Raw genomic sequence first — 72,089 nt, forward strand, 5'->3', positions numbered from 1 at the left:
TTGATATGATAATTGCTATCAAGAGAAGGTTTTGATAGTTTTTCTCAAAACCCCAATAATTTGAGTGCTAATTATATCCTATTTCAAAAGTTTTTCAAATTATAATAATTTCGAATTTTTCAGAATTTATGGATACATGGCCCCTTCTGCTGATACCTAGCAAACGATACATAAGCTACGTATAAGATATATAAGTTATGTATAATGTTTATAACTATAAACTAGATTTTTACTTTTATTGGCATTTTACTTATATTTATTTTTTCCATTACCTAACAATTTTAGTCTTTAAAAATTATTGAGATTTTTTTATCAATTATGCTAAGTGATACTATATTTACACTCATAAAAAAAATCAACAAAAATTATCTTAGAATGGGCATACATAACGAAATTTCTCTTTCTCCGTGACTAAGATAATGCTTTTATACAACATACATTCGGGGTAATTCACACATTAGTTCATATTAAAACAAATTCTTATATTAGGTAAGATAAACATTTAGACAAACAAGCAAGAATTTTGCAGAAAAAAATACATATCAAAAGAAAACTAAATAATTGTCAAAGTATAGTAAAACAAAATTATTGACATACATAATTAGAATTAAAAAATATTTTTGAGTCATTTCTAATATGTTAAGGGAATTTTTTTATCTAATAGGTAGAAGGAAGAGCAAATTTGAAAATTTTCTAATAGATTAAGGACATTTTTTATCCAATAGGGGAAAATAGAACATTTTGAAACGTTTCTAATATGTTAAAGCCATTTTTGACCCAACAGCTGGAACAAAAGACAAATTTGACCTGATATCGAAAGGAAGACTTTGTTGAATCATTTCTAAAACGTTAAGGACATTTTTAAACTTTTTCCGCTAAAACAAATATTTAGCGCATCCCAATTTGTTTTCTAGTGAAGTATTATTGACACCTACTTTTAAGCCTTTCATCCCATAAACAAAATTTCATGAGTAAAATAAAATATATAAACCCTCTATCTTGATAAATCATTTTAAATCTATAATATTTATAAAAATAAAAAAGATCTTGTATCTGACAACTGTGAAGTACAATATAATTGATTCTTTAAAAAAAATGCAGTAGGCTTCATCTGAAAGTTGGGCAAACTTTTAGGACTTATACCTAACTCTCATAGATATAACTTCAATAATCTTCTAAGCATTCATAGTCATTTTCAAACATTCAAAGCCACAACAGATTATGTTATAATGTACAATCTAACTTGTCATATATTTTTCCATAAATGCAAACAAATCATGCTTAACAGGTTTAGGTACAATTTTATCACTTGATTACTTTCCAATTTAGGATTTTTGCCATATTAAATTCAAGTATATCCTTTAAAGGTTAAATTTTATGCACAAGTACCAAGTTATTTGGGTTTAGAATTATAAATTCATATGTGAGAATATTAGCAGCTAATCAATATTTGAAGCAATCTCTCAAAAATACTGTGGATAGAAATTTAAAATATTACAATAAATAGTACTATATTTGTTGTAATCCAACCCGTACTATTTCGGGAGGCTAAAGTATATGCAGATTTTATTAATATCATGATAGATAGAGAGGTTGTTTCTAATAGACCTCTGACCCAAGTAAAAACATTTCAAAGCAATAGAATTGAAGAAGACACGCATAACAAAGCTTTGAATAATAGACGACGTCCCAAAATACTTGAAACCTTTTTGTTTTGAATAACCTAGGTATCGAACCTCACTTCCATGTCTTTTTCATACATGAATTGCATCATTGAACCTACACTCTAGATCTTATGTAATGGTATTGCTCAACCTGAACCCTTTAAACTTTATAATTTGTCTCCAAACCTCCAACTTTGTTAACTTCATCGCACATCTTATCAATTAGAAATATGCCATGATCGAAAAATAACATAAACCTTGCATAATACCTCGTGTTGGATTTGCCACGTCAAATATTTATCCATCAAAATATTACTCCCTCAATTTTTAGTTTGTTTGTCTTAACTCATAATTTTAGAAGGTATATTTTTTTTTAATATAGTGATTTTAAACTAAAAATATATTTAATGTATCAAATTATTTTTATATCTTTTGATTATAAAGATGTTTAATATAAAAAGTTACCAAATTTGATTTTTTTTAAAACAAAAAGGAAATGAGAGAAACCAATTAATAAAACACAAAATGACATTACATTTTGAGGTTATTTTCCCTCGAATAGAAATTCGTAGAAATATTTTAAAAATCGAAATCATTGGCGTTTATTCCTATCTTATTACTATAATTTTAGTTTGGAATAAAAATTGAAAATTCAATTGATGATGACCTTATAAATGAAGTTGTTGTAGTTTTAATTATGGAGTCAAATTGATTGTGGAACTCATTGGAGCGCCTCTGGTGAGCGGTCACTGCTTTTACACCCTCTCCTTTTTATTACTCCCTCTGTTTTTATCATTTAACTTTGAAATACTCACTCACTTTGTAACAATATTTATCAATTATTGATTTTACATATTTTTTTAAGAAATTATAAATAGAAAGATAATTTTATTATATCATTTTTTGAATATATTTCCTCTGTCCCTCAATACCTGTCTCTTTTGACAAATCAAGAAAGAACAATATTTTCTTTTACACATTATACCCTCAATTAATTAATTTTGAAAAGGTAACACTTATTGAAAAATCTTCAATTTTTACTTCATCTACTTCATAATTAAAAAGGATAAAATAATATACTCATTATGTCAATCATTGTTTTCTTAATAGGTGTACCGTTTCAAAAGTGAACAAGAAATTAGGAACAGAAGGAGTAATACATACAAAATTTCAAAAAATGTAATACATGAAATGATTATAATAATGATAAGGGTACGTTAGGAACTAAATGTATAATTATTCACTGATTTCATAAAGTGGACAAGTATTGTTGGACATCACAAAATAGTATGGTGGACAAGTAGTGTTGAACGGAGATAATATCTATCATTTATTTTAGACTATAAATTTTAAAAGTCTGTCTAAGTCAAACTAGCTCATATAAAATAAAATGGAGGGAATAATATTATATAATTATTACCCTATTATTATTAGTTGGTAAGTATATATATATATTTTCGAAAAAATATTAATTGTGGGGTGTGGAGTTGGGGTTGGTTATTCTACTGGTCCATCTTATTTTATGGGGGTGAGAGGTAGTGTTGTTTATTCTTCCTCTGGTCCGTTTATTTTCAATTCGAAGTCCATTTTTTCAATTTCATTTCTCTGTTAGGACATTAATCCATCCACTTTATTGTTTTTCCTACAAACTATTTCATCTTTTTTTAAAAAAACTCTCTCTCCTCTTTTTCTCTCTCCATTTCTCCAACAGAAACCGGCGTTGGGATCTCCGCCATCGCATGCCGGAAAACTTCACAATTTCCGATCGGGGATTATGAATGTTTAGCTGTGGATAAACGGAGAAAATATAAACAATTTAGCAAGAGGAGAGAGAGAAATTACAGGTGGTTTAACGTGCAATGTAGGAAAAACACATACACAACAGGAGAGAGAGAGAAACAGCGAGACAGATAGAGAGAGAAAGGCATCGAAGCTTTGGAGGTTTCTGCACGGCACGGATACCTAGATCTCTTCTTCAATTTCCCTTCCTTACCTTGCCTTGTGCCGTAATTTATTCCTAAACTATTTTTTCGTCTCTCTGTTCTCTCTTCCTAATCTTTATAGCTACCTCTCATACCTTCCAATTTTTCTATATATTCAAAAAATAATAATCTCTCTCATCATTCTCTTGTCTACAGGTGCGTGCTTTTTTGTTTTCCTTCTACTTTTAGCTCAATTATGGCATATCCTCTTTTGATCTACTCAAAATTGGCTTCGTTTAACTGTTCGATCGGCTTCAACTTTTCTCTTTGCTAAACACTAACTATCCTTCTTGATCTGCTTAGCTTGATTAATTCATTTCAAACCTATGAAATTCTAATTCTGTCTTGACTTGTTAAATGCATCTAGCTGAAAATTCATTTTAACATGTATGATATGATCCAACCTCTGAATTCGGCTGAACCTACTCCCCGTTCCATATATACGTTTCTTTTAACTGTTCAACTTGTATAACAACATAATTGAAGTATGTGTCTCAACTGTAACAAGTTGCTTACTTTGATGTTTCTATTTTGTGCCCAATCAGTATAAAAATTGGTTCTTAATGACTTCTCATTGCAGAAATACTTTGAAACAGGATCTTCTTCAAGCTTCATACAAGGTTGATGTATTTCGTGGTCTGATTGAAAGAAGGGATTCTTTCTTCGATTAGATAATTCCTTCTGTATCCAACTTGCATCACGCCATCTCAAATGAGGGAGCTACAGGGTTTATCGCCGTCATCTTACTTCTCCGAGGAATTATGTTTTCGTGATGAGGTATAAATTGTTCATACATTACTCTTTGTAATCTGTTAATATACTTGTAATGTTACAACGTCTTGAATAGGGCCTCAAATGGATAAAGTAGGGTGGGAATACTATTTTGCTTGTTTTTTTCCTCAGTGACTGATACCTTCCTCGTCTGAACTTGACAGAGGCAAGTTGGATTTTGGAAGGCAAATAGCCTGCAGAACTACCATGGTGAGTAGTAATTTAAATAAAATATTGTGTGTTCCTATTTATTTCAGGAGTTTGCTAGTGCTAGCCGTTGTTTCAAATATGCATCTGCCTGCCATATGCACAATGCGACTATCAGACTAGTTAAGTGCCGTGATTTGAAAGTGGTAGTGGATACTGATTGTTTCAGCTATTAGTTTAAGAATCTCCATTGTCCCTTCTTCTCCCCTACTCGAAATTCTTATTGTTACAGTGCTGTAAGCTATAAATTTAGAATATGTGATCTCATCCTGCAAAAACTTTTCTTTCTAAAACGATTGCAGAGAAGATAATTATGTTTAAATCATCTTCAAGTGACACAAGATTGGTATCTCTATTGATTTTTGGAAACTTATTCGGTTGAAAGGTGGTGACAGAAATGGTAATTAGACTGTATGAATCTTGCGCAATGGTTGTTTGAATCTTGTCTAAATTAATGTGCTTTAACTTTTCCGATATCCAAAATATGTGCACCCTTTCCAAATACAAACAAATGCATGACCCCCCCTCTCTAGTGATGATAAAAAAGAAAAGAAGAAAAAGAATGAAGGTCCTGCTAGCAAAACGTGCAATGACAAGCAAGTCCTGTTATTTCTGACATATTTTTTCATGGCTCCATCCATGTATATTCTTTATAAAAGATACCATAACAAGGGTGAGTGATATTCTTTTGATTTCCAAGTGAAAAGGGTTGTGATCCAGATGAAGGGTTTTGATAACCTCTCTTTCCACTTATCTGACGCCTTCTCATGCAGGTCTTAAAAGTGATGATGCTTTACAAAGAGCTGCTGTTCGTTCATCACCCTTTGAGAATCATATTTCGTTGGGCTCCCCGACGGCGAAGCATTTTGAACATCATGATTCTCATCTAAAACAAGACAAAAAAGTTAACAGTATCATAGAAAGACGAGCTGTTGGAATAGAAAGAGCATCCCACTCCTTACCTAGAGCTCTTGACTATAACGTGGGTGTAAGATCTATTGTCAGCACTGACTTGGCATCTTATCCAGCAGAAGACGACAAAATTAGCATATTGGGAGGTCAATATGAGAATGGTCTCTTCTCGAGCTCATTATCAGAGTTATTCAGTAGAAAATGTATGTCTTGCTTTCCTTCTGTTTATTAGTCCTTTGGCCTATTACTTTGTTTTCCCAGTGTTGTCGCTTTTTTGGCAAAAAATTTCCCCGTTGCGATTTCAGTGGCTGTCAAAAGTGGTACTTTCACTGCTTCTCTTGTGATTATGTTGTAGTTGGATAACTTATTAATTCAGTCCCTCTCTTATCAATTTTTTTCGTTTTATTTCTTCGGCTTTTCAGTCGGTGGAAGAGGAGTTGATGTTTGGATTTTGTATGCAGTGCGATTACCGACCAACTATTCACCACATGGTCATTCTGTTGGAGCAGCTGACTCACACTATGAAGAAGAACGTTTTGAGTCCCTTAAAGAACTTGAGGCCCATGCTATTGGAAATCTTCTCCCTGATGATGATGACTTGCTTGCTGGGGTAACTGATGGGCTAGACTATGTTGGCCAACCCTATGCTGGTGATGAAACTGAAGATCTTGATCTTTTCAGTAGTGTTGGAGGTATGGAGCTAGGAGAAGATGGTTCCTCTACAGGACAACAAAATTCTGAATATGCTGGGAATTATACTCTGTTGTTGGGCAACTCTAATGCTGCAATTGGTGGCCAGAAACCTTTCGAGGAAAATCCATCTAGAACACTCTTTGTAAGAAATATAAATAGCAGTGTTGAAGATTCTGAACTACAAACTCTTTTTGAGGTGAGAGCGGTCAATCAGTGGGTCTACATTTTCCAGAAACTTCTCTCTACACTCTTCATAGAGAATTAAAATGTAAACAGAAATTGTATGTTTTGATTGGTGATAATTGTTGTGTTTGATTCTTATGAACAGCAATATGGAGATATTCGCATGCTATATACAGCATGCAAGCATCGCGGTTTTGTTATGATATCTTATTATGATATTCGAGCATCACAGAATGCCATGAAAGCTCTTCAGAACAAACCACTGAGACGCAGGAAGCTAGACATACATTTCTCAATTCCCAAGGTATGTATGCTTCATCTTTCTTGGTCTTTCCTAGTGCCGGCAAAATGAGCCCATATTTTGGTAACCCGCCCATATTTTAATGGGTCGGGTTAGTGTCTTTTTACATGGGTAAAATATGGGTTGATGCCCATATTCAACCCATAAAAATATGGGTAAAATATGGATTAGCCAAATGGGTTAAGCTTCTAACTTTTATTCGCTCAAAATTCATGATATCACTAAAAATACGGTAACTTCTCTTCCTTTTTATGTTCTTCTATAGAACTAATTATTTTCTCTATAATTGAAAAGGTGAAGTCTTTGGCCCTCCAAAAATATATATTTTAAATGTACATTTCTTTTGTTAATTATAATTATATTTTTTTATTTGTTTAATTTTATATTGGATAATAAATAATAGTGTAAAATAAGCAAATCATGTATTAGTATTGACATTGCTTAAAGTGCATTAAGCATGTTTTAGTCCTAAAATGCAAATATTCATTTACTTTGAAATTAAAAATATTTTCCCCTTGTAATTACATAAATTTATTTTATATTGAAAAGTTATAGGATTTCATTTTGACTTTTCTGATACAATAAAACTAAATGAAGTATTTTCAACATTTTTCATTTAAAAAAGACTAAAATATTTTCTCCATGTTGAATTCTTAAGTAGAGTACTATTTACTCATGAAAATATGGGTAAACTAGTATTTTACCCAGTCCATTTTTACCCATATCAAATATGGGCGGGTTGAATTATTACCCATTTTATGTTGATCCATTTTCAATCCGCCCAAATTTGACCCAACCCGCCCATTTGCCACCACTAGTCTTTCCCATGCCTGTTTTTGGCATTACTGGCCCTACAATTGTTTTTGACATTTCTATATATCTCCCATATGCAAGCAGTATACCAAAAATATCATCCATTGGCGGTATTTTCTGAGCTAGAGTTGTTTTTGCATCGCATGTTTCTCAGTCAACAATTCTCAGCCCTACTTTTCTGATCATGTTTGATAGGACAATCCATCAGAAAAAGATGCCAACCAAGGGACTCTCCTGGTTTTCAACCTTGATTCCTCTGTTTCAAATGATGAACTTCGTCAAATATTTGGTGTATATGGCGAGATTAAGGAGGTCAGCTAGTCTACTAGCTTTTTGCATGCAGTTGTTTTGTAAGGGATATTACTGATTTTTTTTCTTCATTTTTGCCCCTTTCTTTTAAAAGATCCGCGAGACTCAGCATAGAAGCCATCACAAATTTATAGAGTTTTATGATATTAGAGCTGCAGAAGCTGCTCTTCGTGCTTTAAACAGGAGTGACGTTGCAGGGAAGCAGATAATGATTGAAGCAAGCCATCCTGGTGGTACTAGACGGTGCGAATTTTTAACATTTTGCTTTCCTTAGCTCTTCTTGGAGATACCCCTCCTTCCCACTTCTCAGAAAAAGGAGAGAGAGAGGGAGAGAAAGAGAGAGAGACATCAGGACAGTGCTGTTGTAGAAAGCTGTTAGCTATATTATGTTTTATAGCTGAGTATGCCAATTATTCATGTTCTATAGGCTTCACAAATTTGAACTCATTTTTAATCTGGGAAATTGTTATTTTCTTTTAACTGATTCACTCTGTATTTGAGCCTATGTTTGAATATAGCAGGCTGTCGCAGCAATTTCCTTCTGAGCTGGAGCAAGATGAACCTGGTCTTTATTTGCAGCAGAATAGTCCTAGCAGTTTAGCCACTGGATTTTCTGGTACTAGTACTCTTCATTCTTTGCATTATAATTCTTGCAGAAAAAGTATTCTCATTCACTTTACTTAAATCGTAAGTTCCAGGAGCACTTCCACATGGAGGACATGGTTCGAGTATGGAAAATGGTTCTTTTCTGGGCAGACAATCAGCCAGTGGTTCTGCCATTAATTCCTATTTGGATAATGCATTTGACTGTGGATTATCATTCAGTGTTCCTAACAGCTTATTGAGGTTGGAATCTAAGGGGAGTAACCAAGCCAATGTTGGTGAAACTGGCCACCTGCAGAGCCAAATCAATTTTGACTTTCGGGGCACATCAGGTCTCCATCCTCATTCTCTGCCAGAGTACCATGATGGTTTATCTAATGGAACTTCCTCCATTTCTCCGGGCGGCATTTCTGCAACTATGAATATCAGGCCACTAGAAGCAATAGAAAACCGAAAGTTCTCCAGAGTTGGCCCTAATGGGCAACCGGTGGAACTAAATGAAGGTAAGAAGTTCCATATCACCGGTCTTTGTTCTGTGCAAGGATAAATGTTATACTGACTGGAATAGTGGTTATAATCCTGAAAGAGAGGGAAGCGAGAAGAAGAATGAGACTGTTGAAATTTGCTTGTATCCTAGCCAATTCTCTGATATGTTTCTTTTTCATTTTAATGAGGGTCAGCAGTTTCTAACGGAGGTGAGAGTGCAATTGTACCTGTAAGGGTACAGGTACAGGGGCCATATAAATAAAAACAAGTGTGCCAAATTTGCTTATTTACTGATCTTCTATGTTTGCTATTTCTGTTCATTTCAGTTTTTACTCCAAATGGAAATGTGAATTGTCCTTCTCCTGGGCACCAGTACATGTGGAGTAATTCACATCAATCGCAGCCTCAAGGCATGATGTGGCCAAACTCACCAACATATGTAGGTGGGGTCTGTGCTTCTCGTCCTCAACAACTGCATTCAGTTCCAAGGGCTCCGTCTCACATGCTCAATGCACTTGTACCAATAAACAACCATCATGTGGGTTCAGCACCTTCTGTTAATCCATCCCTCTCTCTCTGGGATAGAAGACATGCCTATGCAGGAGAATCTCCAGATGCATCTGGTTTTCACCCAGGTTCTCTGGGCAGTATGAGGATGTCTGGAAATTCACCACATACTTTGGAGTTCATTCCTCATAACGTTTTCTCGCGCACTGGTGGCACTTGTATAGACTTGCCAATGTCTTCCAGTAATGTCGGATTGCATTCCCATCAGCAGAGAAGTTTAATGTTTCCTGGTAGAGGTCAAATAATTCCTATGATCAGTTCATTTGATTCTCCAAATGAAAGGATGCGGATCCGTAGAAATGAAGGCAATTCGAGTCAGACTGACAACAAGAAGCAGTTTGAACTGGATATTGAACGGATTGCACGAGGGGACGATAAAAGGACAACCCTAATGATAAAGAATATTCCTAACAAGTACGTCACTGTTTTATTATTAATTGATATGTTATTTTATACCTGAAACCCTTCTATTTACTGATGTGAAAACATTATGCTAAAGATGTTGATGTGGAGGGAATTTACTCCAAAAAAATGAAGAAGCTGTTTGTTGTTGAGAGATTACTAATCCATTAGTTTCTTTGTTATTTGAGATGATTTTTCTTGAGTTCTCTTGAAAACTACCCTGACTTGGTGGGTCATTTAGCATATGTGTAGATAAAATTACCATAAGTCTGTACAAGTAGAGAGTAACAACTGTCTACCACCTTGAACTGTTATCATGTAGTAGCATGGTGAGTGCTATTACATATCAGGCCTTCTCATGTTAAAGCTTTTCCTCTCCCCTTATCTTGCTGAATGACTTGAAATATTTCTGACATTTTCTCCAATGTGTCCCAGTTGTAACTTATTTAACAGATTTTCTAGTTACATTTTGTAGATCATTGATACCGACACCAATGCATCTAATGAACATACCGTATTTATATGTATTTTGGTTGCAAAATTTCAATGCTTGTATACCAGCATGGGATGAATAAAATAACATTAAGGCTTCATTTCAAGATCAGTTTTCATCTTTTGAGTATAAAGATCATTTATCTGTTGTCACAGCGACAAACTTGTTCAGCTATTGGATATATATTTTTTGCATTCTTTGTCTTCAAAATTTGCAATGGTGTGCCATGTTTTAACTTCTCCTGGGGATTTTTAGATATACTTCAAAAATGCTTTTGGCTGCAATAGATGAGCGTCACAGAGGAACATATGATTTCATCTATCTACCCATTGATTTCAAGGTTAGTGCTTTGTCCATGGTGAAAGCTTTCTTGTATTCTGGATCTTGTTTCTACTCTCTATATAACTTTGGTTTGTTTTGTTGCAGAACAAATGCAATGTAGGTTACGCATTTATCAACATGACTGAGCCTTCTCTTATTGTTCCATTTTATAATGTATGTGGCTCTGGCACCCTAAACAAAATTAGTTCTATTCAATTTGATGGTAACTTCCTATCATTAAAGGTGAGAAAATATTTGTCAGGCATTCAATGGAAAGAAATGGGAAAAATTCAATAGTGAGAAGGTGGCATCACTTGCATATGCTCGCATTCAGGGAAAATCTGCACTCATTGCTCACTTCCAGAATTCTAGCCTGATGAATGAAGATAAGCGATGCCGACCAATCCTCTTCCACACTGATGGCCCTAATGCTGGTGATCAGGTATGAACACAGCTCTATCAAATAGCTGTCTTTGCTTTTATAGTTTCATTTGTATCTGGGGGACTATCAGCTTGATATTTGGTCTCAATTTGGAAAAGTGTGATCTGTGTGGGAGGAAAATTAGTTCTCATTTTCGTGATTTTGCAGGTGCCGTTTCCCATGGGTGTAAACATGAGGCCAAGAAGCAGCAAAAATCGGGCTGGCACGAGTGAAGAAAGCTACCAAGAGAGCAAGGATTTCATAATTGAAGAGTCTGTGAATGAATCAAATTGAGGAAGCTGCGGCAATTTTGTTGGTACTAACCTACTAATAGGAGGATTTTGAGACTGGAAAGAAATATCCACCCAATTTTTATTAATGTACATTAGGGTGGTCACTGGAAAGGCAAGAAAAAAGATGAAAAGACTTGTATTTTTCTGAATTTTGGGACAGACTCCTGAAATAGTCATGAAAATTGAGGTATCTCAGTGGAGCTTCAAAATTTTGCAAGATTTGGGGGGCTACTAATTCAGATAATCACACATATGAGTTTACATGTATTCATAAAACATTTGCGGCACAATGGAGGGTTCTCTTCTATCTCTTTCTCTCTCCTGGCATTTTCCATATATTTTTTTTTGTCAACTGACAATATTATTAAGAATTTTTTTCTCATCTCTCCTCCCAATCCATTCCTTCCAAATTACATGAATTATAATTGATTGGCCACTTTCTTTCAAATATTTTAACGTTACTTTGGCGTTACTCTTCATTAGCTATTACAAATTCTTTATTATCATTGAATAGCGAGAAAATTTAAAACGACTATAATTTGGACATAATTAGAGATTTAAAGTTATAGTGTGAGTACTTGTGATTCATAGCAACAATTTTATAGAGGAGATAGGTGAACGAGATAAGAAGAGGGAGAGGGAAGATATTAGAGAGAGGATGAATATGTTGATACAAGTTATATTCGACGGAATACAACGAATGCAATTTGATAGAGAGAGAAGCGGGTGAGACTTGGGAGAGATAGAGAGAGGAGAGGAAAAATACAGGTTGTATCACACTCCGAGCCTACACCCTCAATGTGGCCGACACTCAAAACCATTGTTGGTTCCAAATGGATTCTTGGTCTGGTCTGTTACTAATTATATACTACAACACTATCCGAAAGTTTTTAAAAGATGAACATGCAACGACTTAAGAAAATGAACTCAATAATTTTATAGTTAAAAATTTAAATCGATATAATATGCATATGTTTATAAAGCAATGGCGAAAGTTATGAATCAACTAACTTGTCTATGAAGCCTCTTATGTATTGGAAATAGGTTATTGGGACAAGGCCCCAAGCTACCTTAATACTTTACTGACAACATATATTAACTACTAATTTGCTAGATAAATCGAAGCCTTCCAAAAGTAAGGAGATCTCATCAAAGCTGGATGAAAGTGAGATTCTAGTGATACGCCTATTGTCGATCCTGAATTCATAAATCTACATCATAGAATAATGCAATGTCGAGTGATGTCAATACATGAAATTTACTGTATGTAAAATAACTGAATGAAACTATTGGCTAAGGACTAAAGTAACAGAGCTAAAAGAGTAAATTTTAAGATATACTAAAATAAAGTCAAAGAAATTGTAAATCATGCATGCGTACTTAACAACAAACGTTTATAAATGAAAATATGCATCAATACAAATACTGAAAATAATATAATTTTAATTTTCTTGGAGAGATTCTCTAATCAATAACTATCACATGATCCTTAAAATGATACAACATTTTGCCCATGTTGCTAGAGTCATCTTATACCTTGAAAAAGTATAAGACAAACTTATTTTAACTTATGGATACAATCTCTGAGCCCTTGCTAGGGGCTTTTTGAGGAATCATCTGAATCAAGACACGTTCTTATCATATTCTGGTGACGCAGTTCTGGGGTTTGGATTATCTGAATCCTAACCCAAATAGGTTCTCAATACTACTCCCTAAACATGCACTTTTTCTCATAAACTTTAACACTTTAATAAAAAGTGTCATGCTTTAGGGAAAAAATTGAAAAATCTCTTTCTTTGAGTCCTTGCTCAAAATAATTCATTAGAACTGAACTAAATTTGCTTTAAAACTGACTATGTTTCCCTGGAAATCTGATTATGCTTTTTCAAAGCTGAAATATGTTTTCTTTCAAGCTGAACATGATTTCCTTAAAACATTGACTATGCTTTCTCTAAATTTGACCATGCTTTCTTTTAAAATTGACTATGCTTTCTTTAAGGCTGACTATGCTTTTCAAAAATATGAATTTTCTTTATTTCTTAAACAATGCACTTGAAGCTAAATATACTTTCTGGAACTCTTTTATGAAATAATGCACTTGAAGCTAAATATACTTTCATGAAATAATGCATTTGAAGCTAAATATAATGTAACACCTCGAAAGTAGAATAATTGATTTGGAGGGAAAAAATACAGAAAATTTGTTGGTGCAAGTTTGTACGAGGTCAAGTATGAGTTGTACTTAGTTCTACGGTCCATAGATGGCTTTCATGAATGATGTCCTGAAAGTTGAGAAGATGTCAAGTCTCAGATGAGTTTTTACGGACCAACAAGATAGGTCGTGAGAGTTTCTACGGGTCGTGCATGATGCTCGTTGACTTTGTGAGATTTTAGTACCTTAAATTTACAATCAGCTTGTACGGGTTGTAAAAGGAACTACGGCTCGTAGAAAGCGATATGTAATTGATCTTCAAAAACATGGACTCTTAGTCATTGAGTGTATGATTGCCCTTACGACCCATAAAAGGAACTATGAACCAAACATGGCCAGTCGTGGTCGATGGCCCGGACTTAAGAGGATTTCTAGGGTTGAGTTCTACGAGGAAGCTTTACGAGTCGTGTTATGGTTTATGGGTCGTGGTTGGTTGTTCGGGTTTGAGTTCAAAAGGTTGAGTTTCCAATAATTGATCTATGGATGACCAGTACGGTCTGTAGAAAGATATACAGACCATACATGGTGATGTAGAAGCCTTTTGGCATATATTTCTCAGGATTAACTGATTTTTCTCTTACTCTTTTTATATCTAAACTACATCGTTTCTAAACTATTCCTAAGTCCTATAACCATTTCTAAGATCAAAACCCTCACCATTCTCTCTCAAACTCCCAAAGCTCTCAAGTCTTCTTCTCCAAGGATTCTCTCAAGGTGATCTAGGGTCCCTCAAGCTTCAAGTCTCCTCTTCCAAATCCAACGCTAGGGTTCATCAAGGTATGTGAGAAATTCATCAATGGGTTCCTCTTCACCCATTGAGTGCCAAAGAAACCTCAATTTCTACTTAATGATTCTTACCTAAATTCTAGGATTTCATTATTACGTTGTGGGTTCAATTGATTTAAGACTTTTTTCATTATGATTGATCTTATTATGCATGATTTGAAAAACCATGCTATACAAGTGCTTTATGATTATGAACTGAGCTTGATATTCATGTATTATGAATTGAAGAATTTATGAATCAAGGATGCATTTAGATAAATTATCAATCATGATTTTATGTAATAAGTTGCTTCCGATTGAAGTATTGTCATTGTGAAAAGATGATCATGATTTAGATGCTTTAGATAAGGATCTAATGAATATGCTATGAAATCATAATTTTGAAAGGAGTTATTCTATTATATGGAAAAAAAGATCTATCATATGGAGTTTATGAATGATTTGGTATTACTAGATTCTTACTATTTCAAAGACTATGAATACGATAGAGAAAATACATCATTATCCCATTAAAGTAAACTAATTGTTGAAAAAGACACTTAAATTTTTATTTTTTTTGGGGGGGGGGGGGGNGGGTTCTATTACCCTTGAACAATTTTTTTAATTGGTGTTATAACATCCTTTTTGACAATCTGACATAGAGAGTGTATGCACTCTCTTAAAGAGCATGAAAAACTTAAAATAATGATTATAATATTAGTTTTACGAGTATTTTATTATGAAATGTATTTTCTTATTTTTTTGATAGTTTTAACCGTTTTGCTTTTTTTTTCTTTTTTTTCTTTCTTTATTTCTTTCTTTTTCAAAAATTAGTTGTCATCGACGGAACTCCACCACTTTCGGTGCCAACATTTTTGCCACAACTCTACCCACATTCTTTTATTACTATTACTTTAATTCTCAATTCTAAAATCTTATCTAAATATTTTTTTACATTTTGAATAATTTTATAAACCTATTAAATTTCAAGATGATTATGAGATATCATTTAGCTTTTTATCCAAATTTCAATCAATATTCTAACAATTTTAGAGAAATTCATCTAGTCTTTTCAAATTATCATTTCAAATTTTAAAGTTATACAAAAAGACGATAAATCAATTGATGATATTCTTAAAATTTTTAATTTGCTTAAAGAATAACTAACTTTTGTTATAAACAACCCAACAAAATCAAGAAAATAGTTTAATTTTTTTAATAAAATTCAGTAAGAAGAAGAAAAGTTAGCCATGAAAAAGAAGAAGAAGTAAGAGTAAAAAAAATGAAGGAAATGGTTTGCTGAACATAGAGGAGGTGGGGGTGGAGTGGTGTGGGGTGAAAGGGGGGGATTAATTTATTTGAAGTTAAAATTATAAAAAGGATAAAAAGAATTCAAAAAGTAAGAGAGAAAAAAGAAAAGGAAAAAACAGTATGAAATGAAAAAAAAAAAAGCTTGTAGAATGTAATTTAGAGAATGTAAAGTTGTTTTGTGGAGTAGCTGCTAAGAAATTTAGAGAATGTAAAGTTGTTTTTTTCTCACTTCCGAATTCTATTTATACTTTCGTTAATAAATTCACAAAAATGCCCTTCGAGACAATTTAGCAAACTCAACTAGACTTGTAGAATGATTCGGTTATACCCGACTTGTCAGTCCTTCTCGTCAAATCGTCTTGTGCAATTAATTAATTTCTTTAGGAGACTGTGAATTTTGGTGATACTCTAGACCTTTGCGGAGTCAATTCGGTGATACACCAAATATTCTTTTGTTTTACCACCTGAGGAAAGTTTAAGAAGTATGAGCTCTCATATTTAGCGAGTTGAGCGCCTATTAGCAATGCGTCAAATTGGATGGGCGATGCTCAATATAACTCGATACTTCTTTCTTATTTTAGATTTCTTCCTTTTTTTTAAACTCCAAGGTATTCTTAGCCTCCCTTAGCCAAAATACAATCACATTATAATAAAAAATATATAAATAGGCCTTGAGGATATTACTTTTGATGAGGAAAAAAATTGAAATGAGTCACAAATTTTCAATTCACCAACACCCTCAACTTAAACTTTTCTTGTCCTAAAGTAAAAAATTATCCCTATAAATTTACAAACATGCCTACAAAGAGTACTTCTTGAGAGTTGGCAGGCATATATTTTCGCTAAGACTTTGCCCACGTGATCTTGAAGACCATTGGATTAACTTTAATGCTTATACGCTCCAATTATGCATTATAAGCTTCAAACTTTGACTAATCATTGCAAATTAAATCAAGTGCTCACAATAGCTCACCAAAATGCAAAATTATGCTAGACAAATGTACTTTAGTGCCCTATCACAAAGAGTGATACCCTTCTCTCATAATTCATAAGAACTTTATCATCAAGGAATCACAAATTACACTCACACTTACACTCACAAGGAGAATAACAAGTATGCGCCAACACATAAGCTTGTCCTTATTTTTCAATTGATCAATGATCTGGCTAGCAAGGGATCACAATGATATTTTATCTACTTGTAATGTGGTCTTGGGCAAAGTAGAAAAAAATTGGATTAAAGTGACTCTACCATCTTGAAGTATTATATGAGCCCTTATTACTTCAATCCTTCTTTCCTCCTCTTACCCGAGTGCCCTATCACAAAGAATGATATCCTTCTCTCACAATCCATAAGAACTTTATCATAAAGGGATCACAAAAAACACTCATACTCACAAAGAGAATAATATGTATGCGACAACCCATAAGCTTGTCCAAATTTTTCAATTGATCAATGAATTAGCTAGTAAGGGATCACAAATGTATTTTATCGGCTTGTAATGAGGTCTAGGGCAAAGTAGGATAAAATTTGGATTAAAGTGACTCTACCATCTTGAAGCATTACATGAGTCCTTATTAATTCAATCCTTCTTTCCTCCTCTTAGGCATATATCAACATTCACACTCACTTCTTTGATTCTTCTCAACTTCAATGATGGGAACCCATTTTTTTGAAATAATAAATCAATCATTCTCTTTCTTTTCAAAAAAAAAATCTTGGATGATTGAGCTCCATCTTTTATAATACAACTACCTTGAAGAAACAACTTCAATCCATCACAAGTTTCATTCTTCATCAATCCTTACTACAACTCACCACACCCCCAACTTAGGCTTTTGACCTAAGTTATTTCTCAGCCTCACATGAATGCTTCAATATAATCTTGGTTTAAAATGCTGGTCCAATTCAAAAGTGATAAAGCTATCAATACAACTAATTAAAAACATAGAAATTTAGGCACAACTTGGGCAAAACTGGATCACACAAATAACATGGTAGACATAGAGATGGTTTAGATTAATGACTCACTCTCAATGACTACCTTTGATCCTTTCACATGTTCCCAAGTTCCAAATAACTAGACCAGCATGGCAAGTTCCATGTCTTCACGATGCATGAAATTCTGTCTAAACCTTACTGCACATGGCACTCAAGCACACTCATCAAAGCAACGATCATTATATTTCTAGCATGCATGCAACATTCATTGCACTATCACAAAAATTGATATTCAAATATTCAACACAAAATTCTCAAATTCATACAAAGAGTATGCAAACTTTTCACCTTAAAATTGAAAATTGGTCTTTAGTATGAAAAACTCAAATAATTTACCAACATGCATCTCAACAAGAGTACTTTCTGAGTCATTCAATATTCTAATGCTAGTACGCAAAATGGCACAAGCATGATATTCAATGAAGCATTTGTACAAAAAGTTATACTACAAAACCTAAAATGATTATACTATAAACCAAAACAAGAAGTTAAATAGCATCACTTCACCAAAATTAAACCAAAAGAAAGTACCAATATCAAATATTACAACCACCACCTAGAAAAAACTACTACCCCTCTCCGCACTATAAAAGAGACATTATCCTTAATGCCAAAAAAATAAGCATAGAGAGAGTAAGAGGGTCTGATGAGTTAGTTTTTTACCAATTCATTGGACTTAAATTCATGAATAATTGTTGTTTTAATGCTAATTGAGACGATTTTAGGCCCTAGTTCTCTTGTATGCAGCCATTTCTTAGAAAAGTCAAGTTTGATATATTTGGACCTTAAAACTAAAGCACACCAGTGAAGGAACGAGCATCCCACAAGAAACAATTGGCATCTTACCAGCCAAAGATCAGCTTGACTGAAGAAAAACTATCTAAGCACCAATGATTCGCTGCTCTGATACAATTTCTTATCAATATTTTGTCACGATCCAAAGTACACCCTAAATGTGACATGGCTTACAAGACCCCAAGAGGCCCTACACAAGCCACCAGACATACATATACACACGGTAATAGACAAAAACAAAGCATTTCATATCAATAAAAGAGTTTGTCATTTCAAAGGCGGAATTCTAACATAGTCTTGACACACCTTTCTACAATGTCAAAAGAAGTGGTCGGTACATAACCCGTACACCACTTACAACATCCGAAAGTAAAAACATAAGAAAGCAATAAAGGCGATATAGTATTTTGGGTATGAGGACTCACCAAGTCTTCAAACCTCTAGAGTGATCAACTAGCCACAAATTGAGGGAGATAAGTCATCAAGCTCTACATTAGTGAAACAATGTAGGCACAAGTATGTATTAGTACATGGAATGTATTAAGTATGAGAGACATGCAATAAAACATGAAATATGATCATTAGGGGACATAAGCGAAAAACATGATGTGCATGACCAAGCTAAACATAGTGAAAATCTTCAAAGAGGAATCATAATCATGAACATGTGGTCATTACATCTAAAAATCATGAGAAAAACTTCATAAAATGTTTGAAAGTAACTTAGCTCATTTTGTGGGGTATTTAGAATTATCAGACATAGACCACATGAGCTATAATGTGGAATTTGGTGTCTTACTCCCACATCAAAAAGAGATCTCCTTACTTGCCAAGGCAAGAACCTTAAACTTCTAGCTTAGGTGGATCCACTAGCTATGTCACTTAAGATAACCTACGGGGGCACGTAGTTAGGGACAATGAGATTTCTACTAGAGATCCAGCCTCTACTAATGGGAGAGCCTCCATCTCAATATCCTCTAGAGGCTAAGTAAAAATTCCAACGGAATAATCATAAACAAAAGCATATAATTATCCATGAAAAATAATAATTAAGTTACTAATCCAAACTAAAAATATCATAGAATAGCTCCTTAAAACTTGATTCATGCATGAGTGAGAAAACCTTTCACCAAATCATGACCCCTTAATGTGAGAAACCTTTTCACAATTTCATTGATACCAATCTTATAGAAACCTAGATCATAAAACCTTTCCTTTCATAAATCATGTATAAGTTCATGAAAACATCATTAATAGCTTCATAGCTTCTTCATAAGTTCATATAAATTAGGGTTCATAGTTAAAACTATGATCAATGCATGGGTTCACATGGAATTGATTGGAAAGCATGGAAAATTGAATTCATACATATAAAACCCATCAGGAATTGAATGAAAACCTAACAAATTTAGGGAAATTGAATTGGAGAATTGGAGAAAAACTTGGGACTCGATGGGTGAATGGAACCAATTGATTAACTCCCTACATACCTTAATCTCAAATCCCACAAGCAATTGATGAAGAAACCTTGAAGACTTGAAGAACCCTAGAAATTCCTTAAGAACCTTGGAGAGAAACTTTGGGGATTTTGGGGGAATGAAGGCCAGGTAGATTTTTTACTCAAATTAGTTATATCGGCTTATTTATAGGCAATACGACGTGATATAGGAATTAGGTGCATAGGAAAAGACTCAAATACCTTTTAAAAATAACTATCGACAGACTCTATAGTTGTGACCTACGGACTGTAGAAATTCCTATAGACCGTACTAGTCAACCATAGGTCAAGTGACTAGGGTCTGAAATCTTGACAAATCCTACGACTCATTTCTACATACCGTCAAACTTTTTACGATCCGTAGACCTCTAATTTCCATAGTCAATTCAAAGGATCAGCCTGGCCAATCGTAGAATGAGTTACTAGGCTTGATTTCCAAAATATTTTTTCCACTTCTTACAAGATTGGTCTATGACTCGTAGAACTTCCCACGAACCGTAGACTGACCTCGTGGACTTGAACCAATAGCCATCTTTTGGGCTTCTTTCCTTTTCCAAATTCTGAGGTGTTACAATATCTCTCCCTTGGGAACATTTGTCCTCGAAAAAGACTTAACCTAGCATGAATAGAGTAGAGAGAAACTAACAACCCAACATGAATGCAAATTTTATCAAAATGCACATAAACATGGAATTACTCCAACCTAAATCATAACATCGAAAATGAAGTTTCCATGAACATGCATGCATATGGAAACATGAGAATGACTAAAACGCATGAATCCAAAAGAATGAACCATGAGAAAACTAATACCTCAAGATAGAGTAGGAGCGGAGGGAAAGAGATGAGGATACCATGACATCATATCTATTTCGGCCTCCCAAGTAGCACCCTCAACTAATTGATTCCTCCAAAGAACCTTCATGGAAGCAACTCAGGCCCTATCAAAGTGACCTCACCAACTTCAAACCATCCTATAGGAGATTATACCTCCTACCATAAAGAGCCTCAAACAGTGTCATACCAATGCTAGAATGATAACTATTATTATAAGAAAACTCAATCAAAGGGAAATGATCATCCCAATTACCCTTGAAATCAATTACTCAAGCTCTTAGCATATCCTCCAAGGTTTGAATGTTACACTCTTCTTGTCCATCGCCATGAGGATGACAAGTCGTGCTAATTTTCACTTGGGTGCCAAAACCTTTCTGAAACGATTTCCAAAACTGAGATGTAAACTGAGTACCTCGATCAGAGATAATGGACAAAGGCACTCCATACAACCTTACCATTTCCATATTATAGAGTTTGGCTTACTCTTGTGATAAGAATGAAGTCTTTATGAAAGAAAGTGAGCCGATTTTATAATTCAGTCCACTATGACCCAAATCGAGTCAAATTGTCAACGAGTGCAAGGTAAACCCTTAATGAAGTCCATATTCAAACCGTCCCACTTATATGTATGAATATTAATGTTTTGAGACAAACCATCCTATTTCTGATGCTCAACTTTTACTTGTTGGCAATTCGGACAATGTCTTTTTTCTTCCAATTCCACCAATAGACTTCCCACAAATCACGGTACATCTTGGTGGCTCTCGAGTGAATAGAATACTAAGAACTGTGAGCTTTTTTCAAAATATGTTTCCTCAACTCATCAACATTCGAAACACATAATCAACCTTGATATCGAAGGACACCATCTTCCTCTGAGAGAACACCTCAATGGTGTTTTTGGAAATCGACTTCTTCAAGTCAACTAATACCGGATCAAGATTTTTCTCAGCTTTTCACATCTGATACAAAAGACGATTCCAAACCATTATGAACTACAACACCACATTCATTATAACCAACCAAACGAACACCCAATTGAGCCAATCTATGAACATCATGAACTAACTCGTTCTTATCATCCTCAACATAAGAAACACTACCCATTGATAATCGATTAAGAGCATTTACCACCACATTCGCCTTTTCTAGATAATATATGACACTCATATGGTAATCCTTCAACAACTCAAGCTACCTCATTTGACGAAGATTCAATTCTTTTGAGTGAACATATACTTCAAACTCTTGTGGTCTGCGAACACATCTACATGAACACCATACAAGAGGTGTCTCCAAATCTTTAAAACAAACACCACTATTGCTAACTCTAATCATGAGTCGTATAATTCCTTTCATGAACCTTCAATTGCCTTAAAGCATAAGCAATGACTTTTCCATGTTGCATTAAAACACAACCAAGACCAATCCGTGAAGCATCACAATAAATCATAAAACCATCTTATCCTTCCGGTAAAGTCAAAATATAGGCTAAATTGAGTTTATCCTTCAACTCTTGAAAACTCTACTCATAAGCTTCTGACCATAAAAATTTTACCTTCTTCTGAGTCAATGTTTTCAATGGTGAAGCAATTAAGGAAAATACTTCCATGAACCTTCTATAGTAACCGGCCAAACCCAAGAAATTTCGTATATCCAAAGCAAACAAGGGCCTAGGCTAATTCTTAACCACCTCAATTTTCATAGGATCAACTTGAATACTTTCACCGGAGACAATATGGCCAAGGAAAGCAACGAACCTCAACCAAACTCACAGTTGCTAAATTTAACATACAATTCACATTCCTTGAGAATTCGCAACACAATCCTCAGATGCTCAACATGCTCATCCTTACTCCATGAATAGATCAAGATATCATCAATAAACACAATCACAAACATATCAAGATATTACTTAAACACCATATTCATCAAATTTGTGCATGTCATTGGTGCATTGGTCAAACCAAACAACATTACCAAAAACTCATAATGACCATACCGAGTTCAAAAAGTTGTCTTTAGAATGTCACTCTCTTTTACCCTCAATTGGTGATAACCCGAACAAAGGTCAATCTTAGAGAAGTAACTTTCTCCTTGGAGTTGATCAAACAAATTATCTATCCTTTGAATAGGATACTTATTCTTAATGGTAACCATATTCAATTGCCGATAGTCAATACACGTTTAGAGAGAGCCGTCATTCTTTCGAGCAAACAATACTGGAGCACCCTATGGAGAGATACTTGGTCTAATCAAACACATATCCAACAAATCAATCAATTGGTTCTTTAACTCCTTAAGTTCTGTTGGGACCATATGATAAAGAGGAATAGAAATAGGATATGTATATGTGAGAAGGTCAATACCAAAGTATATTTCCCGTTCGAGAGGAATATCGGGAAGTTCATCAGGAAACACTTCCGGAAACTCACTTACAATCAAAACTGACTCAAAGGTAAGGGTTTCGAAATTTATATCCCTAACCCGAACAAGATAATAAATGCAACCTCCGAAATCATTCTCCTAGCCTTTAGGCAAGATATGAAATGACCCTTAAGAACACAATTTCCCCCTTTCCATGACATGATAGGTTCATTCGGAACCTTGAAAGTGACCAATCGGGTCCTACAATCTATTGAAGTATGGCATGCAAGAAGCCAATCAATCCCAAGAATAACATCAAAATCTAACATGTCAAGCTCTACAAGATCAAAATAAGTGACTCTACGAGAAATAGAAATAGGAAAATTTCTATAGACTCTTCTAGCCACAATAGCATCACCCGTGGGGTAGAGACATGAAAGGGATTAGAGAGGATTTCGAGACCAACATCAAATCTCATGGCCACATAAAGAGTAACAAATTATAAGGTAGCACCCATATCAAGTAAAGAATAAACATCAACATAAAAGACTTTCAACATACCCGTCACCACATCCAGAGAACTCTCATGGTCCTATCGAGTCTGAAGAGCATAAAATCTATTTTACTTCAAAGTAACCGAACCGGAACCACTAGGTTGAACTTTCCTACCATTTTTTCTCTTAGTATAAAGCTATGGGAAATATCTCATCTTGTGACCACTCTTTCCGTACTAAAAGCAACCATATGTACCGACCAAACACTTGCCATCATGTTTCTTTCCACACCTAGTGCAAGCGGGGGTAGAAGACTCATTACCACCATTTGCTTATTGAGGCTTCGATTTAGACACCCTATTTTTTGTTGAACTTAGGAGCTGGAGCATTAGAAGAACCTTGATCCAAAAACTTTTGTCGAAATTGAGGATGCCCATGTCCACTGGACCTAGAATGAGATTAGTGAACTTCAAGGCATACTCCTTCACACTCATATTGCCTTGACAGAGATTAATAAACCCAAGCACTTTCGCTTCTCTCAATTCAAGAGGAAAGAAATTATAAAGAAAATCTCCCTTGAATTTCTCCCAATCAAGAGGACCCGCATCAACCACTCTCCCACTTTTCTATTGTTCAAACCACACTTGAGCAACACCCTTGAGTTGATAAGGGACCAATTAATCCTTCTAAACCGTAGACAATCCCATAATCCCTACTATCTTGTAAACCTCATCAATGAACTCTTGAGGATCCTCATTAATCTTAGAACTATGGAGTTTCAAATGATTCAATCTAGTGAATTCCCATATCATTTTCGTCGTCGTACCCATATTTGGGCTTACAGGGGCATCTTTTCTATTAGCTTGGGTCGTCATGGCCTGAGCCAACACTTGGAAAGTGGCTCAAAATTTGGCATAAGTCACTTGCTCATCCAACGGATCAGTCAGAACTTGAGGAACCTCGGGCTTCACATTGTCATTGTTTGTATTCCTTCTCACATAAGCTCTTCGAGAGGCCATATCCTGAGAAGGATCAAAGTGATTTATAAGAAGGATCTTTATAGAGATAGACTTTATGGCACGACTTAAAGTTAACGAAAAAAGTGAAGTTTCCTAAATGCTTTATAGCCTCTTATCATAAATGTGGCACGCTTCACACTTATGAACAAGACTCTACTCAATGCGGTTTGCCAAACATCGTATGACCTTTTCTAAAACTTTGTGCTTTGAATATCAAGTTTGTTACGACCCAAAGTATACCCTAGGCATGACATGGAGTATAAGACCCCGACAGGCTCTACACAAGTCACTTGACATACATATACACATGGTAATAGACAAAAGTAAAGTATTTCATATCAATAAAAGAGTATGTTATTTCAAAGGCGGAAGTCTAACATAGTCTTAACAAGCCTTTATACAATATCAAAAGAAGTGGTCAGTACATAACCCGTACACCACGTACAACATCCAAAATAAGAATATAATAAAGCAATAAAGGCGACACTGACCTTGAAGTATAAGGACTTACCAAGTCTTCAAACCTCTAGAGTGATCAACTAGCCACGAATGAAGGGAGAGAAGTCGCCAAGCCCTACATTAGTGAAATAATGTTGGCACAAGTATTCATTAGTACATGGAGTGTGCTAAGTATGAGGGACATGCAATAAAACATGAAATATGATCATAAGGGGACATGGTCAAAAATATGATGTGCATGACCAAATGTCACGACCCAAAGTATTACCTAGGTATAACATGACGTATAGAACCCCGAGAGGCCCTATATAAGACACTTAACATACATCATACAAGATAATAGAACTAAAGATTTTAAAGAAACAGTCTTATATCATAAAAGAGTTTGGCAAAGCGGAAATCTAACATAGTCTCAACAAGCCATTTATTACATCAAAAAGGAAGTGGTTAGGACGTAACCCATACACCACATACAAATGTCTGAAAACTGAAATAAAGAAAGCTATAAAGGTATCTTAGTCCTTGGAACATGAGGGCTCACCAATATTTTAATGCCAAGAGATAAACTACCCACGAGAGTGAAAGGTAGGAGTCAGACACTCGTTAGACGGGTCGTGGTGCCTTAGACAGGCCATGAAGGCTCCCATGAACCCATTCTGTCAGCTTTTAAGTCATGGGATTTTGGGTTTTTTCCTAATTGTTTTAATTTAATGTTATGTCATTTTACCCTTACCCCAAAGCCTTATATAAGGATTTTATCCCCAAAATCACCCAATTCAATTCATTCTCTAAATTTCCCAAAAAGAATAACAAATTCATCCTCCCCAAATATTTCTCTCTCTAGAAGAATAAGGAGTCAACTTAGGGTTTCAAGAACAAGTTTCCAATTCACCATTGTTTATGGGCTTTGAATTCTAAGGTATGATAGTCTTCATCTATGGAGCTCTTTCCTCCATAGAGTTCCTAAATTCTCCAATTTACAAAGCTAGAAATCTCCAATTGAAGTTAGGGTTTTCCTCCATGCCATGGGATCTTTCAATGTTGGTTCATTTGATTGTTTTATGAACTATTATGAATGAATTGAGATAATTCCATGTATTTAAGATGATTCCCCATAAACTCATGCATAACCCATGTTTTCTAAGCTATGATGATATAACATACGTAGGTTTTGAACTATGAAAGACGAGTTTATGAAGATATGCATGTTCTTTATGAAATTGATGAGAATGATTTAAGATTGCTTAGCGTGTAAAGCATAAATGTTCTTGTTGTTATTGTGAAAGGATTTCTCACATATTAACTCAATACATGCATGTGCAAGGGTTTTCTCACATAAGGATTCTTAGAGTTGAAAGGCTTTCTCAGCTTAACTTTGAATCAAGTTTTAGGAGCTATTCCAAATAAACCTAGCTTGGATTGGATATTTGATGTGCCTTCCATGAAACATAAGTCAAGTAAAGAATTATGACTATTCCATGGAATTTATGCTTAGCACCGAGAGGATATTGAGATGGATGTTCTCATGTAGCTAGAGGTCGGGTTTCTAGTAGAAATCTCCTTATCACATACCTATGTGCCACCATAGGATGATTGTCTTAGATAGACATTAGCTAGTAGATCTACGTAAGATAGAAGTTAAGGTTCTTGCCTTGGCAAGTAAGGACACCTATTTTCAGTATGGGATAGACACCGTATTCCATGTTATAGCTCACATGGTCTCTATGTCGGTTAAGGCTACTTCCCACAATAATGATGAACTAAGATTACTTCAAGAAGTATCTCATAAGTGTTCAAAGATAAGTTTTACTTGCATTGACCATGATTACGATGATGTTTTCTAACCTCTTATCTTATGTTTTAACTTGGTCTTTGCATGTCATAAAAAGGTCCTTTTTAGCGTGATTTTATATCTCTATGCATTGTTATCATACTTGGTACATTTTTGTACTAACGCGTACTCTTGCCTACATTGTTTCTCAAATGTAGGGTCTGGCGTTTTAGTTTCTCATCCCAGTGGCTAAAGGTCACTTTGGTTACCATGAGTTGTGGTGAGTCCTCATGTTCTGAGGACCGAACCTTTTATCGCTTTCAGACTTTACTTTTCAAATATTGTACGTGATGCAGGGTTACGTCTCGGTCACTCTTTATGTAATAGATGGTTTTGAGACTATGTAGACTTCCACTTCATTTTATCAAATTATGAATTGTCTTTTAAATCTCTTGATTTCTATTATTTTGTTTATGCATGCTAAATGGCTTGTGTAGGGCCTCTAGGGGTCCTATGCACCTTGTTACACCTAGGGTATACCTTGGGTATACCTTGGGTCGTGACATCTACGAACCGTAAAAAGTGTATGTTCTTCTCAGATTTCAGCAGACATTTATTTTTTTCTGAGTTCCTTAGGGCTTGATCTGAACTTAGGAATTTCTACGATGTTACAACATAACAAATCTTGCTCGCCTCTCTCACATCTCGCCTACAACTCTCCTATGTATATGGTATCTCAAATATATATAAATCATACCAAACACATACATATAGGTGTATTTAGTGCCATTCATATGTATCTAGGATACATAATGAATCTCGCTCTCTTCCCTTCCCATCTGGCTCTCCTCTCTCCCTATTTTAGTATATCTGGTAGATAAAATACATATATTTAAGTGTATCTTTCTCAATATATGGTAGAAAACTCTTAATTAATGGTAAGATACATAATATTTTTATAGTATAGGTAATAATGATAATATATATGGTAGTGAAGTATGTCTAATTATGTAGTTATTCCATTAATTTAACGGGCCATTGATCTTAGGCGCATTTATAATACCCTATTACTACAATTTGTCCACATTTACCAAAACTTTTGAGAGTATTCTCAATTCTAATTTATATGTTTTAGATAGGTATTGTGATAATTACACATTAACCTACATGATTAGTTATATGCAGGGATTCCGAAAGAAGTATGCACATAATGGAAGCAAAGGAAGCTAGAACAACAAGAAAATGCATCAATGGGAAGGCTTGGCGCACTGCCCCAACACACCAGGTGCACTGGTGGCATAGGGAGGCAACCTCAAATTAACTGGGGCAGCTTCCTGGCACACTGGTGGCACAGGGCGCCAGCTTGAAATGCCTTGGACTTGTTCTCGGTGCTTTTCTGGCACCTTGCCCTCAACTTTTACAGTGAATTTAGTCGTTTTAGGATTCCAAAATCGATTATAAGTGAGAATTAATTTTCCAAACTCTATAAATAGGACCTTAGGGTTATTTGGTAAAGGTACACCTTATTTTTCAATTGCAAGAGCAAGGGAAGAACAATCTGTCGTAGGTTTCAATTTTCTACTCTTTCTTTAATTTTGAATTTTAAGAAAACAATTGTATTTGCATTCTTGATTATTATGAGTGGCTACAAGCCTTTGTTCTGGGGTTGTAGTTATGGATAATTATTGAACATCAACTATTATGAATTAATTGTGATTATTGCTTAAATTAATTTTGTATTCTTATTTTAGTATCTCATGATTGGACACCAATGAGATAAATATATTGTATATTCTTGAACTCGAGAGATGAATAGGTAGATAGACCAAAGAATAGAAAAACCTTGATCTTTCTATAATTTCAGTAGTTTAGATTCATGTTTAGGATTGCCACTGAACAAACACCGAGCTTGGTAATGAAATATAAATGCTCATCAATTAAGTCTGTCTATCCCTGCTCAACAATGTAGTTAGATAGTCAATTGGAGTAGGCGATCAGAGTTCGAGAAATCATGATCATAAAATCAACCCTATAAATTTGATAAATGTAATTAATTTATACAAGAGATGGGATACATGAAACCTTAAGCATATTGCAGCCCTAGAATTGTCCCTTAATTTTTTAAATCACCGAAATTGAAGTTGTCGTTACTAGTTATTTTTATAATTGAATTATTCGCAATAGTAGTAAATGAAACACAAGATTCTTGAGAACATTTTCTTTAAGTTGTGGAATTAGTACAATTATTATAAATTGATCATAAGTCTTTTGGATTCGACAATCCGCTTCTAAAAGAGTCATTTATTACTTTTGTGATCATGTACACTTGCGTGTGCATTTGGCAGCAACAACTTTTTTGGCGCCGTTGTCGAGGACTTTAGAATTAGTTTATATTTAAATTTTTTAAGTCTGTGATTTTATTGTATAAGTATTAATAATTTGATCTTAGTTGTTCTGAATTACAGGTACTTAAGGCACAAGTCGGGCTCGAGGGAGAAAACTGGTAGATCCGTTAAACAAACCTGAAAGGTTTCTTTGTCGACGAAGAAGGTTGGCGGCTCTAAACCTATTTCAGCAGTTAGAAATAGATACCAAGGAAAATCCTGTGGATAATCATGAGGAAATCGTGGAAAATGAACAAGGGCGTCTGTGATGTGATAGTCCCACTCACCACTAATTTTACGTCTAGTATTCCTGAACCACCACCGGGTGGTAGATTTGAGCAGAAACAGAATATGGTGCAACTCATTCATTCAACTAGGCAATTTACTAGCCTTCCTCATGAGGGCCCCCAAGTGTATATAAAGAACTTTCTGGAAATAAGTGATACTTACATTTTGAATGGGTTATCATCTAATTATGTGAGGTTGATTTTTTTTCCGTTCTTGCTATTGGGAGAAGAAAAATGGTGGTTGGCATCTGAGCCAGCAAATTCTATCACTACATGGGACTATCTAGCAAAGAGGTTCCTAAGTTGATTCTTTCCATTGGGAAAACCTGCAAATCAAAGGAGTGAGATCTTTAGTTTCAAGTAGGGAAGTAGAGAGAACATGTAACAAACTTGGGATCGATTTAAACATTAATTTATCGTTACCAGGCAAATGAGGTATTAGATCACACCTTTATTAAAGGTCTTGAATATAATGCAAAGGTACTACTAAATACTGTAGCATGTGGGCAAGCCCTAGAGAAAACCTATGATGAACTGGTTGAAGTCCTAGACAAACTGTCGAAAGGCAACCCAGAATGGAATGGAGATGCGTAAAGAAATACAATGTAAAAGGTTGCAGGAGTATTGGAAATGGATCAAGTGACTGCATTTGCTGCAAAATTTATGCTTTGCAAAATCATATTACCCCGAAGATCAATAAACTAACACTAAGGAAACAACATGAACAAGTAAATGTGATACAACAACCTCATGGATGGTGTGAAGTTTGCGATAGTAGAGAGCATGTGATTGAATGTTGTGAATCAAATCTAGACTCCGTGAACTATGTAGGTAATCCACATAGGGGTGGAGGAACATAGAATTATGGCAATACATATAACACAATTTGGAGGAATCACCTGAACTTTTCATGGGGTGGAAATCAAAATTAGAATCAAAACCAGGCACAAGGGCAAAACCAATACCGACCACAAAGATATGGGCAGCGATATCAAAACCATGGCCAAGGTAATAATCAATGTGCTTAATAAGGGGGTATGACTAATGAGGAGATGTTCAATCAATTGATGGCAGAGATGATTAAAAACAATGCAAAGGTAGATAATTTCAAAGAGGATTTAAAAAACACCCAAATATCAAATCAAAATTTGGAAAGGCAGTATGCTCAATTAGCTAATGCTATAAATTTGCGTCGACAAAAGCTCTTTCAGATGTCACTGATACTAACCCAAAACAAGTGAATGATGTGGGTACAAGAAATGGATTACAATCACAAGAACTAGCTCCAAAGAAGAGAAATGTTGAATGGGGTAAGTGGACAAAAGAAACAAGAAGAGGTTGGGCAAAATTTAACTATCAAACCATCGATCATAGAAGCACCAAATTAGAGCTTAAATCTCTGTCGAGACACCTTAGGTATGCATATCTGAGCAACAATGAAACTTTACCCGTGATACTTTATGCAAAATTGTCTGAAGCACAGGTTGATGCGGCATTAAAGATCTTAAAGCAAAGGAAGAAAGTTATTGGGTAGCAGATGCTGGATATTCATGGAATTAGTCTAGCATTGTGTATGCACAAAATCTATATGAAGGAAGACCACAAGACGAGTACATAACATTAGCATTGACCAAATCCATTGATAAAACAAGTTGTAAGAAAAGAAGTGATCAAGTGGTTAGATGCAGGAATTGTGTACCCTATCTTTGATAGTAAATAGGTAAGTCCTGTAAAGTGTGTACCAAAGAAAGGTGGTATGACAGTGTGAAGAACTAAAAGAATGAGTTGATTCCCACAAGAACTAGTACTAGATGGAAGATTTGCATGGATTACTAGAAATTGAATGATGACAAAAGAAAGGTTCATTATCATATCCGTTTCATTGATCATATTCTTGACCATTTAGCAGGGCATGAATACGATTGCTTTTTAAATGGGTATTCTAGATATAATCAGATTTTGATTGCACCCGAGGATCAACAAAAGACCACTTTCACTTGCCCTTATGGCACATATGCTTTCAAACGCATACCATTAGGACATTGAAATGCTCCGGCCACTTTTCAGAAATGTATGATGGCTACTTTTCATGACATGGTGGAGGATTTTTTAGAAGTATTTATGGATGATTTCTCTTTCTTTGGGAAGTCTTTTGAGGTATGTCTTAGAAACCTTGAAAAGTACTCGCTCGTTGTGAAGATACAAACTTGGTGCTTAATTAGGAGAAATGTCATTTCTTGGTTCGAGAAGGTATAGTTTTGGGTTACAGGGTGTCGAAGCATGGACTAGAGGTTGATAAAGCCAAGTTGAGGTTACAAAGAAATTGCCCCATTCGGTTTCTGTTAAAGGGGTAAGAAGTTTTCTAGGACATGCAGGTTTTTACCGTAGATTCATCAAGGATTTTTCCAAGACTGCCAAACCTATGTGCAGTTTCTTGGAGAAAAAGGTGAAATTTGAGTTTGATGAAAATTGTGTGAAAGCGTTAGAGATGCTGAAGTAGAACTTAATTAAAGTTTTAATCTTGATTTCTCCTAATTGGGAGCTACCATTTGAACCCATGTGTGACGCAAGCAATGTAGCAGTGGGTGCAATATTGTGACAAAGAAAAGATCTAGTGTTCCATTCGATATATTATGCTAGCAAAATCCTTGATTCTGCCCAAGCTAATTACACAGTGACTGAGAAGGAGATGCTTGCTCTAGTGTTCGACTTCAACAAGTTCAAATCATATTTGGTACGTACCAAAGTGATTGTTTATACTGACTAACCAGTGATTAGGTACCTATTCAACAAGAAGGATGCTAAGCCACGGCTCATTCGATTGATATTGCTTCTTCAAGAATTTTACCTTGAAATCAAAGACCACAAAGGTACAAAGAATCAAATAGTTGATCGTATTTCAAGGTTAGAAGACTTCTCTCATGTGCATGAAAGGGAAAAAATATGTGAAGAGTTTACGGATGAGTATTTGAAGGCCTTATATCTCTCAAACTCCATGGTATGCTTATATAGTGAATTTATTGGTGAGTAAAGTGCTCCCACCAGGCGCAACTGCTCAACAAAGAAAGAAGCTAAAGCATGATATTAATTTTATATCTAGGATAAACCATTCTTGTTTAAAAATAAGTGGATCAAGTTGTGAGAAGATGCATTTCGTAAAATTAGGTCAAGCAAGTGCTCTAGAGTTATCATGCAAGTCCTTATGGAGGGCATCTTGGAGGAGAGCGCACGGCTCACAAGGTATTGCAACCTGACTTCATTTGGCCCTTTTTGTTCAAAGATTTGATAGCTCATGTGAAAGAATGTGCTCAATGTCAAATATTGGGTACTATATTTAGAAGACATGAAATTTCACATAACAATATTCTTGAGATAGCAAACTTTGATGTGTGGGGTATTGACTTCATAGGTACCTTTGCACCATTGGATGGAAACCAATAAATTCTAGTGACAGTTGATTATGTGTCTAAATGAGTTGAGGTTGTAGTTCTTCCTACGAATGATTCAAAGGTAGTTATTAAATTCATAAGAAAGCATATTTTCACTCGCTTTGGTACTCCAAGGGAAATCATAAGTGATGGAGGTAAGCATTCGTTAACCATTTAGTGAAGAATCTTCTGGCTAAGTATGGCATACGTCATAAGGTAGCTACAGCGTACCAACCACAAACTAGTGGCCAAGTTGTAGTGTCGAATCGAGAAGTGAAGAAAATCTTGCAGAAAACAATGAATGCTCAACGAAAAAATTGGTCCTGGAAACTTGATGATGATTTATGGGCGTATAGGACAGCATATAAAACACTCATATGGACTTCTCCTAATCACATGGTGTTCAGAAAAGTGTGTCATCTTCCGGCAGAGTTAGAGCATCAAGAATATTGGGCGATAAAGAAGTTAAATCTTGACCCAGAGCTAGCCGGGAGAAAAAAAATAGGCTTATTGCACAAACTTGAAGAGTTTAGTGTCACAGACTTAGAGTCTTACTAAAGCTCCGTGCGGCACTTGACAACTTACTCACGAATCTTTCACGATCTTGTAAGCTCAAGTAAGCCCTTTGAAACTAAGAACGCTATGAGAATGAAAAGGAAGACTTAGAGAATTTTGGAAGAAGGCTTATATTGCTTGGAAGAATACTTTACACTTTCTTTCTTCGTTGCTTGCTTGGATGGTGCCTTGCGAATGAGGGGCACCTCTATTTATACTACCTCCTAGGGACTAAAATGTAATTAATATTTACTTTACAAGTCCCTAAACTATTTACACTTTGGTCCTTACCTAGAATCTTCTACTAATTCTAGGAAATTCTAAAGCTTTCCAAGAAAATATCTAGTCCCTCTTCTAGAATTCTCTACACATTCTAGAGAATTCTAAGGCTTTCTTGGAAACTATCTAGGACCTTCCATTGCCTTTTAAGTTATTCTAGAGAATTCTAGGGAATTCTCTAGCCTTCTTGAATAATCTAAAGGGTCCTAGAGTCTTTCGGAAACCTCTCCACAACTCTAGACCCTTCCGCCCCTATTCGGACACAAAATTTCACTGTGATGTGGCGGGACGTGACATTAGCTCCATACTTATGAATATGCTAAGTTATACAAAGAGAAGACCAAGAGATGGTATGACAAGCACATAGTCCCTCGCACTTTTACTCCAGGACAAAAGGTATTACTCTTCAACTCTAGACTTAGATTATTCCCCGAAAAACTAAGGTCTAAATAGAGTGGGCCTTTCGAAGTGGTGAGGATGACACAACATGGTGCGGTAGAGCTTAAAGGCAAAGATGCAAACGTTCTTAGTGAATGGGCAATGGGTCAAACACTATTTTGGTAAGGATGCGGATCGGGATCGATAAGCTCTTAACTAAATTATGAATGATCCAAGGTTGAGTCGAGTCGCGATGTTAAACCAAGCGTTCCACGGTAGGCAACCCGTGAAATTATGTAATAATTAGTTATTTTTTGTTTTGATTTTTATTTTTTTTTTGTAGGATTTAGTGAAAGCTTAGTTTGTGTAATTTTTTTGGTAGGATTTTGTTAAATTTCAATCATTTATAATAATTAGGAACTATAAAAAAAAGGGGAAAAAAACAAAAAGATGAGTCGTGCATGACTAAAACTAAGGCATTGGGTGGAAGGCAACCCACCATTATTGTTTAACATAATTTGGTTGATGCACAAGAATTGGAAGGCGTAACACGCAAAATAAGGATAAAATGCAAAAAAACAGGACCGAACAGACATGAAGCATTAGGCAGGCGCGCGGCATGTGTGAGTGGCAGCCTTGGACGAACTCTGTCAAGGCACGCCACGCCAGGCGTGCATTAGCTGCAACCTACTTTGGGCGTACTGGCGGCGCCTCACGCCCACCACTCCTCCATCCCAAAATATTTTTTTAATTCATGGGACCCACTTAAAATTCATCCTTAAATCATATACCTACCCAAATTTTACCTCACTTTCTCTCAATTTTAAACCCTACCTGTCGCCCTAACTCTCCCAATTCCTCTCAACTTCAAAAAATAATCTTCTTCTCTTCACTCACTTTCTTCACCAAAATCCCCAAATCTTTCATTAATTCTCCCTCAAAGCTCTTTCTAATCACCATTCTTCTATCAAAAACCCAATAACACCCATCACCCACCAAAGAAAAATCAAACCCACCTTACCCATAACCCCCACTGCCTACCCGACCCACCCCATACCCAAACCTAAAAAAATCTTCATTTTTCTATAATCTCGGTGGTTTCTAATGGAACCTAAAGGAAATAAAGTTGAGGTTGGGGCGGGTAGCAAGCGAAATCGAAAAGGGTCCTCCATCGGAACTTCTAGTCAGGCACCTACTAGATTGCCACCATAAAAAATTGATAAATAAGCGGTGAAATACATTGGATAAGAGTGATATGATTGTCAACAAGAATCTAAATACTTGGGCAATGAATATGTCAATGAGGGATGGTTGCAAGCCAAATTTCCCCAAATTCATTCCAAAGTTTACGCCTTGGGGATCCATTACATCTTCTTTGACCAAGGTAAGTGTAACCTGATTCTTGTGCATGAATTTTATGCTAATTGGAATACATATCATTTGCATCGCAGTAAGGGTGATATAAAGGGTAGTCTTGTGCAGTTTTTGGTTGAAGTATTAAATGAATTTTGGGGTACCCCTGATTGTGATCATTCTGAATTTCAAGCTATGAAAGAAAGACCTCCTTATAGATATATATGTCATACTCTTTGTGAGGTAAACTAAACTGCTAGGTGGGAGAGAACGAAGGATACAAGTAGACATGTTACTCTACCTTACGCCCACTTAAATCAAGAGGCAAGTGTTTGGTTGAAAATTGTGTCTAGTACCTTGTTGCCTTGCAAGAACATCTCTGAAGTCACTAAATAAAGGGTAGTGCTCATCTATAGACTCATAAAAGGGCTGCCAATTTATATGGGCGCAATTTTGTGTCAAAACATGCTAAAATTTAGGAGTAATAAGAGATGGAGCTTATGTTATGGGAGCTTGTTAACTCGATATTTACGTGCTTTGGAGATTGAGGAGGAGGTTCATGATGTGTTTCCACATTTTACCCCTCATTTGGTGTGTGATCTGGTTGATGTTACAAAGATAAAGGCACAAGATGTGTCACATGGGCCGGTGTTATCTACTACGGATAGGCAAGCACCAGATGATAGTTGGATGGGCCAGATGTATCGTATGGCTGAGCTACAATTGAGGATTGATGGTCATCCTATCACTGGAGAGGATATGGTGACATTGGAAGAATGTTACACTATGATAGACAACGTCATGTATATGTGTTGTAAGGGCCTGGCATTTCAAGAGCCTATCGATGATGATGATACCACTGTTGATGATGAGGATGAGACTGATAAGGATAACACGGAGGATGATGGGAATGATGATGATGACACTGGTGCTGGTGATGGTGATACAACCTTGATGGTTGTAGAGTTTGCCGCGAATGTGGCGACTGCTGATTGAGAACGCGCGGCTTAGAGGCCAAATGGGAGTTTTCTTTCACTCTTTACTCACGTTTTAATTTTTGCACTAGGGCCAGTGCTTGCTTTAAGTGTGGGGTGGGAGATATACTTCCTTGTAACCATTTTGCTACTTTATCGAGTATTTTTGTTTCATAGGTGGTTTCCTCAGCTTTTGTTTTCGGTTATTTTTCTTAAGATAGTCCCTTTGAACCGACTAGGACTAGTTTATGTTTATTTTATTTGGTTTGATTGTTAGTTGGGTCTTAAAGTCGTTGTAGAAGTGAATGTTCTGAATGATGGATGGATAACGAGCGTTTTAAGAGAAAATTAGTCACAAGGATTGGTAGATTGTGAAGCCGAACTTTTTGGTATTTTGAAACCCTACTTAAAAAGTTAGCTTGACGTCATGAGTAGTTCACACTTGAATATGCAGTTATAATGGAAATAGTAACCTTGAGACACGCATAGGTTCTTCGTTTTGACTCTAAATTGATAAAGTTGGGCTTAATTGTGTGAGAACCACGCAATGTGATTTGTATGAGCATGCTTATATGTTTTTATGTCCTTTTGTGTATGTCATGATCCCATGTGTGGTGAGTATTTTTCTTGCACATCAGTGTCTAGAACTTTCCCCGTGTGCGCTTAACAAGTAACTTGAATGGATTATGGAATATGATTAAGGCATTTCTTTGAATAGCCAATTTAAACTCTCTTGTGTGCCTCCAAAATAAGTACCCTTAGTGAGGCTCTGTTGAGCTTTTTAGCCTATATTTTTTTGATTAATCACATAATGAGTCAATTCACTTTTTAATGATACCATTACTTTGTTTGATCCAAAAATGATTCTTAATGTACTATGTCAATAAGAAAAAGTAACATAATGGTAGAAGTGAAGTATAGTGAAATAACTTATGTGGTGAAATTAGAGAAAAGAGGTGAAAATAGCCTATGATTATAATTGCAAAGGCAGTTGTGAAGAAAAAACATGTGTGAATAAGAAGCAAGTCTTGAACAAGTGCTTAAATAAAGAAAAGGGCAAGTATTGAAAAAAAAATTGAAGGGTAGTTAAGAGGTGTGCACCAAAGAAGGGAGAAGTGGTTGGAGATGTCCGAAAAACAAAACAAGTGCATTAAGGAGGAGTAGTCACTAATTACATCCTAAATATACCCCTCCTTATCCCTTAACCGACATTACAACCAAGTTAAGTACTCTTGATTTCATGATAAATTTATTGTGAAAGTTCAAGTACACTAAGGGCAAGCCTAGGGTATGTTGTGACATGCAAGAATATCTTTTGTTAAAACGAGAGATTAATTTTTGAAAAATAGGTCTTTTGTGAAATAAAATATGTGAACATGATGTATGTATGAGAGAAAGGCTATACCAGAAAAAGTGAGGGCATTCATGACGCACATTTGGATGTATTTTATGTTAGTATACTGTAATATGATTACATTGGCCCGAAAAAATTAGTGACGAGTCATTCATTGAGGTTGTGTTGTGTCGATTGGTATACTAACATGGCGAACTAAATTGTTGAATGTTGCATAAAGTGTGGACTACAAAAGCATGATTAAATGTGTTAGGTTAATTTTAATGTGGGTAGATAAGTCAAAAGGTGATAATTATGAGTTGATAACTTAGAGATTGTTCAAGGATGAACAAAGGGTTAAGTGTGGGGTAGTGATCTTGGGTGTATTTATATGCCCTATTACTATAATTTTCCCGCATTTACCTTACGTTTTGAGAGCATTCTCAATTATAATTTGTATGTTTTAGATAGCTATTGCGGTGATTGCACACTAACCTGTATGGTTAGCTATATGCAGGGGTTTTGGAAGAAGTATGCATATAACATAAGCAAAGTAAACTAGAACAACAAAAATTAACGGGAAGGCTTATAGCACAGCCCAGTACACCAGGTGCATTAGTGGTGCAGGGCGCCAGCCTCAAATTAATTGGGGCTGCTTCCTGGCGTACAGGTGGCGCAGGGCGCCAGCCTTGAAACGCTTGGGACTTGTTCCTTGCCCCTTGCCCCTTGCCCCTTACCCTCGACTTTTTTGGCGAATTTTAGTCGTTTTAGAATTCCAAAATCGATTAGAAGTGGGGATTAATTTCTCAAACTCTATAAATAGGACCCTATGGACCTATTTTTCAAGTGCAAGAGCATGGGAAGAACAATTTGTCTTAGGTTTTAATTTTCTATGCTTTCTTTAATTTCGAATTTCATGAAAATAATTATATTTGCATTCTTGATTACTATGAGTGGCTAGAAGTCTTTGTTATTCAGATGTAGCTACGGATAATTGTTGAACATCGAATATTATGAATCAATTGTGATTATCGCATAAATTACTTTTATATTCTTATTTTATTATTTCATGATTGGTCACCATTGAGATAATTATATTGTATATTCTTGAACTCGAGAGACGAATTGGTAGATAGACCAAAGAATATAAAAGGTTTAATCTTTCTTGAATATCACTTGTTTAGATTCGTGTTTAGGATTGACACCCGGACGAACATCGAACTTGGTTATGAAACAGGATGAAATATAAATGCTCGCGAATTGAGTTTGTCTATCCCCGCTCAACAATGTAGTTAGACAGTTAATTGGAGTAGGCTATTAGAGGTTGAGAGATCATGATCATAAAATCAACCCTGTAAAATAGTAATTTGATAACTGTAATTAATTTGTACATGAGATGGGATACATGAAACCTTAAGCATGTTGCATCTCTGAAATTTTCCCTTAATTGTTTAAATCACCGAAATTGAAGTTGTTGTTACTAGTTATTTTTATAATTGAATTATTTGCACTAGTAGTAAATAAAACACAAGTTTCTTGAGAACACTTTCTTTAAATTGTGAAATAAGTAGAATTAATATAAATTGATCGTAAGCCCTTTGGGTTCGATAATCTGATTTTAAAAGAGTCATTTATTACTTATGCGACCACGTACACTTGTGTGTGCATTTGAAAGCAACACCATCATATCTTCAACTTCAATCGTTCATTTTAGGGTGCATGATTTGTAATTAAGTAGTAAGGGATGGATTTCTTTAAGGGGAACTTAAATAAAGGCTTAAGTCATCTACAGACACTTAAAGTTGTCCGCATAATTCACTTAGACACTTGAATTCAGATTTGTACCTATTGAACACCTCTACTCCTTAGAATTTGAACCCTTTGAATATTTTTTCAACAATTAGCTAAAAATATAAAATGAGTGAAATACACTCGCGCTGACGTGGCAATTTGACAAATTAAATAATGACATGTATTATTTGGATCTCATTAAATTATTTTAAAATGTATTATAATGTGAAAGAAAAAGAAAATTATTACTATTTTAAAAAAAAAATAGATGTAACCCCACCCTCCCACCACCCAAACCCTTTCCCTGCTATCCCACCACCGTACCACTTTCCAATTTCCACCACGTCCATTAAGCTCCGGTGTCATTAAAATTTTCAATAATTACTTTCATACTAACTGCAATTCACATAATAAGATGAAAAAGGATAATAGCTAATTTCTTATTGCCTATCCATTTAGATTAGTATTTTGTTGCTCCAATTGAAAAAAAAAAGAGTAAATTACAGAGAAATTTAACTCCAAAAAGGCGTCAAGGGCAAACGAAAGCTCGAAAGATGAAGAAATTGGGCTTGAAAAAACTTATAACGATTATGTGAAACTTTATCGTTTTCATTGTCGTCGGATTTGTCGTACTGAGGTTCTTGTTGTTCTTCCTCTGGCAAAAAGTAGCCTTGTATGAGTGACAAACTCATCATCACCAGCCGACAGGATCTGAATAAGCAGAAAGATAAGAAGGGTGTAATTGGTGGATGATTGTGGCGGCGACGGCAGCAGCTACTTGGTTGTAAGGTGGAGGCGTAATGGCAACAAGCAAAAGGAAGAAGAAAGGTGGAGGAGTAATGGCGCGCATAAGGAGGAAGACAAACTTTTTTTTAAAAAAAATGTAAGAAAATGCTTTCACGCGCTCATTAGCCGTGAATCACACTCAAAATGCCATGTAGGCAAAAAGTGTTCACGTGGTATTAATTTAATATGGGAGAGATGTTCAATAGGTACAAGTCTCAATTTAGGTGTCTAAGTGAATAATGCGGACAACTTTGAGTGGCCAGAGATGACTTAAGCCTTAAATAAATTTCACCAGTTTAGTAGTTAATTACTTAGATGCACTCTAGCTTACAATATTACGTATCTTATCAAATTTTGGTTCCTCCAGATACGTCCAGATACATGTATCTTGGATACATGGGGTCAAATTAGGTGTAATTTGTTCTATATATATATTGTATCCAAGAGGATTCACATGTATCTAGGATACATATCGAATCTCGTTCGCCTCTCTCCTGTTTCGCTCGCCACTCTCTCATGTATATGGTATTCCAGCTACATGTGAATCATACAAGATACATACAAATACATGTATCTAGTTTGTATCTAGTGTGATTCACATGTATCTGGGATACATACTAATCTTGCTCACCTCCCTCCCAATAACGCTCACCTCTCTCCCTATTTTTGTGTATCTAGTAGCAAAATTCCTTTTCTAAAACTCTTGATAAGGTCCAAATAAGAAAGCATAAAAGACGATCTTTTTAAGCAGGTTTATTTTGAAAAAAAATTTAAAGACTTTTAATACCCTTGACCTTTTATTCAGTACCTATAAACTAACATGTTGAAACCATAATTTGTTAATGTAATATAATATAATAACTAGATATAAAACTCGTGTCAATATGGGTTCAATATATGATTTTTTTTGCTCTTAATTTATGTGACATAAATAGAATTTGAAGGTCAATCAACTTTTAATATGATCTTTAGATATTTTAGGTTGATTTATAAATTTCTTGTGTAATTTTCAAATAACATATGTTACTCCCTCTATTTCAATTTGTGCGACACTGAACCAAATTTTTTATTTGTGTTGTTATTATTGTGATATATTATGTTACTTTCTCTATCGCTTTTATGTAGCACTGATAAAATCTCAAGGATTAATCAAAACAAGTTAAAATATTTTATGTCATTATTGTGAAATCATGAACAAGACACCCAAAGTTGAGAGTAAATAATATCATAAATTAAATAAATAAAATAGCACGTATTGATGTTGTGTGCCCAAGTTATAGCAACCTCATAATTTGAGGAAATTACAAAAAAAAATATGGTTGATGGAGTGTTGAACCCAAACCTCTCACACCTAAAATGAAGCCTTCACCGCGAAGCCAACAAGCAACTATAAGCATAAAATGTCAAAAGTTGCAGCATGACACAGGCAAGTGAGGCAGCGGAACTATTGCTTCTTATATAAGGGAATAATAAAATAAATATATAGAAAAAATCATGCAAAAATCCAGCACAAATATCAGATGTGAAATAAAGGGTGGTTTGCTTTGCTTATTTACTAAAAAAATAAAAAAGTTGAAAAGAGAGTTGGAAAAAAATAAAAAAAATAGCAAGTGGTCAAAAAGTAAAGAGTGCAATATCTTTTTTATGCCATAAAGGAAAAAGTACTCTTCTCTTCACATTCCCTTTATTTTGCTTTATTCATTTAAAAATAAAATAAAACTAGTACCAGTACTGCTCCTACTTATTTATTTATTTTTTTCATTCGGTATTCAGAGCCCACATTCAAGTTTTGATTAAATTCAAATCACACACTACAGTGTCCATTCAGGGATGGCGCTTTCAACATGATTTTTTTCATATTCAGAACTCAAACTCGAAACTAAAAAAGTGAAGTAGTCCCACCATTGCACCACGTACAAATCATGTTGATCCTACTTATTTATTCATTTCTCTCTCTATATATATATATCCCTATCTTTTATCTCTCTCTTTCTTTGGTTAACAAATGTAGAGGCTGTCTGTCCGAGTGCTTCCCCACAATGCTAAACTTATTTAATCATCAAAATAAATAAGCACCATACTTAAATCATTAACCATCCCTTCTTGTATCACAAATAAAAACTCTCCCATCCAAAACATAGAGGGGAAACTTTTTTTGTTGGATAAGCATGCAATTTTTCTTTTATGTCATATAATATAATATATGGATAAGGGCCTAAAATGCTCCTTAAAGTAATTGAATTGGCATAAAAATACCTTCATTCACCTTTTTGCCCTTAAATACTCTTTGGTGTTAATTCTTTTGTTCAAAAATACCTTTGATATTAACCATTTAGTTCATATTTGCCTTTATTTTTGACAAAAACCCCTAAAATAAAATCATTCAATATTTATTTATTATGATACGCTTGAAATAGTATTTTAAAAAATTATTAATTTCATAATATGTTATTATTGGCCTATTTCAAATCAACCCCCAATTAATTATAACTCAACTTATAACTAGTATTCAACTAAAATTCTTACTCGTCCAATCTGATTTTTTATCTAACAAGATTATAACTTTGTATTAATATAGTTTTTTTTATCAACTACCAGTTTAGCTCATTCCTTCCTTTTTATTTTGTTTTTAATCGATATCATAAACTCAAACTTGAAATGAACTTACATATTCATATTCTTTTAATTTATATTAATATCATAGCGAGTGGGAGGGGGGGGGGTTGGAGAAAATTCTTATTTCATTCTTTTATTTAGAATTTTGGATTAAAAAAATAATAACACACACATATATATATATAACTAATCTATCTATTAAAAGATATTTGAGTTTAGTGTATTTTCACATAGGGTCATGAAAAAGTACGTCTAACTAGTCTATCTATTAAAAAAAATGTTGTTACTAGATTTATGACCTCTCAACCATAGAACATGATTACAACTTCTCTCCTGAAATAAGTGCTGTGTTATTAGAAAAAAATTATGTCAAAATAAATAATTAAATGAAATTGTTGAGATTTTTTTCATAGTTCAAATAAGTGAATTTTTAAAAGTTCAGAGAATTATTGAGATTTTTTTATATATATTTATCTTTCTTTAATGAGATTCTTGATTACTTTATATTTTCTAGATGAATAATTTGAATATGATTAAAAAGGTAATAGTGAAAAAATAGTTTTTAATTTATGTTCACTTGATATGGACGAGATGAAGTATCATTTTAGTAATTCAAGAAAAAAAATAGTACTCTCGTTGGTCTTAAATAATTGTCATTCTTGCTAAAAATAGATGGTCTATAATATCCATTTATTTACTTTTACTTGTCTATTATTTCAAAAATAGAATTTTTTTCATTTCTACCTGTCACTTTTAACATTGCTATTGGGAGGCTAAAAACACTTATTTTGAGAAAACAACATTTTTTGTTGAAAAATGAAGTGTTTTGCAAATCAATAAAAGTTCTTTTAAATGGAAGCGAAGACAGTTTTTCTTTTGTTGGAAAGAAACTAAAAATTTCTGTTTTTAAAAATAAAGCAGAAGCAGAAACAAAAAAATAATTTTCTCAACTAAAATATCGCCTTTTCGTATATATATATATATATATATANTATATATATATATATATATATATATATATATATCGTATTAATTATTAACATATTTCATAAGTTTGGTTAAATTTTATTTTTTATTTTTATATAATAAATTTTATAATTTATGTTACGTTTATGTATTATTATTTTATATATTATATATTATTTTACAGAATTAGAAAAAAGGTAACAACAATATTTTTACAAGATTAGAAAAAAAAACAATTAAAGATTTTAGCCTCCCAAAATAAAGTATAATATTAATTGAAATTTAAACAAGTATTTAATTTAATAAAAATAAAATTTTAATTATTTTTTTTTATAATAGATATTTGAAATAGTTTCTCTTTATAAAATAAATTTAATATTAGAAAGAAGTACATTAATAGTTGTCATTTTCTATAATTGACTCTCGAAAGCACTTTTAAAAAAAAATCAGTCAAACACAGTTTGCTTATGAAAAACATTTTTCAAATGAATTAACCAAACACAAATTGTTTTTTTTTCAAAAGCACTTTTCTGAAAAGTCATTTTAAAAAATCGCTTATAAAAATAAATTGTTTTTAGCAGAAATGTCAAGCATGCTCCTAATACCAAACATCAATTAGTGGGGATAGTGTGGTAATGTGATAACATAGTCATGTCAATTATTATTTCCTTAATTGGTGTGTGTGCGCCTAATCCAAATACAACAAATAAATGTAAAGGAAAGGGACTAATTGTCATTTTAGACAATCAAAGCATAATTGGTTGTTTGTTTCCACCTTTGTCCTTAGTCATAAACATGAAGAAATGCTAATATGGTGCTAAAGAGAGAAGTAATAGATAAGGATAATTTAGTAAATTACCTCTATTAATTTTTCATATTTACCCTTCATTTAATGAGATTAGTAATTACTTTACATCTTTTAAGAAATTTTTTGGAGATAATCAAAAGGACAATAGTGGAAAGTAACATTTTATTTATGTTCTAAGATATTGGGATATGGGTCTGAAAAATACTTCAACTTTGGTCGAATTTGCTGTTGCAATACTAAACTTTCATGAGGACCTATTACCTCCCTAGACTATTTAATACCGTATTTTAAACATATATATTTGTCCACGTGGACATAAAAATAATGCAAAATTATAAATAATAATGTGTCCACGTGGGCACACATATACCTTTAAAATACACTATTAAATAGTTCAGAGGGTAAAACATACAGTATTAAATAGACTAGGGAGGTAATAGGTCCTTATGAAAGTTTAGTATCGCAACAGCAAATCCGATCAAAATTGGGATATTTTTCAGACTCTTATCTCTTTTTTTTAAGGATGTGTCATACCTCCAACAATTTAATTAATATTAACTAGAGGGAGTATTTTATGTGCAAAACATAGCATGACAAGTATTTAGGAACGAATGGAATGATTATTTTCAACTATACCTTTATTGAAGAATCACTCTTTAATTAATCGTGCTCAGTTTTTAAAAAATTCCTAACTAAATAAGCTACTCCCTCTATTCAGTTTTACTTGTCCATTACATTAAAAATAAATTTTTAATTTTACTTGTCACTTTTAATATATTAAGAAAAATCATTATTTTCTTAATAAGGGTATGTGTGAATTCAAAAATAGACAAATAATTAAAAAAGATAATTTCTAAGTTAATGATAATTTTTCAAATAAAGCCAAAATGGTTATTTTTATGAAAGTAAGCGGGAGTAAAACAAGGATGTTGTCTTCCAATCAATGAATTGATGGACACTAAAATATGAAAGAAACATATGCATTTATTTTATTTTCAATTATTGTATTTGGTTGTCTTCACTTTAGCTAAACGACAAAGTTAATATTTCCTTTTTCAACATTTTCTGAAATTGCTACCATCACTTTATAACAATAAAAATAAAAACAAAAGAATAAATTAAATCTGCATTTTTTCTTTGAGGCTCCGCATGTTAGGGTTTTCACTGTTTTCTTGTTATATTTGATTTTTTAAAAGGAAAATTATAATATTTTTATTTTAAAAATATGTATATATAAATTTTTTGGAAGATACTTCTCAGATCACAACACAATAGCATACATAATATAGTCTTTAAAGTTAACAAAATTTAATTAAGGGGAAATTATTCTCACACTAGTCTTATATTTTATTTTCTCTTTATTTTATATTAGTTTTAAATAGTGTCAGCTCATATAAGTATTATATCTTCTTTTAGTACATATAAATTTTTGGCATTTCATCTATCGTCAATATGATTTATAATTATTAATCTATGACGTCATCTTTATTTCGATTCCAATAAATGGTATCAAAATTCATGATTCATTTAGATGGAATACAAATTCAAAGACAGATTCAAATCAAACAACAATCAATTTTATACTAATGAAATTTTTTGTCCACCTACTTCATGTGGAGACGAAGTTTTAATCATATTTTCATATTAATGTTGTTTTATTTTTAGAAATAAAGTCAAACTACTTTTTATACAATTTTTAAGTCATAATATGTTTACATTATTTTTAACCATTGCAAGCAATTATTACAAAATTATGTGAAGAATGTGCATTAAATTAGCCCAAAAAATAAAAAATATTTGGACTTTTTGTGCTGATTTTCTTACCATATTTGTGCTTTACTTTTCTCTCGAAACAATATCAAAGTACTATTATAATTATTTTTCTTGAAAAAAATATAAATCTTTTCATATTGAGATAAGTGTCAAAAACACACCTAAACTATCTCATTTTTTTGAATTTCATACCTAAACTATAGAGAATGTGAGTTTCATAACTAAACTATCACTTATTAGTTTGAGAAACACATCTCACTTTTATATTACACTTTCTTCATGGTGTGTGTACTACACTCTCTTTTTTATTTTAAAAAAAATTGTCACATCACACTCCACATAGACAGAACATTCCACCTTAACAAAATTAAATAAATTATTGAGAAAAGACATAAAGTGACACTTGAACTTGTCCCAAATTTTCAAAAAGATACCTTAATTATGCGGGCGTCCTATTACCCCACTAAACAATCTTGAACTGGTATAATTACATCATTTTTCGTCCACATGATATAGAGAGTGTGTGCCCCTCTCTCAAAGAGAGTGAGCAACCTAAAATAACTAATAGAATTTTATTTTTACAAGTATTTTATTATAAAGTATATTTTCTTATTTTTTATTATTTTAACTTTTTTCCTTTTTATTTATTCTCTTTCTTTCTTCTTTCTTCTTCAAAAATTCATTGTCATCTCCATTAAAGCCTCTCAATTTCAAGGTCACCATTTTTACCACAACTTCACCTACCTTTTTTACTACTATTAGTTTTACTCTCTTTAATTTTAAAACTTCTAAATATTTTCTTACATTTCAAACAATTTGATAAGCTCATTAGATTTCAAGATGATTAGAAAGTATCATATAGTTTTTTTTATCCGATTTCAATTAACTTCTTTCAATTTTTGGGGAATTCATTGATTCTTTTAAAATATCATTTCTAATTTTGAAGTTATATGAAAAGGAGTAATTGATGATACCTTCAAAATTTTAAATTTTCTTAGAAAAATAATTAGTTTTGTTATCAATAATTCAATAAAGTTTAGAAATAGTATGAAATCTTTTTTATAAAAAAACAAAATTAAAAGAAGTCAAAAAGTAAGAGAGAGAAATAAAGAAAAAAAGATAAAGAAATAACTTAAAGTGAAAAAAATTACATTTTTAATCAAATTAACATGTGTCATGTAATGATTGGTGTGCACACACTTGCTTCTTAAAATCCGGGACTGATCGAAAAATGAAATAATAATATTTGTTTAAAATTGTTTAGTGGAGTAATAGAGCGGTTGCAAAGTTAAAGCGTCTTTTTAAAAATTCGGGACAACTACAGTGGTGACTTTATGTCTTTTCTCTAAATTATTAGTATTTGTTAAAATTAAAGAGTAAAGAATTATATCCCCAAAAAATAATATTTTTTTATAAAATAAAACGTACATATTTTTCTTAACCCACTCCATCACTTCCTCTCACCGTATACCCCCCCCCCCCGTATTGTTTTAGTTTTTTTTTGTTTAAATTTCTTTTATGAAAGGATTTTTTTTTTACTTCCCCTCCCCCCTCAAATAATAATTTAGATATTATTTTAATTTTTTTAAAAAATAATTCTACTCACTCCACCTAATCCTTTGCTTCCAATTTTTTTCTCATTTTGTGTTAGATATATATATATATATATCTTTCTAGGAAAATATTCCTTACTTGTTGCCGCAAGACATTTTTTTAAATAAAATTTTTATTTATGTTATATTCAATACACAAGTAGAAAAAAAATTCAAAAAACATATGAACATATCTGACACAAAATGAGAAAAATGTAAAAAAATAAATAAAAAATTAGGAACGGAGGGTTAAATAGGGTGGGTAGAATTTTTATTTTTTAAAAATAAAATAATATCAATTTTTTTGGGAATGAGCAGGTGGTTTGGGGGAGGGTGGAAGTATGAATTATTTAAATATATTTTATAAAAGAAAATTTAAAAAATAAAAGGATGGGGAATTGTTTGGGGGGTGGAGGTGGGGGGGAGGAGGTAGTGGAGTGGGGTAAGAAAAATAATTAATTTTTTTAAAAAAAAATTATATTTTAGGGGGATAATAATACTTTAATCTTTAATTTTTAATTAATATTAATAGTTTATTATTTAATTTTTATCAAGGTGAAATATTTTATCAATGTGGATGCCGTGTCAAGGTTTTTTCCAAAAAAAAAGAGTGTGTATTACACACACCACTGAAGTGTGTTTCTCAAACTAATAAATGATAGTTTATGTATGAAACTCACACTCTCAATAGTTTAGGTATGAAACTCAATAAAAGAAATATTTTAAGTGTGTTTCTGACACTTATCTCTTTGACTATTACTTTCCTGAAGAAAAAAATTTGAGCTCTATAAATTGAAATTTTTTCTTCTCATATTATAACACAATACTGACATTCATGACATAGTCTTTAGAATAAAAGAATTATGTTTAAAAAGAAATTATTCTCTCATGATTTTATATTTTCATTTATAGTAATATTTTGGGTTAATTAGTTAAATCATATCAAAATATTATAACTTCTTTTGGTATAGTTATCTGATTTATCATCTTTACAATGTGTAATCATTAAATTTTACATAATGTCCTGTTATTTCAATTTCTACACCATATCCGATTAATGTAATTGCTCAATAGAGAATAGAGTTTAAACTTGTGTAATTACATTTTGATGACAATAGTAAAAGAGAAAATGGCCAAAAGCCCCCCTAATCTATATCCGGATTTCCAACTACACACTTTAACTTTACGGGAGTCCTATCACCCCCTAAATTGTCTAAAACTGAAATAATTACACCCTTGAAAAGCCATAACCACATCTATATTGACCTGTGAATTTCACGCGTTTGACACGTGGAAATTTAATATATTTTTTCAATTTTCTTATAATTCCTTTCCCCTTTTTCCTATACTCTCCCAATTTCTTCAAATCCTAAAGCAACTTCTTCTCCCAATTCTTTCAAATTCCTAAAGTAACTTCACCATTACTTTAAACACCAAAGTCCATCAAAATTGGATTATGAGGAACAAGAGAGAGATGAGAGGGGGGGGGGGGGGGGGNGAGGGTTTTTAATGTTGTTTTGGTTTTCGCCGGTGGCGGCGACAATGGTGGCGTTTCGCCGGTCAGTCGAGCAGCGGAGAGAGGGAAACCTAAAAACAAACTTAAAAAAGTGAGGGGAGGCAAAGAGAGATGACGAACAAATCAAATTATCTCGGGGAAAATGAGGAAGAAGCATGTAATTGATTGCTTGAGATTTGAGATTGATAATTAAAGGATCTATAAATGAAATAAAAAAAGAAAAAAACATTCTCATTTGGGAGTTCAATTGGATTTGATGTAAACCTAATTTGCTTATTTTTTTTTTCAAATATGATCCCAATCCCTTTTTTAGGTGATATAAATACATCTCATTTTATTTTTAATTGATTTGATTGGTTTATAAATTATTTTTACATGAGATTTTAAAAGCTTGTGTGAAATCAACAATGGTGAATCTGGTGAAGATGGTGGTGGCAATGGCGGTTTAGAGATGGTGAATGGTGGTGGAATTTGATTTTTATTGCTATGGAGAATGACAATAAATAAAAAATAAAAATACATATATTTATAAAAAAAGATATTAAAAATAAAGTTTTAATATTTGCCTTTTGTGCTCACTCTTTCAAAGAGAATGAAATACACTCACTTTGCCAGCTAAGCATTCAGGGAGATAATTATTTCAGTTTTAGACAGTCAGGGGGGTGAATAGGACTCCTGTAAAATTAAGTGTGTAGTTAAAAATCCGGATATAGGTTGGGGAGGCTTTTGGCCATTTTCTCATAGTAAAATGAATTGATTTGATATAGACGACACTGCAGAATTCCATTTCTTAAACAATTCATTAAAGGTGTGTTTGGTATGAAAGAAAAATGTTATCCATGAAAAATGTGTTCTTGGAAAATAAGTTTGTTTCTAATTTATTTTCTTATGTTTGGTTGGTAGGTATAAAAATATTTTCTAGTATATAAATGGTGAATGAAAAATATTTTTAGAAAATATCTTTTATTTTTCTCTAGAGAGTACAAAATAATTTTTAGAAAAATAGTTTCTAACCTAAATAATCAATCTGATAAACGATCCGGCGTTGGACCCTAACACCTGATCTGAAACCTGCCCTCTACTCTCGATACGAGACCCAACATTTGAACTAGAACCTGACACTGACCATGACCCGAATCAGGTTACGATCCCAAGACCTAACCTAGGAACTAATCCACTAGAGACCTGACATTCGAACTAGAATATGATCCCGACACCCAATTCAGGACCCAACTTTCAAAACGGGATACAAATTCGACATTCGACCTCGACAATTGATTCGAGATTCAAACTCGACACCTGGTATGAGACCCGACCTCGACTCTCAACCCAAAAACCGTCTTTGATGACACCTAACCTTGACTCTCAACCCAAAATCTGACTTTGACACCCGACTCAAAACCCCATCCAACACCTTATTCAGGACTTGACCCCGAAACTTGATCCAAAATTCGACCTTTAATTCTAACTCGAGATCTGACCCCGATTCAATCTAGAACTCACGAGTTCGGTCTCGAATCAAGATCGAGAGTTGGGTCTCGAATTGAGAATCAGGAGTCAAATCTAGGATTAATATTGAGAAGCAATATCTGAGATATAAATTAGGATGAAAAGTTGAGGTGAGAAGTTTAAAATGATTTTGAAAAATGTTTTTCTTATTTTTGAAAGAGAAATCATTTTCTTTAAATTTGAGAAAATTAAGTTAATTTGAAAAATATTTTTCAAAACATTAATGACACATCATAGTTGATCATTACAGTGTAGTGTAGTGAATATAAAAATACTATGAAGTATGGATGGAAAGAATTAACAAAGTGGTCAAATTGTTTAGGACAACTAAGCATTCAAAAACAACATATGATTAAAATTGAAAAATAAATTCACGAAGCAAGATTGTTAAAACACCTTTAGATTTAAATAGATTAAAAAATTATTTGATCCTAACAACAAAATTGCAGAAGTATAACTAAACATTATATAAAACAAGATAATTGAGTGATTGTTACTAATGTTTTAAAAAACATGAATTCGGTGATATTTTTTTAAAAATATTTTCAAATGAAAGTTTTGAGGTCTCACAAGGAATTTTTCTTTGAAAAACTTTTTTTTTTCAAATGTAATAAATAAATAAAAATAACATAATACATAACCAGACAAAGGCAAAACAAATATATATATCCACAAAAGAGCTAAAAGCAAGCATATAGTCTCTATATTTTATGGGCAAAAAATTTACGATAATAACATATTTAATGAAATTTCATAAAATAGGATTTAAAAAAAGATGGCAAGTACATATATCATATCACAATCTCGTCATTTGGTAGAGTGTATTAATAAAATTAACACATGTATTAACTTTATTTATTAGAAGTACCTTGTTTGGTGCACTATTTCATGCTAATTAGTTATACAGTTTATTGTGTATTGGAGAGTGTATTACTAATACGATGGATTCTAGGTATTAGTAATGAAAAATGATTTAATGCATGCATTAGCATTTTAAAGACACAATTATCCTTCAAATCTCTTTTACATCTTTTTTACCATAATTGTAGAGGATATTTATATAAAAAAATATTTTTGTATAATGCATGTTATACATCAAATCAAACAATACATAAGAAATAATCTATGCATAACTAATGCAAGCATTTCTAATAAATTTTATTTAATATTATTTTTATACATTTTACCAAACGACCCCTCAAAAAAGAGGTTATTTTGTCAACATTAATTAACAAATAAAAAGTGAGAACTGATTTTTTTGGTTTTACATTTAGTATAAAGTATCTATTAGAATAGTAATAGTTAAATTCAAAATTTCAAAATACTATATATATAAAAAAAGTGTTTTTTATTTTATTTTTATATTTTTGAAAGAAAAGGAAAAGCGAAGAGAAGCTAGTCTTTTTAGTAACAATGTCTGTCTGTCTGTCCCCCGTCGCACTGTAAGTAACCGTGTCTCTCTCCTCTTTACAGTCCCATTATATATAAAAAAAATAAAAAGAAATATTCTTTTAAATTGAATAAATATTATTTTTAGTATAGTGAACCAATATTATTGAAGGAAGGTGGATTAGTTTCTTTCTTTTCCGCTGCTTTTAAAAGTAAAGTATAACAAGTTTAGTAAAAATGGTTAATTATAAAGAGAATGGCAAGTTCTACAGAAGTTTGCTGCTGCTGACAACAATACTACTACTACATTATAATCAGTTCCCAAGGGTTTTCTTTTCTCTCCATTTCTAGGGTTTCTACCCAACCTCTCTAGGGTTTTGTACCAACATCCATTCATCACCTTGATTTGTGGTTACCAGTTGAGCTCTGCTCTTGTCTACTCAATTGAGATCGATAGCGACAGTAGAAATGGTAGATCTTTGTTATGGCAATTGGTAAAAGTTTAAATCGGGCAAGATCGAACATCCTTTGATATGGTGTCTTGTAATGTTAATTGAGAATTGGTGTAGAAAAGAAGAATCAGTGTTGTAAACATGCATTTTGGTAAACTCGATGACTCTCCCATGTTCCGTAAACAGGTTGCTTCTTTTACTCTTTTGCTTTGTTTTTAGCTCTTAATTATTGCTTCACTAGTTAAAGATCCATAATTATGAAAAATTTTACATTCTCTCACTTTGTATTGTGGTTTGGGTGAAACAGCTGCAATGTTTTGAAGAAAGTGCTGAATCACTAAGAGAAAGAAGCTTGAAATTCTATAAAGGATGTCGAAAATATACGTGAGTGTTCAGTTGTTTTCTTTTTTATTGTTGGCTTGATAAAGTATGCTTTGTTCTTTTTCATTTGGTTTCTTATGGAGAATGCTGACGCAATAGTGAGTAATCTACAGTAATTGCTGTTTTAATAGAAATTCAATTTTTCTAAATGAATGTCATTTCATCTCACTACACATTTCCTTCAATGGAATGTAGACATCATTAGTTTCTGGTGGTATCATTTAATGCCCAAATGACTGCTTGATTTTTATCTTTCTATTTTCATTTTTGTAGATTCTTTCTGATAATGAAGTTTTTATTGAACTATGAACTTCTAAATTAGTTGGTTTTGCATCACAATCTAATTTTTAGAAAGAAGAAAAAAGAATACGAAAGAGTGTCTTCTGCTAGCTAAAAAGAGGTATGCTTCCTGGTGTCTGCAACAAATGATTTAATAATCTTCTTAGAATCTTGTTGATGTATCTTTCCCAAAATTATACTAGTTGAAACCTATTATTTTGGGAAGTCATTAGTGTTGCATAAAATCCACAACCTTTTTATCAGATTAGTGCAGGGTAGTTCAGCTGCCTGTCAATGGGCAAGGTCATAGTGAAAGTTTGATGATTTGTGTTATAGGGATTGAGTGTTTATATCAGTTCAATAGTTTGCTTTCATAAGTCCTTTTATGGTTGTTTTGTTGATTAATAAACATCCAACCTCTTTTCCTATCCTTGGTGAATTTGTAGAAGTTTTCAAGTATCCAGTTTTCTGTTCTACTTTCAGGGAAGGACTTGGAGAGGGATATGATGGAGATATTGCTTTCGCGAGTGCCCTGGAAACATTTGGTGGGGGGCACAATGATCCCATCAGTGTTGCATTTGGAGGTATGTAAAGAGCTGGTACATACATTCATATGATGTTTCGCAGCTACAAATGTTTATCCTAGAGCACTGGGATCAGCACTCCACACACCATTTTCTCTGTCCACTTTTGTAATTTTTTTTCAATTGTTGATAACAATTCGCAAAACATGAGATGCACTTCTTGTGGGTTCATAGATGAAGAGACATCTCACAGAGCAATGGAAGCATGAAAAATTATGGTCTGGGAAATATATGATTTATTCAATCCTTGCCGTTCCCTTTAGAAAACAATCCAGTAACCTTCTATAGATGTTTCAACGACCACTAATTCACTGACTAGTGCCAAAAAAAAAAGTCATCCACTATCCTGATTGTAGTCTCAAGTCCCTCTCTATTCTTTATTTTATTTTTGGTTTCTTTAGTATCTGCCTATTTGGTATCACCATTTGAGGGAACTGGACAATGAGACTTGATCGTTGGTTTAACGTGGTACTTGTTTATGTAATCTGGAGTTGGGATCACATCTCCAATTATTCACATGCCATTTTTGACGAGAATGTCATGGGCGTTGAGAAAACTTCCTGGACCTGTTGTGCTTATTCACTAAGTAGAATTTACTATAGTTGTTAGTGATAGTGAGACTTAAATGAAGATCTTCTGCTTTGCAACACTTACAAAGTATCCACAAAGTATAAGTTAGTGTCCGACTGAAAATCTGCACAACTTTTCTCCCCTCATTTTTGGCATCAGCTAAATGGCGTTTTTCATCAAAAGTTTGTCTGACCTGCATAAAGAGATTGGCTCTACTAAATGCAGAGACACCTTTTCAATATTCTAATTATAGTGCTTTGACCTTTATGAATTCATCCTTCCCCACTTCACTTTGCAAGTAATAGTTTCAACATGTGATCTGTAGTTGAATAATGACCCATTAATTGTTCAGTCACTTACTCCGTTCTAAATGTAGGTCCTGTAATGACTAAATTTACTATTGCTCACTTACTCCGTTCTAAATGTAGGTCCTGTAATGACTAAATTTACTATTGCACTGAGGGAAATTGGGACTTATAAGGAAGTTCTTCGGTCACAGGTAAAGTTTTCAGTATCTTTTGTTTCTCAATTTCATTTTATTGCCGCAATATTACTTCTGATGCTGTATTTCTCAACTCCTTATTTGGGGCAGAAAGCAGCATTGGTTACCTTTCAAGAGATGACTTCAAAACATCTATTCAATATTACCCTTTTCTGTGGGGTGTGCTTCTGAATTATTGCCTTGACCAGTTACTTTTCACCTTGATATGCAGTGTGTGGCTACTAAGTAAGCACATTTTGATTGAGCTCTATTTTGAGTTCTATTATGTCCTCGACACTCATTTCCACAATATCTGTGTTAAAATCTTGCCCATTTACTTTAAGCAGGATAATTTATCCTGGGATAACTAGCTCCCAACCAAACGACCCCTAAGAACACTAACTCTGAGTTTCACCTTCTGCGACCTAAGAAATATGGTTCTATTTCCTGATCAAAAAGAAATATGGTTCTTTTTTCTGTTCCCTCTTCTTTTTCTCTCTCCTTTTATGCAAATTTGAATGCTGACTTTGTTTGTCAGTAATTTATGAAAATTCTTCTTGTGCTAGTTGAATTATTTGCTGTTGTATTTCTACTTTTGCAAAATTTTCTGATCCCTTTGACATTTTATTCTTTTGCCTGGCGGACTCTACTCATTCTATCATCTAATTTCTAGATATTTCCTCCTTCGAGGCTCTCCTTCCTGTGGAAAGAACAAAAATATAACTGCAAGTGATTTCTTCTCATCTGCCTAAGCATTTGAGGGCAGATTTATCTGGTACCTGTGTTGTTGGGAGGTAGCAGGAACCCGATGGAATGGTCGAGATACACACAAGTTGGCCCTAGAAAAAAAAAAATAGAACTGCAAGTGATCTATTTAGTCTGATAGTGGCATATGCATTTAACTAATTGCCTACTTCTCCAACATTCATACTGTCTTCTCAGGTTGAGCACATGCTGAATGATCGGTTACTGCAGTTTGTTAACATAGATCTGCAAGATGTCAAGGTACTACCATTCTTTTACTTCCTTTCTATTCTAAAAGGCATTTTTAATTACTAACTCAGGATATGTAAGTGTCTCATGACTTTGGTCTAGTGTTAAGCGAAGTGTGTGCTCTGTGGGATAGGCACACATAACAGTTTTGAACCCTGCCATCGTCAAAAGTCTGGTATTTTAGTGGATAATGTGGAGGGTGGCCCCATTATCTGCCGAGTTTCGAACAATGCGCCATTGGCCTTTGTGGGTTTCTCGGTCATTTTAAAAATGAACAAAAACATCTATTTGTGAAAAACCTGATTTTGTGGGCTTACATACCCAAATATAAAATGGCTGTGTAAGTATTTGCTACAAGGAGTTCTCTTTGTGCAGGAAGCTCGGAAGCGCTTTGACAAGGCAAGCCTAATTTATGATCAGGTATTCTTATTCCTAATTCTCATTAGATGATTATAAATTTCACTATCTGATGAACTGAAGATATATTTTTTCCAGTAGATAACTATTCTGTATGCAGAAATTACTCCTCTATTAACAACAACAACATACCCAGTGTATTCCCACAGAGTGAGGTCTAGGGAGGGCAAAGTGTACGCCAACCATACCTCTACCTCAGAGGTGAGGTAGAGTCTAGAGAACCTGTTTCCGATAGACCCTTAGCTCAAGACAAAAACAGACTAAAGAAAGATGTAATGGAAGTACAAGAGACAATAGGTAGTAACAAAACAATAAATAGTAGCAGAACAGTACTACAACCAAATAATACTACAATCGAACTACACGAAACAACATATATCAACAAAATCGAAGAACAAGAAACTACAAGCACAACACTAAGACTACTAGTAAGGGCACCAAGATAATGCACTCCTACCTACTAGCATGAACACACTCCTACCTACTAACCTTCTACCCTAATTCACGTCCTCCACACCTTCCTATATGTTGGCAATGGGATTAAAAGACTTAATTTTCCGAAAATGTTGTAGTGCTTTGCCACTACATATATATTATCACGATATTCCGGTTTACCTTGATCATTTCCTCCCATTTAAAAAATTCTCCTGGTGATATATTTAAGCACTTCAATGGGGTTGAAGGAACTTTTTAAGTTTGCACAAAAAACTTGCAAGATAATTGGATTTCTGAGTTAAATAATAGGAACACTTTACACTTTCTCTGTTGGTGATTTAAGGATTTTCTATTATATCAATTAACATTATATGCTCCATGCTGCAGGCCCGCGAGAAGTTTTTGTCACTAAGGAAAGGCACAAAAAGTGATGTTGCCAGTTTACTGGAGGAGGTATTGACAGACATAGCAGCTAACCATTCATTCTGCCTATAACCTTCTGAAGTCACTCTTATTTAACTTTTGCACATATTTTTGCCTACTTTGTAAATAAAGGAAGGGAAAAAAACTTACTTAACACGACTATAACTCTTCCAGGAACTTCATAATGCAAGATCAACTTTTGAGCAAGCTCGATTCAGTTTGGTGAGTGAATCTGGAGCTAGAGCATCTCTTAGACTTTTCAATTCAAAAAGTGTTACCACAATAGCAATGGCCTGTTGACTTGTTTTTTTCTTTTTGAATCCTAAATCCAGGTAACCGCTCTTTCCAATGTTGAAGCAAAGAAACGGTTTGAATTCCTGGAAGCAGTTAGTGGTACAATGGATGCTCATCTTCGTTATTTCAAACAGGCATGTCATACAGTTGGGGGATATTCTAGCCTATTTGTTTTCAATTTCTCACATTCTATTTCTATTTCTATCTTTTAGGGATATGAGCTTTTGCATCAGATGGAGCCATATATCAATCAGGTTTGTCTTTGTTTTTGGTTTCATTGGTGGCAATTTGATATTTGATTGAGGCCGCTTCAATTAAAATCACAGATTAGGTAGCAACAAATTTTGGTTTATTTCCTACAGAAAGGTTAATGATCAAAATTTACATTTAGGTAACGGTAAATGAGAATACTTTGCATCCTTCTGCAACTATCCTCAGTTTCTTCTTTCTTTTTATACTTAAAATGGTCCCAGCTGGCACTTTTCATGTCTCACGAGTCTCAACACGCACAGGAAACATTCTTGTAATGTTTCAAGGACTATTTCTTATGTGTTACTCCCTTTCTTCCATTTATGCAGTATTATTTCATTACTAGTCCGTTCCAAAAAGAATGGCAGTTTCTATATTTGAAAATAATTTTTATTTTGAAATTCCTATTTTACCCTTAATGAGAACCTTTTGTATTCACACATATTATTGTGGGTTTAAGACCACAAGTTTCAAAAGTTGGTTTCTTTCTTAAACTCCATATCGAGTCAAACTACGTCACATATAAGTTGGAAAAGAGGGAGTGTATTATGTAGCATTGATTCATTGTTTGTCAGGTGACCTAGAATGACTGGAATTGGGAGTTATTGAACGCTTGAGTTGATGCCGATGTGACATGATATTTGAAATGCATAAATAGTAATCTACATCTGTTGCTTTCTCTAGGTGGTAGATAGTCAAGTGTCATTTATTTTTTTGCAGGTCCTGACTTACGCACAGCAGTCTCGAGAACGCTCCAACTATGAGAAGGCAGCTCTTAATGAAAAGATGCAAGAATACAAGAGACAAGTAGATCGAGAGAGCAGGTGGTTGTCCAATGGTTCTAATGGATCTCCTAATGGAGATGGTATACAAGCCATTGGCAGAAGTTCACACAAGCAAATAGAAGCTGTCATGCAATCTGCTGCAAGGGGAAAGGTGTTGAAACTATTATATCATTGAAAACCTTTGCATTAACTTTATTGTACCCTTTATTATTGCTTTCATGATCTTAAGTACTCCTTTTGTTTACCCTTTGCACCTATAGTCAGCTAAAATTACAGTGGTCTTTCAGGTTCAAACCATTAGACAAGGTTATCTATCAAAGCGCTCATCAAATTTGCGGGGAGACTGGAAAAGAAGGTTCTTTGTTCTTGATAGCCGTGGAATGTTGTACTACTATCGCAAACAGAACACAAAACCATCTGTGAGTATTATAGGCTGGGATATAAAAGGTATACCATCAAACCCTAATTTGTGGTCTATTGACACTTTCTGATCTGCAGGGGTCAGGTAGTCAACATTCTGGCCAGAGAAATAGTTCAGAGCTTGGTTCTGGACTTCTTAGTCGCTGGCTTTCGTCCCATTATCATGGTGGTGTACATGATGAAAAGTCTGTTGCTCATCATACTGTAAACCTTTTGACATCAACTATAAAGGTTGATGCTGACCAATCAGATCTGCGGTTTTGCTTCAGGATTATCTCCCCTACAAAGAGCTACACCTTGCAGGTGAATTGCTATTGAATTTTCATGTTGGATATCTCATGCCAACCATTGCATTGTTGTTGCAGGGTGGAGTTTGTGCTAGACTTGTGAGATCAAAATTTACCGGTTTCCCTCTTATTGTAGGCAGAGAGTGCCTTGGACCAAATGGATTGGATTGAGAAAATAACAGGAGTTATTGCTTCTTTGTTGAGTTCTCAGGCCCCTGACAGGGTAACTATTGGAAGCTGCTGTACATTTTTGTTGCCTTTACTTCGATGCACAATCAATAACAATGTACACTCTTTATTTCAGTGTTTGACTGCCAGTCCTATGGGAAGTGGTCATCATCGATCTGCCAGTGAGAGCAGTTCATTTGAAAGTTCAGATTTTGACCCACCTGCAGTTGAAGACCATCCATCTGACAGGCTTATCTCAGCACATCATGATCGCCCTTTCAGAAATTCACAACAGCTACGATCTGCTCCAAAAACTGAACAGCCAATTGCCACACTACGTAGAGTATGCGGGAATGATAGATGCGCTGACTGTGGTGCTGCTGAACCAGATTGGGCATCTCTAAATCTTGGTGTTCTTGTTTGTATTGAATGTTCAGGTGTTCATCGTAATCTTGGTGTGCATATATCAAAGGTGAACTTTTAGATTTTGCTACGTATTATTTAGCCACAGGCTATATTGCCTCTTGCTGGGATCTAAAATTAATTTCTTTTCTATGCAAATTCATAGGATCTAAAATTTATTTCTTTTAGGTGCATATTCATTTGTTTCTAGTTAGAAAAGTTAAAGTTGGGAAGCCCAAAAGTGTCTTCTAGCAACTCCATGGATTTTATATTGTATTTAACATTGTAGAGTTTTATTAAGATTTCAAACTTTTAAGCAGTAGAATGGTACAAGATCTTCTAGAAGGTTGTTTCTTATTCTCATATTTTTATTGACTGAAAACCAGTTTGTTTGTTTAGGAGGTTGACACCCATGTATTTCTGCCTGGTTCATGGCTCCAATATATTTGACTATTTAAAATTCCTTAGGTAGCTGAATAGTCAGAAAAATGAAATTTCTGGTGCTTCTCTTGATGGTAGCTTTAAAGATACTTGTGATATTGGTGTACTGGTAGATTATGAAACTTAAGACTAACTTTTGCAAGGGATGCATGCCAGTTTCTTATTTCTGACAGTTGGAGTTTGTTTAGAAAAGGTGTGTTTTGAGCATCTATTTGTATTAACTCCTCTGAACATTGCATTTGAATGGCCTTTCTGTAGTTAACCAGTTGACGGTTGTTTGGTAGCCGGATAAGAAACAAGTTATCCATGTATTAATTTCCGTATAACTGATACAATGCTTGGTAGGTATATTGGAAATAAGTTATTATTCATGCATAAAATTAATACGAAGTTTGGTTGACAATTTAGAAACTGCATAACTAATACATGTATAAGTTACGAGGGAATCTATGTATTATTTTATGCAAGAGAGAAGGTGGAATAACTAATACATGAATAACTTATCCCTGTATGTATAATTAATATCTACATAAAATAATACATAGATTCATTCATAACTAATCCTTACATTTCTAATACCTGCAAAACTCTAACCAGCTACCGACGACCCCTTATAACATTTATATTGGTGCATTGAGTTGGTTTTCTGCATCTTGTCCTCAGTTGTGATCATCTCTCTGCAGGTGAGGTCACTCACACTTGATGTCAAAGTATGGGAGCCTTCTGTTATAGCTTTATTTCAGTCGTTGGGGAATACCTTTGCAAATTCAGTCTGGGAGGAGTCACTGCAAGCTCGAGGTGCTTTCCAAGTCTCCGCTGCCAGGTTAGTTACCTACTCAAATCATTTCTCGTCTGAAGTTTATCTTCATCTTTCTGATATAGCTTAAACATTGGAAACTGAAGCTCATACAGATCTGATAAACAGCAACAGCTCTACATCAGCAAGCCAAGTCATGCTGATCCCATTTCAACCAAGGAGAAATTCATCCATGCAAAGGTCTACCATCATTCTCCGTAATTGTTTATAAAAATGTGTTGTTTAATGCTTTTCCATCTGTCAGATTTGTAGAAGAGACATCTTTGGTTGTGTGAAGAGTTATATGACGAAAGATCTTGTGGTAATGTTTTAAGTTTCCTGTCACTGTGAGTCTACAAGGATATCAAAGTACTAGCTTGAAAAGTGCAGTCTGAGATGAATGCCATCAAGAAGATTCCTTTTGTCCTGTTTTTGTTCTTGGAGCTCTGATTTTGATAAATTCTATGGATATCATGTGTTTAGAAATAAAGTCTCTTGACATGTTTGGGAGCTCGGTAATAGTGGCCCGAGGAATCGAATTATGGAGAAGGACAAATATGACATTCAATCTTCAACCCATAGCCCCCCCCTTCCCAAAAAGAGAGAACCCAAATAATTATAGAACAAAATAACAAAAAACCTAATCTGCTTCTCACATCCATAGTCTGTAGTTTGTGGGGAATGATGTCTTTAAAGTTCAAAACACTCAAGTGCACCTACGTCATTTGGCTTGCATGCAAGCCAGCCCTTGTGTTTATGGGAGACTTGAGTTATTGTTGGCTGTCTAACTTGAAAAGAAAAAATCTGTCTTTCAAGCATAATATGTTCATTTTCTCCAATAGCATTGGCTTCACTTTAATTTTTATAACTTTGGCAATACTTTCCTGGTTAGTATTAATTCAATATTTTTTCCATTATCACAGTATGCAGATAAATCATTTGTTCGTCGGACGAAGGACGGTCACACTGCGGCACAAATGATGTGGGAGGCAGTTCGAGCTAATGATAAGAAAGCTGTGTATCGCCTTATTGTAAGCTCTGAAGCAGACGTTAATGCTCTTTACAAGCAAGTTGTGTCTAATTCTTCCTTAACCCTTGCCAAAGTAATGCTGTTACAAGAACAACCATACACTGATCAGAATTCTACTTGCTTAGAAATGGACTTGGCAAGTCCAAGTGAGAGGCTTATAGTTGGGGACTTCGATGGGTGCTCCCTTCTACACCTTGCTTGTGAAACAGCTGACCTAGGGATGCTAGAGCTTCTTATGCAATACAGTGCAAATGTAAATGCTTCAGATTCAAGTGGTCAGACACCACTTCATTGGTGTATTATAAGAGGCAAAGCTGCATTTGCTAAGTTGCTTCTTGCAAGGTAATCAAATGTAGCATTCTGTGCTTATTCTTATATATTTCCTCATCAATGTTTCATTGGGCTAGGTGGTGATATTTCTTAATAATCTTCCTATGGGAAGTTGCATCTTCCTTACAGACTTATCTTTCTGCAAACCGTATCAGTAAGCAATGGGATTCTCCATCTGTTAAAATTTGTCCTTGTGTGTGATTTAACTGCAGGGGTGCTGATCCACATGCTTTGGATGGGGAAAGTAAAACCCCTTACGATCTTGCATTGGGCTCAAATTTTGATGACGTTGATGTCCTTAATCTCTTGTCAGACGCAAATGCTTAATACATTCAAGAGAGTATATACCAAACGTGGACAGAGATTGAAGCTGTACCCTTTGTTTGAAATGAAACCAGGGTTTCAGTTCTTTGTAATTATGCTAGTAAATTTTGTGCTGACAGATCTCCATCGAAAGACACCGCTGCTTGTGCATTAAGGGCCCTCAATGTTGCATGTTGTGGTCTGCAAGATTCCTGGGGACTACGCGTCCGAATCTTCTATTGAAGTAAAATGTTAGGGTGGTCTTTCATGCTTGATTTCGGAGGTCAGATGCATTGGAGGGTTGCAGTCTTTTTGTGTTGTAAAGCTGTTTTTTCACTTAGCAGTTTTATTGGTTTTTGTTTTTAGAGTTTTTTGTGGCAGGTTCTAGGCATTGGCCTTGGGTGCTGGTATTTTGTGTACATTTTGCTGTTAATTTTAACTCTTGTGGTGTAGCCTTTGTAGTTTGTATATCTAAATCTAAGTGTTATTTTAACTGAGGGAAAATGATTTGCCTGCCTGTCCCTTCACTGGTTTAGTACATTTGGTGGTGTATGGTTATGAACTTTCCCACTGGTTTGTCCAGAGGTAAGTCTTATTATTATTGTGGTGTTCGCTGTACCAACTTGTTTGCGTGGTAGAAAAAGAAGAGAATAAACACAATTGGAAATGGTCTAAATATGTCATTTATGTCGTAAAAGAAAGAGAAATATATAAATTTTTCTTGGAGCTTGACAAGTACTCCATAAAGAGAGTTATGACAGAGAGTTAAGTCTTTGTGTCACTTTTTTTTATGCGCCTATTAATAATAAAGATTTTTTCAAGTTACAAGAATTAAATGATGTTCATTGATTTAGTACATGGACTTTAAATAGAGTTACGAAAGAGAAATCCATATGCATTTATAATATTTCTCCTTGAATGTCCATAGATAATGTGGCTTGTTAAAGCTTTAAAAGGAAACTTTCATTGAAAAAAAAGGATTTCACATATATTGTAATGCGTCTCGAGTGTTGTCTCATTAAAAAATTTATTAGGTAAATTTAATGGGACAAAATCCTAGTTAAGGGGAAAAAAGTACATTGCATATTTTACTCTTGATGAAAGTTTTAATTGATCTCAGAGATAACACATTCTAATTTTATATCTTAGTTTCTCAAATGTTGATGTTGACAACACATTAGTGAATAAATCTGCAAGTGTTACTTGAACAAATTTTTCGTACATTTACCTTACCATTTTATTAAAGATCATATGTGAATTTTTTCCTGATAAAATATGCTTTTTCGATCTCCTTTGATGTATTCTCCCTTCAATTGAGCTATGCAGTCAACACTATCTTCATACAATATTGTTGGATTTTTTGTTTGCTAAGTAAGATCACATAATTACAATATAAATATGTTGAGTTATTGTTCTCAACCACACACACTCTCAGCTGGTTACATGAATAACTATCATCTCTACATGATTTGAAGAAGTGACAACTATTGTTTGCTTCAGTTAACATCGTGATATAATTGAACCTCAATATGTTATATAGCCTATTTGATATCGGGCTTTTTGTGGGTTAGAAATATATCCTACATTTGTATAATTGATCATTTCTAATTCGGATGCATTAGAATAAAATAATCCTAGACCAATTATTCCTTGAAAATATATGAATATATGGTTAACACCTTTCAATATCTTCTTGTTGGGCAATAAACCTACTGCAAAATAAATATCTGACCTGATATTGTTGGCAAGGTATAATTAGTGCCCTAATAACACAGATATATGAAGTTTTATCACCAAGAACTCTTCATTCTTTTTGAGGTCAGAATGAACTTTTATTTGATCTCACAATCATCGGGGTACTCAGTCGGTGTGAATTATCCATGTAAGATTGCTTTAAAATCTTTTTAGTGTATACTGATTGATGAATAAATATCCCATTTGTCAAATGCTCAATCTATAGGCCAAGACAAAATTGTCTTACCAAGATCTTAAATTTTAAATTCTTTCTTCAAACACTCAACAACTTTTGAAAGCTCTGTAGGAGTGCCAATGATATTCAAGTCATTAACATACACAAATCATATCATATATCATATATATATAAAAGAGAATCCTAGGCCTGCATACGTGGCGCCATCACAAACCAGAATTTCCTTTTAATTATTTATTTCCAAAACTAGCCTTCCCCTTTCATAAAAAACTGTGACGTTTATGAAAAACTGTGACTTTTATGAAATATTTATGAAATATTGTGACTTTTATGAAGAGTTGTGACTTTTATGAAAAATTGTGACTTTTATGAAGGGTTATGACCTTTCCAAAGGGTTGTAACTTTTCCAAAGAGTTGTGACCTTTCCGATAAGGCACAATAAGCATTTGTTCACACTACCCTTTGTTGTCTATAAATAGAGAAATTTTCTGCCACTATTATTTGTACGTTTTTTTTCGCTATAGGGTAGTCGAATTCAAATACATTAATTAAGCTTCTTATGAAGTTTGTTTCATTCCTCAAAGTTTTCTTCCTCCTATTTCATGGAGCTTAATCTTTACTATAAGTCATAATGATTCATGTAACTATGACAATTTTTTTTTGCTATTTTGGTGACTTTTTTTTAACTCTGTTAAAAATTTCAGCAATGATGATTGAAAAATGATCCTCTTTTGTCCCTTTCTACAAGTTTCTTCACATAAACAAATAAAATTAATTTTAATTTCAATGCGACATTACTACTCTTGCACCTCTCAATCCACAACTCATAACGCTGCTGAAATGGTTGAATTCATTACATTTGGTTCTTTAGTAAGCAAAACTTTTATTTCTACCACTATTATCTGTAGGTTTTTTTTCTCTATAGGGGAGTCGAATTCAAATACAGTAATTAAGCTTCTTATGAATTGTGTTTCATTCCTCAAAGTTTTTTTCCTTCCATTTCATGAAGCTTAATCTTTTATTGTAAGTCATAGTGATTCATGTATCTATTGCAATTTTTATTGCTATTTTGGTGACTTTTTTTGAACTCTGTTAAAATTTTTAGTGAGGATGATTGAAAATTTATCTTCTCTTTTGTCCCTTTCTACCGGTTTCTTCATATATTTTTTGGGAAAATTGCTTGTGGGTTGTGCTATATTTGATAGCACACAATAACAAATATGTGATAACTAATACGGAACCAACGATGAAGTTTGTTAAAAGAACCAAACAGATTGCTCTCTTGCTTACCACAATTAGTATATTATTTTGATTATTTTTTCTTAGGTACAAACATTTTGTATGCCATTGCACTCTTTCTAGAATATTAGTATAGAGACAATTAGTCCACTTCTTTTATCACAAGTTAACTAATTTGTCATATTTTTTCATCTCTTCTTTTCGGGCATAATAAGAGATCAACTTTTCTTGAAACTAACAAATGTCCAAAATACACTATGATAAAAATATTTTTTATCGGCAATAAATATGCACATTAACGAAGAGTGCTAGTCTTACCAACTATAATTAATTGTCATTAGATTCAATGTTGCTATAGACTTTAGAGACATTTATAAAGAGTACCAATTGCCTTTGAAAATACATATTTAGCGAAAATTAAGCTATTAATTGCCGTTAAAGATCATTTATGTTGTAGTGATAACTCTTTCTTTTGAGAAAGTTTTTTGACTTTTTGATAAGAAGTAATAACTCTTTCTTTTGGCTTCTTTCAATTAAATTTGTGAATTGTAAACTTGGATACAACCCGACGGACTATCTTTTTCAAAAGTATGTTAAGCAACATGCCTTTTTCTTCTTAACTGTTAGGAAAGTAAGGTCGTCTTTATTATTATTTGTGAATATTTGTGAGTGCAAGTGCTCACAAAATTATGCTGTGAGATTTTAATATGTTACGTGTCAAAATTTTTGTTTAGAATATCCAGTTGTGAACAGTTCCATTCAGATGCCACCTACTGCTTGGTTGATAATTGCATTAATTCTTTGTAACTGCATACTATAACCATAACAATAACTATGGTTCAATTTCAAATAAGTTAGGGCCGATGATATGAAACCTAAGCAATAGTAATGACTATTCAGAAACAATGAGGAAAAACATTTATTATACAAATAATTTTAGGGTCATTTTTAACATATACATGATACGACATACTATAATAAAAAAGAGATTGATGGAGGTTCATAAGAAAGGAGCCGAAGATCCTCTATTTGAATTTAGTTAATTATGTTCTTGTATGGACGTGATGTTCCACTTTACTTGGAAATGTTGTTCGAGGCTTTTTGGTCTCTTCTTTATTGTCTAATGTTGTTCTTTATAACTTCTTGAAATTTAGAAAACTTCGTTACTTCTGACCAACTATTTCCATGGAGATTTTCTTATACTTAAAATCTCTCTGACTCATAATTTTTGTATAACAAAAATGAAAATTAAAAAAATATAGAACTTTAAGATTTTGGAGGAACACTTTGCCTTGAGATAAAATGTTCTTGACAATTTAGTGTATGGATCGAAAATATGAATATTACCAAATGAACATATGTAAGCTTAATAAAATAGTTCAATTCCGTGCGAAGTACGAATATTTTACCTAGTATTATAATAAATTCAGATCCAATCTTCTTATATAAATACAAGGATAATTAGAATTATTTTTCTATCCTTTCCTTATCAAATATTGCTAAGCTAATTATACCATATTTGTCCTTATTGTATCAATCCATATAAGAATATTTGAAGCTTAGTTAAACAAATTTCTTTCAAATTTTTATATGCTTCAGACACTTTGAATGCTTAAGGAATTTTCTTTAAAATGTCATGATCCAATGAGTCATATAAATAGGCTGTGAAAAATTCAGATGCATTTCAAGATTTTTATGAACTGTTAGATTTATTAGATATCTGAAGGTAATTGTCTCTACCACAAGAGAATATGTCTCCTGATAATCAATGCCAGACCTTTCCAAATTTTTGGTGTTAAAATCGTGCTTTATATCTTATGACTCAATCATTTTATTGCGTTTTAAAATAAAAACTCATATGTACCCATTGTCTTGACATCTTTAGGTGTTCAAACTATTGATCTGAAAACACACGTTTTCAGTGTAACAATTTCCTTGAATTGCTTTTTTTCATTTTGGCCAATCAATTCTTGATCTATATTTATCGACAGATTTAATTTTAAATTCTCCTTTTGTTGCATTATTTCAACAACATTATAAGCAAAAATATTGTCAACCACAATATTATTTCGATTCCACATTTTTTTTTATCATGACATAAGTTATTGAGATTTTTCATTTTCATTATTTTTTTGTACTTGGTCCCATCATTTGTTATGTATATCGATCCGTTTCATTGTTATTAAGAATTTATGCGATAAATACCGGAGTTACAATTTTTATATGGAGTTGAGTTTAAGTAATAATTAGCTGTGATTTTATTAATGTTTTTTTTTTTCAAAATAGAGAAAAAAAGGAATGAACAGATTGCTTTAGGGCCGCTATAGCGGGGCCAGTATAGCAGGGCCACTGTAACAGTGTTAAGCAGATGCTCATGTGGTTCTTCATCAATCTCCCTAGAAGGAACAAATATTAATGAACTTTGTATCAGTAGCTTAGTGTCGAGGTAGATTGTGATTGACGAGTAGTATATCATGGTTAGTAAATGTGTTCACAAAATACATATTAGATGGAATTAGACAGGAGAATCATGATTAGACCTGCCTGCCAACATCACGTTATGAATGGATAATAAACAATGTATGAATCATTTTGTGTTTGTATGACCTCTATATGAAACTATCATGTGAATTATGTGAGGGTGTCTAGCGCGATAGAACTTGTACTCCACTAATGGAGTGGTAACGCTAATATGATAATAACTCGAATAAAAGAGTGTCATTTAATAGTTAAATCTCTGATCATGGATATGGATATGAAACCCCGGTAAGGAGATCAATGAATTCCTAGTTGTTTTATTGGAGTTTAGACTTTATTATATATATATATATATATATATATATGATAAATGCTTAACTATGTCCCCTTTTTCAGGGCATAGATAGTCATATAAAATTTAATACTCAACTTTAAAGGTCGGGGTCGAACCACATGGATTAGAAGATGGGGTTGTTCTCAAATTGATTTTGTAACCTAAAACTAATTAGCAAATTGAATTGTTAACACACATGTATATAAAATGAGATATTTTTTAAGAATAACAAAAGATTATCAATATCAAGTATCCAAAATAATGAATCAACATAAATATGATTTACCAAAATTGGAAACAACTAGGGATGTATGCATTAAAATGGAGTTTCAATACAATAAGTACAAATTAATCACAATCAAATTGATTGACACATGTATAACGCTTGGTCTAGGCTACTTTCGATATTCTCTCAACTATCAAATGTATATCCCATGAATTCTCTCGAACTTCAAGACCCTTACCAATAAAATACCAAATTGCTTGAGTAGATAGACTTTCCCTAGATCATATCATTAAATGAGGAATTATTTGGATTATCCTATCTCTAGATCAAATCCGTAGAATAATTTCACCAAATTCTCACTATTGAGTTTTACCCAACTCCATTTTGCTTTCTCAAGTCAAAATAGTGTTAGAGAGCTCAATCAATATTTACAACCATTGATTTTAGATTACAATTTCAAGACAACAATAGATCCATGTAATATAATTGATTTTAGAACTAATTAATCAACACCCATTTAGTTTTACACTCACACCTTGCGCACACACCCGTAGCTATAGATTTTGCTACTCATAATATAGGAAATAAAGATAATACCCATACAGAAAACCTCAATGTCAAGATAATTTGATTAAGAAAATCGTAAATCCAAGCTTAGAGTGATGCAAGTATGATTTTTATTCCTCTACAAGCAAGGGAAGTTCTTAGCTAATTTCTATCACTACTAAAAAGTGCTCTCCTTTCTATTCCCAAGTGGAGAAGATAAATGTACATAATTACACAAATTCTTATTCTACTCTTGGGACCTTCTAAAGAAAACACTTAATTATTCAAGTACATTTTTACCCTCAAGCTTTCGCTCCTTGACTTGCACTGGACCAACGAGACACCAATCCACATTTGTGTAGTGCTAATCGCATCACCGCTTCAACCTTTAGTTCTACAGTAGCACCTGCTTTGAGAACGATGAAACACCAATCAAGAATTGTACCATGCTAATGAGTCGTATATGCGAACGTAGTCTTTCTTCAGTCAAGCCGACATCAATTTCTTCACCTGTATCCTTCAATGATTTTAAGCTCCAAATCTATCAAAACTTGCACTTTTTAAGGAGTGCCTACAAAAATGAGAGCTAGGGCCTAAAATCCCCTCACTGAGCATAAAAATATAAAAATAATTCATGAATTATAGTTCAATGAGTTGGTAAAATATCGACTCATCAAACCCCCAAAGTTGAACATTGCTTGTACTTAAGAAAAACACTCACTAAGCGTAAGACTTGAGCTTAGCCACACTCAAGATAATAATTGCATAATTACACACTAGATTCAAAATAACAAAAACAAAAAACTCTAAAGAAAAGACTTTATATATATACAAAAACAACTCACAATTGGTTCCACCACCACTCACTAGGTGAATATCTTTCAAAACACTTTTGAAGCACAAAACTGAGACAATTTCTCATTAAAGCATAATTTCAAAGCATCTCAACTCAATGACATCAATCTGATTTGCCTAAACATTCACAAGAATTTATCACATTCATGCAACTCAATTGAAATCAAGACATCACTATTCAAATGAAGGATGTAATGCCACTCACACAAGAAGGAATCTAACACACATATGAATATACATCCAAGGGATTATAGATCATGCAAAAATGCTTATTCTCACAAAGGAATTCAAGTATACACACATTGGACCATAGGCTTTCCCTGTATGTATGCAGATCACCAATAATGTAGATTGACAAGACTCTAAATCCCTAAGGACTTGCTGGTTTAGCTTAGACTTGGGAAAAAGGTCTTTGGTCAAGTGGCTTTGATGCATCCATAATACTTTCATTTGTAAAATTATCACACCACTCATATTTTTGATTCTCTTTGACCTTATTTCTTCTTTTACATGGTGTTCACTTAATTCAAACACTCAATTTTCTCTTCAATTGAGGCATGTGCACACTGTGAGCTAGCACCAACATTTCATTTTCCTTCTTAATATTGTTTTATCTATAAACTCATTTAAGCACTTTTCATTTTGAAGTTTATGATGCCCTATGTTTTAAGCTCATTCCTCTTTGTTTCCTTGATGCATAAATCCCCAAACGGCTTTTCTACATCATAACTCAAACAATTTTCATTCTCCCCATACTTAGGCTTTTAGCCTACATCATAAATCATTAGCAACTCAAGAGATATAAGGGTGAAAAAAATAGAGTATCACAAATTGTCAAGGTATGCAATATGATGGTCAACAAAACTCAGTTCAAGCTTAAAGGGCTGACTGAGATTGAGGGATTTTTTTTTAGGTAAAATGGCTAGTCAAAAAGGGCCTAAGTTCATCTTTCAAGCCAAGAAATACCTAGAATTTTTCCTTGAAATATATTTTGAGGCACTAAATCACGTCCTCATTACTATTTTATGTCCATTTCTAATATAAACTTGCTTGAATTTCAGCTATGAGAGCTCATGGACAAAATAAGGACAATTGAAGGCAAAAGAAGTCAAAAATATGAAAAGGCGAGGGAATAGGCGTGGATGATGATCGCCGAACTCATTCAACGAATCACCGAAGTGAGCCCAAGCTCACCAAAAAGATCAGAGAGTTATGCTAGTAAATGAGATTTTTGGGCTTGGAAGAGATTGATGATTTATTTCTCATCTTTTTTCAACCAATGAGCTATTATGG

General features: G+C 33.7%; 2 protein-coding genes across 6 annotated transcripts; both read left to right on the plus strand.

Annotated features, from left to right (window-relative positions):
- Window positions 1-3,259: 3,259 nt before the first annotated feature.
- On the plus strand, window positions 3,260-11,525 carry LOC125867099 (protein MEI2-like 4). 5 transcript variants are annotated; one of them, XM_049547521.1, is made up of 15 exons: window positions 3,260-3,802; window positions 4,227-4,423; window positions 4,582-4,627; window positions 5,398-5,739; window positions 5,998-6,425; window positions 6,558-6,716; window positions 7,722-7,838; window positions 7,930-8,078; window positions 8,357-8,451; window positions 8,528-8,941; window positions 9,251-9,905; window positions 10,642-10,726; window positions 10,813-10,881; window positions 10,970-11,149; window positions 11,297-11,525. In XM_049547521.1, the coding sequence occupies exons 2-15, from the start codon at window positions 4,358-4,360 to the stop codon at window positions 11,420-11,422; spliced, it is 2,931 nt and encodes a 976-aa protein (XP_049403478.1). In that variant the 5' UTR covers window positions 3,260-3,802; window positions 4,227-4,357; the 3' UTR covers window positions 11,423-11,525. The 5 variants fall into 5 exon arrangements, with proteins under 5 accessions (XP_049403478.1, XP_049403480.1, XP_049403482.1 ...); XM_049547523.1 differs by having other exon boundaries at window positions 3,273-3,670; XM_049547525.1 differs by having other exon boundaries at window positions 3,298-3,802; window positions 8,534-8,941.
- A 41,414-nt stretch (window positions 11,526-52,939) lies between these two features.
- Window positions 52,940-63,728, plus strand: LOC125867108 (ADP-ribosylation factor GTPase-activating protein AGD3). The gene is made up of 19 exons (XM_049547535.1): window positions 52,940-53,306; window positions 53,428-53,504; window positions 54,264-54,364; window positions 55,363-55,433; window positions 56,358-56,420; window positions 56,784-56,828; window positions 57,648-57,713; window positions 57,858-57,905; window positions 58,016-58,111; window positions 58,190-58,231; window positions 58,947-59,162; window positions 59,299-59,430; window positions 59,510-59,734; window positions 59,855-59,941; window positions 60,023-60,358; window positions 61,413-61,552; window positions 61,633-61,726; window positions 62,449-62,897; window positions 63,098-63,728. Exons 1-19 carry the CDS (start codon window positions 53,262-53,264, stop codon window positions 63,210-63,212), a joined length of 2,448 nt encoding a protein of 815 aa, XP_049403492.1. The 5' UTR covers window positions 52,940-53,261; the 3' UTR covers window positions 63,213-63,728.
- The last annotated feature ends 8,361 nt before the right edge of the window (window positions 63,729-72,089 follow it).

This window comes from Solanum stenotomum, chromosome 6, assembly GCF_019186545.1.
Source record: "Solanum stenotomum isolate F172 chromosome 6, ASM1918654v1, whole genome shotgun sequence".
NCBI classification, from domain to species: Eukaryota; Viridiplantae; Streptophyta; class Magnoliopsida; order Solanales; family Solanaceae; genus Solanum; species Solanum stenotomum.

Coding starts and splice junctions, on each gene's coding strand:
- LOC125867099 (XM_049547521.1), top strand. CDS start 4,358: ATGAGGGAGCTACAGGGTTTATCGCCGTCATCTTACTTCTCCGAGGAA. Junction 4,628..5,397: donor TAGCCTGCAGAACTACCATG/GTGAGTAGTAAT, acceptor CTTCTCATGCAG/GTCTTAAAAGTGATGATGCT. Junction 10,727..10,812: donor ATCTACCCATTGATTTCAAG/GTTAGTGCTTTG, acceptor GTTTTGTTGCAG/AACAAATGCAATGTAGGTTA.
- LOC125867108 (XM_049547535.1), top strand. CDS start 53,262: ATGCATTTTGGTAAACTCGATGACTCTCCCATGTTCCGTAAACAG. Junction 53,307..53,427: donor CTCCCATGTTCCGTAAACAG/GTTGCTTCTTTT, acceptor TGGGTGAAACAG/CTGCAATGTTTTGAAGAAAG. Junction 56,421..56,783: donor TAGATCTGCAAGATGTCAAG/GTACTACCATTC, acceptor CTCTTTGTGCAG/GAAGCTCGGAAGCGCTTTGA.